We start from the raw sequence: 72089 nt of genomic DNA on the forward strand, positions 1-72089 counted from the left end.
TCGATGCCCCGATTTGAGTTTTTACATTTGATTGATTCAGTGTGTAACGATCTGTTAATTTTGGTTAGTGAAGTAGCAATTTAGTTTGCAAATTCAGTTGTTTTGTGATGGATCAATGCATTTAACAATTGGATCCCACATGAAGTATATACGTAGTAGTTTACTTAATTTTACTGAAAATTACTTTTTGTTTCTTTGATGTTAACCTCTTTGGCAAGGCTGTCAATTCGGCACTTGTGTAAAACATGATAAGACCTGTTAATAAAAAAAAGTGTTATGTGATTTTTATTTTAAATAACTGAAATTAGTATGGTGGGCTCCATAATTTCTCCTTATTGGAAAATGAAACTTAAATCTGTCTTATAGCCATGACATATAACATAGTTAAACGAGTCGTATTCATGTTTTATACTTGGGTTAAGTGTGTCGTTTCTAACCTGTTAAACACGAAAAACTTGAATTGACAGCCTGATTTTTGGGTTGGTTAGAAATCAACGCTCTGCTTTAAAGGGTCACATATATAGACAAATTTACAAATATCTTGATACCTTTGTAAGATGTGATTAAATTTGAGTATTACATCCTTATATGTGTTATAATTGTTGCTTTGTAGTTCTAGGAATGGTGACTACAAGAAGTAAGGCAAGAAAACTCAACAACGATGGTTCCGTATCATGGTCAAGCCTTAGCCATGATCTGCTCATCTTTATTATGATGCATGTTGGTTTTTTTGATTTGATTGCTTTAAGCGGTGTTTGCAAGTCATGGAGATCAGTTGCAATCTCCAACTGGAATCAAGTTATGATGTCGAAACAGCCCATGTGTTTGTCTCTCGCTGATAGAATCAATGAAAAGGAGTGCTACTTAGAGGAGCACAAGACGAAAGTTGAAAACCATGATTCCCCATTCTGGAAGCTGGATGTGTGTAGGATTAACTTGTGGTTACTTGATATTTTCCGAGAGCAAAACTGGTGACTTATGGCTTGTGAATCCCGTCACAAGGAAAGAACTTCATTTTCCTGGTTTTGGTTGCCCCTATCTTATAAATTAGGCCGGTAAGCATGAGGGGTGTTCTTGTCTTTTCACCATCAATGTCCGGGTGGGTGTTTGTGGTACAAACACACCGTTTTTCAAGTGGATTATTTTTCTCTTTAGCTGGTAACCAAGCCGAATGGAGTTATGTCCATTCCGATTCCCTTGTCCTTGATATACACTTTTTCAAAGGAAAGATATATACGATGAACAAAGATAAACTTTTACATGAGTTGAGACTTAATCCAGTTCCGCCTTTATTCTTCACAAAATGAATAATTCTCCGTGGTCAAACATTTTATATGAAAAGTTTGTAAGTTCAGGTGAAAAACTTTATCCGGTGGATAGTTCAAGAGATAAGTTTGATAGTGTTGAAGTTAATTTTGATAGAAGGGAATGGATGAACAGGGAAAAGACAATTAATAGGAGAATATGCCGTTTTTATAAGTAGCTTGAAGTGTGATGCTGCTATTAAACCAGATATGTGGGTCAATCCTTGGACACGATACCAAAGACTTAATCACACGGATGGTGGCGATCAAAGTCAGAAAACGGGCATGTGCATAACTACAAACATGTGGTACTTCTCACATGACTGCTTGAATGGTAACGACTCTGGTTCGTTCTCTTTTTATTTTTAAGATCATTATGATGTTACAGGATTTACATATTTTCAACAATTTCAATATGTTGGTTGGGCAAAAATTCTTTCACTTCCTTTTAAACATGCATAACATGATTATTGATATATGCGACAAACAGGTTTAATGTTTGTCCTATGATTCAAAAAGAAGCAAATACTATGATTGAATAACAGTAAAGCTCCTGCTTTGTTTGTTCAACTAGCGAATTCTGTTAGTTTCATCAGATACGAAGAATAGTGCTTTGCTGAATATTCTTGAAGAGAAAGAAAGTGGGTGGTTCTGCATCTTGAAAATCAGGGCCGTCTCCGAGAATTTTAATACCTCGGCCAAGCCAAAATATAAAGGCCCGTAGCCCTTGACGAAATTTTTTTATTCGCTAATATTTTATCGACCGATTTATTATAAGCAAAAACCATTCTGAGCATGTAATTATCTCATAAACCATTACAAATAACATTATTTTTAATACCAAAAAGCATATATATGTAATATTTATCAAAGAATTTGCACCCCCGAAACTTATGTGCCCCGGCCGATGGTGCGGCTCGCACACCCTCCGAGCCTCCCATGTTGAAAATTGTAATTGTGAGTTAAAGATGGTGACGAGTTTGCAGTTTCATTGTCTTTGGGCTCTGTTGGTTTTAATCGGTTCGTTTACGGGTTGCGGGTCGGCACGTTATCGGGTCACGGTTTAGTTTATGGATTATCCTACTTGGTTTTGGTTAACCGGAAGAGTAGGAGTTGTTGCATGTGCTGTTAATAATGGATTAAGTGGTTGGTGTTTTACCAATTCAATAGCAAGTGGACGTTCATATAAGTCCGGTTCTTCAGGAGAAAGATTAGGTATTTTATTAATATTTTGTTTCCCACGTTGTACTTGTAAAAGGCTATAAATAGCCATCTTTGTTTTAGTTTATAATGCATCAATATAGTTCAGCAAGCTTTTCACTCTGTGTTCTTTTTTTATTCCATATTTACGTATACACACGAGTGTTGTGTGTTCATTAGGGCCTGTACCAACAGGCTCTTTGTTGTGTGTGGTTGGAGTTGTGTTCTATTTTACCTTTGGTGGTTTATTTATCATTGATTATATACAAAATAAATAATTTTACAAAAGTTTGTGTTAGTTTTAACGTTGCTTGTGATGAAGAATTTGTACTGTTTTTAGTTGCTTTAGAATTAGCTAAATTTGTGCATTCTGAATGGTGGTAGGAATTTTTATCTTGTTTTCTTTGGACTTTTTGAAGCAAAAATGGCCAACTCGCAAATGCTATTAAAGTAGTGTCTCTACTTATCATTTAATATGCAGTGTGCGACTATGGTTGTGTTGGCAATGTTTTCGGTCATGTTTATGGATGGCACATTGACCTATGACGCTTTATTTGGCACAAAAGGCTTATCACCAAATTAGTGAATGATGTTAACAGATTGGTTTTAAGAGGCACGCACTTGAGACGTGAGGTGAGGAAGGCGGCTACCAAAACTAGTAACAAGTGTATTAATGTATTATTATTTATTTGTTCAATCAGCGCCTAACCATGAAACATCATTATCATATGCTTCTAAAGGCCGGGCTCAAATCTAAACATGAAAAGTAACATAGACACTTTAGTTATGTTTTATGGAAAAAGGAATTTAAAAGTGGCTAAGGCGATCAAGATCCGGTCTAGCTCGGCCAGTGATACGAAATAAACAAACTACTAACTACTCGAACTTTTTACCCAAACAATGAAACAAACACGACTCTTATTTTCTTCAGTCTAATTCTCGGTCATTCTGAGTTAATAATATGATGATTTTTCTATATTTTTTCCTTTTTTTTCCAAATTGCATACGCCTCAAAAGGAAATAAACAAAGACGCAAATTTGGCACCAACTAAAACCGGATTTCACCATATGGGTCAAAAATAAAAGGCTAATGGCCTAAAATGTGGGTTAAACAATTGAAATGACAGGTAGAGGTGCACAAATCGGGTATTAGAAAAACTCGGGTTAGGGTATGGAACCGGGTTCGGGTATGATCAGGTAACCAGGTTCGGGTATGATCATGCATTGGAAAAGCAGGTATTAGCAATACCCGGGGGGTTCGGGTCCGGGTATTGCCTTGAAAAACCATACCCTATGTACCGGGTTTGGAACGGGTATTGAACCGGGTCTAAAATACCCGGGTATTTGAATATCCTATTTCCCGGTATTGAAAAACCCCGTTTTATGGGTTTTAAATACCTTATTTCTAGGTATTGAAAAAAACTCATTTTCTACAGTTTTCTTCTATCAACGGGCCTGCTTCATTTTTTTATCCTAACTCCATTTTTTTTGCATACAAACTTCATAGTTCATTCAAACATATATAAACAACTAAACAATGATATATTTTGTGTGTTTTTAGTTGTTTGTTATATCAAAAGGTGTTGCTCTAAACAAGTATTTATATTATATATGTGCTCCAAAAAGAATTTATATCAAAAGGTGTTACTGTAAACAAGTATTTATATCATATATGTTCTCTAAAAAAGATATGTGGGAGAACGACTATAAATATGTGGGTAGCCACACAACAACAGTTGCACAAACACTAATAACCGGGAAGCAAAAAAACCCGGTTTAGGTATGCAAAAAACTGGGGTTTCGGGTATAACTAAAACCGGGTTTTTGGTATACTTAGAACCGGGTTTAGGGTATTATCGAGTTTAGATCGGGTACGGGTTCGGGTTTCAACATTGAAAGTCATACCCTATCCGTACCCTACGGGTAGGGTTGGGCTTGAGTTCGGGTATTTAAAACCCGGGTTTAAAAAAACTGGTTCAGGTTTCTTTTTAGGTCGGTTCCTGGTTCGGGTTTTTTGTGCACCTCTAGTGACAGGCTCAAGACTAAGAGGACTAAATAGGCTGTGTTTAGAGAGGGAAAACAAATGAAAAGGCTAACTAAACAATGGCTCCAATTAGAGGTGCACAAATCGGGAATTAGAAAAACCCACGTTCGGGTATGGAACCAGGTTCAGGTATGACCAGGTACTACGGTTCGATTCTGGGTATTGGCTTGAAAAACCATACCCTATGCATCGGGTTTGAATCGGGTATAGAATTGGGTATTTGAATACCCTATTTCCGGGTAATGAAAAAACCCTATTTTCGGTTTTTTTTTTTTTTGCTTTTTCGGGTATAAAGTGGATTTTTATGAGATTGCTCTTTTAAGGGTATTTTTCGGGTATTTTTAAGACGGATTTGCGTAATTAAAGGGGTGATGAGCATTTGAACAATGCTTTAATTTGTGCGGTCAAAAAGAAACGCTTGATAAAGTAAAAGAAGATAATACAATGGCTTGATGTCAAGCTTTAAAAACCCAAAGAGAGGAAATCTGCACCCATGTGTTTAAATTTATTTATTATCGCGTTTATGTTTTCGTTCCGTTTATATTGTATGAAATACGATAAAATTAACGTTACCCTGAGATTGATGTCAAGATTCGTCACTTTCTACGAAAGTAAACAGAAGTATGTAAATAAAAAATGTAGACTCAGACTTTTGTTTACTTATTTTTCTTTATTCGTTGGTTATAACAAACAATGATTTATGTACTAATATAGGTGTGTTAGTGTGTAGAGAAACAAGAAATATTTGTATCCAAAAAACCACTGCCGATTTTATGATTTTTTTTATTTTGGATTGTTTTTTCTCTCTAAACTTTATGATTAACAAAATGCATATCACCAAACTACTGTATATAGGTTAATAAATAACGAATGAACCATCAAGCTTGATAAAAACATCTCAGGCACCAAGCTTGAGCTCTCGTAAATCAAAACAAGTTGAGCTCAAGCCTAATGAATCTCAAGTTTGGATTGTTTACGCCTCTAATTATATCCACGTTAGATATAATGATTGCATTGTGAAAAGTTAACCTGATGATCGACCAACTTAGGGGGTGTGGGTTGATAAGGTGTAGTTTCATCGGCCATTAATTAATGTAGGTCCATACCAACAATACCCACACCCGAATCACTGGGATCAATCGTAACAAACTGCCATTTCTTCTCTTTTCCATCATTCTCATCATCGGAGTCTTCTCAACTGCCAAATACCTTCTTGAGTCGTCTTTTCATATCATCAACATCCTGATATGTCATCTCCATAATTTCAGAGGCAGTTTTGTACTTGGTTGCCATGCCTTCATGGATACTTACCAGTATGTCATCCATCTTGAGTTGCTTCTCATTTTCTGTCTTCAAGCGTTCGATCTTAGACCTAAGCTGGGGATCTCAGTCTTTAGTTCGTCTTCATCATTGCTTGAGGACTCGAGATCATTTTCCAAGGTAACAATCCGGAACTCAAATCTTTCAAGTTTGGCAGATCATTCAGCGAGATACGATGATTGAGTATTCAATAATTTTTGTTGGCTATCCACTCGTGACTCGAGGGTTGCTATCAAAAGCTCATGCCTTGCCATGTCGTCTTTGTCGTCTTTGTCGGATTCCCTTTCTTTCGCCAATCTCTCCAGTCTATCCCAATTCACCATCCTCTTCTTCTCAAACTCCTCTATTTTTCCTTTTGTTTCTTCCCAAAATCGAGCATCACTTTTCCCGTTCAGCCCTTTTCTTGTTAGATTTTTCCAATACTACAATCCTCTCTAAAATAGGATCCGTGAACACCGAAGACTTTCTATATTTGCCACGGACAGAGGGGTAGGGGTTAGGATATGTGGTCGAGTGATTGAAGGAGGAGTGCTTGAATGGGTAGGTTGGGTGGTTGATTGTTAGGGGTTCTCTCTTCTGATATCTATAAATCCAAAATTACACTAAAAATTACAGTTTTTTTTCTCTTTTCTTCAATTAAATAATTTTTTGCATACCTTTATCACAATTTTTTCCCTTTACTCCACTCACATACACTTTCAAATAATATTTAAAAAAATTAAAGTGGTACATAAACTTTTTAAATATACAGAAAAATCACATTATTTTCACTCTCTTTCACTCACATCTTAAACCACTATCTAAACTATAAAAACTCCACTCACATAATTTGATTGATCAATTGACAATGCTCTTACAATATTTAACTCGCTTTTTTCATTTTCCTTCACTAATTGTTCACGTTTAGCACAAAGTTCATCAACGTGTCTCTCAAGCAATGCTCATTTTTCATGGAGTTCATCAGACCGCGTATTGATCACAGTGATGTCTCTGTTACGTTTTTGAATTTTAGCACGTTCACTCCCGATATTATCTTTCGGTTCTTTCACACCAGTTTTGTGTGTTAACATTTCATCCTTCAAAGAAAGCATTTCCTTCAAACGGGATCTTAACAAACCGACATCAAAGCCGTGGGTTTCCAGTTCCAAAAGCGGATATTCTAAATGCCGTTCTTTGCCTGCAAATGAAGAAGGACATAACCGTCAAACAAATACAGATGAATGTGTGAAGGAGATTAAGCTAGAAAAATAAGCTTATACAAGGATAAAAAAGTGATATTTTCTTTTAGTACTTATACACTTATTAGGTGACAAAACTGTATCTAAAACTAAGTATGAGGTTCAAATCACCAATATTGATATAAATTAACTCGGTTGCTAAAAATGATTCGAAATTGCAAGTTGGTGTCTTCTATTTTGAGCTTAAACTAATTATTTGTGCAGTTTGCCTTATAAAGTCATGGATTTAAATAAAATAAATATACAAAACACAAGAAAAGAACAAGAAAACTACCAGTGGACTTGCAAGAAGCTTGGACCAATTAAGTTGTTAATAGGTTGATCATCAGGCTCTGTGTCGAGTGATTTCTCAACAAGATTTTCAGAATTTCCGTTATCTTCTTGTGCACGTGAATATATCTTGAAGATCTAGAGAAAAAACATACACAATGAGTAATATGAAAAAAGATAGATGTTTTTAGATAATATTTATATTATTATTATAGCAATCTCACAATGAGTAATATGAAAAAAGTTTTAACTACTAGAAAGATCCAAATAAAACACATAATTTAGTCAAATGAAGTTTTCAACCTTTTCCCGTTCAGCCCTTTTCTTGTTAGATTCTTCCAATACTACAATCATCTCTAAAATAGGATCCATGAACACCAGAGACTTTCTATATTTGCCACTGGACAGAGGGGTAGGGGCTAGGATATGTGGTCCAGTGGTTGAAGGAGGATTACTTGAATGGATAGGTTGGGTGGTTGATTATTAGGGGTTGTTATCCCTACCTATATCTATAAATCCAATTACACTAAACATTACAGTTTTTTTTCGCTTTTGTTTAATTAAATAATTTTTTGCATACATTTATCATATTTTTTTTCTCTTTTCTCCACTCACAGACACTTTCAAATAATATTTAAAAAAAATAGAATGATACACAAACTTTTCAAATATACAGAAAAATCACATCATTTTCACTCTCTTTCATTCACATCTTAAACCACTCTCTAAATTATAAAAACTCCACTCACATAATTTGATTGATGAATTGACAAAGCTCTTACAACATTTAACTAGCTTTTTTTCATTTTCCTTCACGAGTTGTTCACGTTTAGCACAAAGTTCATCAACCAGTCTCTCAAGCAATGCTCGTTTTTCTCGGAGTTCATCAGACCGCATATTGATCACAGTGACGTCTCTGTTACGTTTTTGAATTTTAGCACGTTCACTCCCGATATTATCTTTCGGTTCTTTCACGCCAGTTTTGTGTTTTAACACTTCATCCTTCAAAGCAAGCATTTCCTTCAAACAAGACCATAACAAACCGACATCAAAGCCGTGGGTTTCCAGTTCCAAAAGGATCTCCAGTTTCTCCAAATAAAACACATAATTTAGTCTTCTGTCAAATGAAGTTTTCAAGCTAGCTTAACACGGTCTAAGCATTTAGTTAATTAAATGCTTTTTCCAACCCATGGACAACTCATCAGACACAGGTTCTTTGTTAAGATCAAAATCAATGGGCAGAGCCCTATATATAATATGAACCTGACTCTTCTTGTGCGGCTCTATTTTCTTCAAAGCCGCTGTGGGGCGTGGTTTGGTGGTCTGGAGCACTTGTACCAGTCGAACAGGTTTCTGGTTTCTTTCTCTTAGAACCAACATTTGCATCCTTGCGCTAGATGCTGGTGTCTTGCCTTTGTCTTTAGTAACGCTTGCTCCTTTATGAACAATCAACATGTTATGTTCCGATCCCATCCGATCGGGATAGGCTGTCAACACGTACAAATTTACTAAATGGTCAGAACACAAAATACTCAAAAGAAACAATTAATCAATCTTTAATGTCGTTTGAATTACGAAAACCAAAAATTTCACATAGCGAAAATTGCTTACATATGAACAGGTATCTCATCGATGGATCTTCAGGAATTGAAAATGGAATAGAGCGGCAGTTATGGCACAGCGGCGACATATGAAAGCTGATGAAGATAACATGCGTATATATAGTTAAGAAACTAGGTTAAACCATGATTCAAGGTTTGCACTATAGCCCCTGGAGTTGTATGTCTTTTCATATAGAAGTCAATTCTTATCGAATATAGGTATTTTATATGTTTTGAGTAATAAAACAAGACAAAATATGACTTCAGATTTTATCAATTTAATTGGCCGGTTGACAACTATATAATACCATGAGGGTCTAACTATAAGATAATTTATTTTACTTCTAACTTAATTATCCTAGCTGATTAGCATTGCGTATATAAAAGAGTATATTGGAAGATCTAGTAAACCGGTGTGTGTATTTGGATTTATATATATATGTCGCATACTCGTATTTACAAGCTAATCTATGATAATGGGAACACCGACTCTAAATGAAAGTAACTATTTTGTATTGTTAGACCCAAATTTGGTTATCATTTTCCATATACGTTGATCCTGAAATTCACTCGTGTTGGGTTAAAGAATTCTGGTCAAATTACGCGAGGAAGTCAAGTGATAAAGATGGTAATCCGTGATCATAATTAAAGTTTCCGAGAAGAGTATTGTTATTAAAGAAGCGGATATTCGGTTAATTCTGAAAATTAGCAACACTCCTTCAAAAAGGAGGATGTAACCCCAATGGTGATTGCCATGGGTTATAATGTTGATTTGGGGACATTTGACAAGAAGTACCTGCCACCGTACTTGAGGTACCTAGCAACTATCATTTTTGTCTAACTTAAAAGGGGATTTGATAGTATAAGAGTTGATTGGGTCTGGTTCATGGTGTGTGTGATCAACCAGGAAGACATGAATTTCTCCAATTTGATATTGTGTAATCACGTGCCGGACTCTCCGAAAAATGGGATTTGTATTCTCGTTTTGTTCAACTAATTCTTGATGATGAGAGTCCCATCGTTCCTAGACTAGTTTATGAAGTGGAGACCGATAAAGATGGGAATGAAATTCCTCCTAGCGAGCCTAATCATGTCGGGGAACTAAAAGAAGGGTTGTTTGATACTTGTTTAAAGCCTAGACATAGAAAGGCTTACAAGAATTCAAATACAAAACAATGGAGCAAGTTTGTTAGATTTGCAGAGACATAGCCAAGTGAAGAGTCTGAACATGATGGTGATATAAGAACTTTAATTTATTAATCGTGACCCGACCCGTTTTCATGCTCGGGTTATTTTATCAATAAAATATCGCAATTAACGAGTATTATTAGTTTATTATTATTATTGTTATAATATTTAATTAATTTTTAAAAGTATAACTTTCATACTTATGCATTTTTAACCCTAAACTTAGTTTTAACCAATATTGTTTCCACACAAGAAGTTTAGGGACTAAATTGCAAATATGGTTAACTAATATATTTTAACCTAGATTCATAACCCATTTCCAAACCTATAACCCGTATTTGATCCAATGTCGTGACACATATTAGTTTCTTGAACCTTAATCTTCGTATTATAACGGGGATTGATTTGTGCATATCATTCTTCATGCCCAAACGATCGCACCGGCACAACGAATTTGTAAAACAATACAATGGGATACGAATTGAGATATTAGCCAACCTATCGCTTATCATCATATCATTATACCATTTACAGTTGATAACAATTCAATTAAACAAGTATACATCGGTATGTGTTTGCTTATCATCATATCATTATAGCCAACCCTAAAACCAATTTCAATATATCGGTATGTGTTTACTTATATTAATCAGTGCATTACCGGCAGCTTTAACTCGTTGTTCATCATCTATCGACGTAATCAAACTGTGTAGAATGTTTGTCTTTAATCATAAACCATTAACCCTAACTTTATTAAACGAACATAAACTGACTATATGGGTTTAATCGGTTTATGTATATAATATTTTCTTTTTAGATAATACACAACTGACACCTTGGCCCAGTTGGTGGCATGGTGTGTGTTCATGGCTGAGCCGGCCAGCGGCGCAGGTTCGAGCCCCAACCAGCCTAGCTCTTTTTGTATTTTATGTTTTTGTTGTTTAGATAATTTAAATGGTTTGTTAATTATTATAATTAATATTAAATACCAAATAAACATTATTTTATCAAACCAACATCATTATTTTATCAAACCAACATCATTAAGTTTACGTTTCTTGTCATTTAAATCTCGTCACAAGCTATTGTATATGTGTGTGTGTGTGTGTATTATAAGAATATATGAATTATAAACCTTATTTTATTATAAACCGATGTTTTTTAAACCTATTATATATATATATATATATATATTACTTTTAAACCAAAGTATAATAAACGTATTATAATGGTAAAATATATTTTCACCGCTAATTGTCGTTAAAAGGTTTAACATAAATTAGTTATTTACATTATAATAACTTATTACATATTATTAATTATTTTAAATGATTATTTGTGTATTGGAAATATATTTATTTAAATATTATTATCACATATATTATAATTATTTAAACAATTATTTATTTATATTATTTAGTTAATACAAAACATATTATTTCTAATTAGTTACGTATTATTATCATTAAAATTATTTATTTATCTATTTATATTCAAATTATCATAATTATATCTCAAATTATATCTAAACTAATTATTTGTAAGTTTGATTACATGTTTATTATATCAAGTATAACTAAGATTTTTCAATAATAATAACAAAAGAATTGTTCATTCAATCAATAATATATTAATCCCAAACATGACTCAAATCACATCGAAACCCTAATTCGTTATACGTGTTATATCATTTACAAATAACTTATAATATTATCTATATATAACTAGGAATCCTTGACGGTAATCCCGAAGGGTTTAGCTTTCTCACATCATCCTTTGGTCTTTTGTTCATACGCTAAGGGAGTAATCACTCCCCTCCTTTTTACTTGTTTTCCAAACTTTTGGGGACTTATGTGTACCTTCTATCAAAACATCATTTTTACATTGTACTATCAAATGTAAACTGTTAATATTTGTGTTATGTATCAATTAAATGACTACTTGTTATTTGTTAATATGTTTCTATGTTTATTTATCACATTCGTAGATGTCCATCATTTATCATAATAATCACATTATAGTATGATCATACGACCATCGTAGCGTCCGACGTCCGATCGCATGTCAATGTTTTCACCGACAACTCAATTATGGTAACCAATGCCTAATTCGCATGGTAACAATTTAGCCGCTCGTCATTATTTGTTTACAATATTACATGCTATGGTTTGATTGTTTTTACTCACATATAACAGTTTTGCTCTTTATTTATATATTATTATATTGTATTCTAAAACTGGTGATTTTCTCACTCATCCTCGTGTTGACAATGATATCTATTTTGTACGCATTTAAAGGTTATCAGGTTGGATTGTATAGTAAGATGAAGATCATGTAGAGATGTCTTTAGGATTTAAAATGGATACAAGATGAAGTATGTCTTGGGGATTACTAATAATTTGTCTCAAAGTCTTCAAAGAAAGGATCAAGATATAGTTAATGCAATGGAGATGGTTAAAGAAATTAAGCAAGAACTACAAGCATATAGACTTAATGAATTTGATTCACTTTTGAAAGAGGTAACATCTTTTTATGAATAAAATGAGATTGAAGTGGTCGACACGGATGATCAATATGTTGATCCGAAATATAGAAGGAAAAAACGGGCATCACCAATCTTCATTATTATGAGTTTGAGAATTTCAACACGGTGTTAGATATGCAAATTCAAGAGCTTGGCAATCGTTTTAACGAGGTAACCACTGAATTGCTTATGTGTATGGGTAGTTTGAGCCCGGATGGCAACTTTAGTGCATTTAATAAAAAACAATATGTTAAGGTTGGCGGAGATGTATCCGAATGATTTTAGCTATGAACAAAGAGAAAGTCTTAAGCATTAGCTCCGCATATACATTGCTAATATAAGAGGGATATAAAGTTTTTCAACATGAATGGTATATCTAATCTTGCAAAAATAATGGTTGAAACAAATAAGCTTCTTGGATATCCTTTGGTCTATCTATTGTTGAACTAACATTAGTTCTACCGGTTGCAACGACAAGTGTAGAGAGATGTTTTTCTTCAGTGAAGCATGTGAAGACGGATGCGGAATCCAATGGGTGACGATTATATGAATGATGCTTGCATTTGTTATATTGAAAATGAATTTTTTTTTTGAAAGTTGCGATTGAAGATGTTATGAATCGGTTTCAAAATATGAAAACGCGTAGGGAACAATTATAATATGTAATATCTTTTTTATTTAATAACTTTGTATTTTATTGAATGTTGACAATGTACTTTTGTTATGATGATGATAATGTATTTTATTTGTTTGAGCGAATGACCAATCCAACCCGGCCCATTTAGGCCTGAAAACTTGACGCCGGGAATGGTGAAGGTATTGGTAGGATAGAAAGTAGTGGGGATAGGTTGTATGGTGGTGGTTGTGGGTGGTTCTATAGGCAACGAAGGAGGTGTGGTTAGTGGAACTAGAGAACTAATAATGAAGTATTTTTAATTTAATTAAAAAAATATTTTTTAATTTTTTTTTCTTTCATCCTTCTTATATGTTGTTATTCTTCAGCACAAAAAAAATTAAAATTAACGTTGTAATGCATATATGCAATACATCGACTTTTTTTATAATGCATATGTGCAATAGTGTGCATTTTGATATTTGAAATAGTGTTGAATAACATATATATAGTTGTTTGTATTGTATATTGGCAATAGTGTTGTATTATATACAAAAATTAAAAGAAAATCGATATAGTGCATATGTGCATTAGTGTTGTATTACATATATACAATAATATGTTTTGCATACAATTATTAGTGTCGTATTTGCATATATTCAATAGTGTATACTAGATAATGTTTTTGTATTGTATTATATGCAATAAAACACTATTTTATATATACAATACACATTAATGCACATACGCATTAAATCGACCGTTTTTTTAGGAACAATATCATCTTATTAGAAGGAGGAAAGAAAAAAAAAACACAATATAATTTTTTAAAAATAGTTAAAAATAATTTTTTACTAGTTCTCTAGTTCTCTCTTTAAGAGGAGTTCTCTATAGATCTCACTGCTATATATATATATATAGAGAGAGAGAGAGAGAGAGAAAGCAAGGTTAAAATAAGAAGTAAAACTATCCTAAGAAGTGTAAGAAGTGGTTTTTACCCTTAAAAAAATAAAACACACCGAACAAAAAACACACCGAACTAACAAAATAAAACACACCGAACAAAAAACACACTAACAATATCCACCATCGAATCAACATATCTAACGCATCAGATTACTTCTTACACTTCTTAGACAAACTATATATATATATAAAGCAAGGTTATAATAAGAAGTATTTTTTTTTCTAAAAAGTGTAATAAGTGATTTTAACCATTACCATGACATGTTAATTATGGAATATAATTATTAATTTATTTATAATACCTATATCTTTCCTTATAACCCGGTAAAACACATTAAATGTATATTTAATATTAATATAAACACACTAACCTGCATAAACACACTAATCCGGCTGTAACATTAACTACATATTCATACTTTCAAAAACACACCAATTTCAAATCTAACATAAACACACCAGTTTCAGATATGTGGGTGTATAAGTGGAGCGCTTTTTTACTACTCATATCGTCGAAAACTTAGTAAATATGAGTAGAGAAATTGGTGATGACCGGAAAAGGAAGAATGGTGGTGGTTAACAGTGGTTCATTGTGGATGGTGGTGGTGATGGGTTATGGAAGTGTTTTTTCTCTCACATCTGACTAATTAATTTGATTGTTTATTTCCAAATTCAATATAACACAGTAGACGATAATGTCCATGGAGTGTTATCAAACAAGTACAAAAATATAACACGTCTAAGAAATACATTACAGTGAACCACAACCCAATGATCATCAGATCCAATGCTCCAGTTCTCTTCCTACACTTCCTAGAAAAACATTACTTTCTAGTATAACATCACCCTATATATATATATATAGGGAGAGGATCATGAGAGAACTAGAGAACTAACAATGAAGTAGTTTTAATTTAATTAAAACAAATATTTTAATTTTTTTTTTCATCCTTCTTATATGTTGTTATTCTTCAACAAAAAAAATATTATAATTAAAAAAAATTAAAAAAATTAACGTTGTATAATGACTTTTTTTTATAATGCATATGTGCAATAGTGTGCATTTTAATATTTGAAATAGTGTTGAATATGATATATATAGTTGTTTGTATTGTATATTTGCAATAGTGTTATATTATATACAAAAATTAAAAAAAAATTCGATATAGTACATATGTGCATTAGTGTTGTATTACATATATGCAATAATGTGTTTTGCATACAATTATTAGTGTCGTATTTGCATATATTCTATAGTGTGTATTATGTAATGTATATGTGTTGAATTATATGCAATAAAACACTATTTTATATATACAATACACATTAATGCACATACGCATTGCATCGACGGTTTTTTTAAGGAACAATATCATCTTATTAGATGGAGGAAAGAAAAAAATCAAAAATTAATTTTTATAAAATAGTTAAAAATAATTTTTTACTAGTTCTCTAGTTCTTTCTTTAAAAGGAATTCTCTCTAGATTCCACCTATATATATATATATATGTATATATATATAATATTTTCAGAGAAAAATATACACAACGTCGAGAAAAGTTTTTTTACACATAATTCCGCATCCAGTTGTTTTCTTAAACTAATAGAATTGAATATTATTTGTCGGGGTGTGTACGAAATAGTTTGATAGTTTCTTTTAGTGATTACTCCATTTTCATAAACTAATAGAATTGAATATTATATGTGAGTGTGTACATGAAATAGTTTGATAGTTTATTTTAGTGATTACTCTATATAATAGTAACTAAGTTTTAGTTTTCTTTCAATTAGGTCATCGATATAAAGTTTTGTTCTATTTAGTTCACTTAACATTTATTTAGTGTTTCAATCTTAGATATTTGACCTGGATTGCATTGCAGGTTATCTAGGTAACGTAATACATGTTAACTTATCTAGGTAAAGTAATAGATGTTAACTTAAGAGGAGTGCAAGGTAAACACCTATTAACTTAAGAGGAGTGTAAAGTAAATACGTGGTAACTTAAGAGGATTGTAAAGTAAACACATGGTAACTTAAAAGGAGTGCATAGTAAACACACTTAAGAGGAGTGCAATAAACCTAGATAATAAATATATTTGGGATTGAAACACTAAGGTTGTGTTTGTTTTTGCTTATAAAGTCTGCAAGGAGCCTGTGTCTGCGGGCGCACAGACATAAGCTCTTGAAGACTGTTTTTTTTTAAGATCTGAAAACTGCTTTTATGGTCTTAAAAAATAAGTTTTTTTCACCATCTTCACACTTCTTTACACTTATTAACATCATACCAAGTACCAACACCCAATGTCCAACACCACCACCACCCACTGTCCGCCGCCACCACCACCCACCACCACCGTCCGCCGCCACCACCACCCACCACCACCGTCAACCACTCACCACCACCATCCGTTAACCACCCACCACCACCACCGTCCATCACCACCACCCCGTCCACTACCACCACCACCCGCCGCCGTCGCCACCACCATCCACCACCACTCGCCACCGCCACCACCCACCGTCCGCCGCCACCACCATCCACCACCACCACCACCCCGCCACCACCACCCGCCACAACCATCCACCACCACCATAGTCCATCACCGTTCATCACCACCACCACCCATTGTCGGCCACCATCACGATCCACCACCCACCACCACAACCGTCCATCACCACCACCCACCGTTCACCGTCTACCACAATTGTCTACCACCACCCACTTCCATAGTTCGTACACCACTACCAATTATTTTAGCAATCTACAAACGTTAAATGACTTTTATCTACTGTAATATATATGATTGGTTACTACTTTCAGCTTATGCAGACGATATCCAACTTATAAAACAAACAGTATTACATTTTCAGATTGCAGACCTTCAGACCACATCTTCAGTTGCAGACATTAAATCAGATGAAATCAGATTGCGGACAATTTTTGTCTTCAAAAACAAACAGCACCTAAATAAAGGTTAAATAACCTAAATAGATTAAAATGTTACACCATTGACCTGATTGGAACAAAAGCTGAAACTTGTTTACTATTCTATGGAGTTGCCACTTTATTTTAATATAATTCTATTACAAGACTATATGTGAAAAAATAGTTAAATATGTTGTAACCTCAAGTATTTAAATTTTAACGGGATAACTTCAAGTAATAAATTGGGAATTGTTATTTTTTTTAACAGCCAACAAACATAGAATGTCTATGTACTTCGTACAGGGTGACCCAATGGTAATAGGTCACCACCGGCTGACCCAATCCGCCGTATGGAGCCCTTAAGTGCCTCCAAGTTATAGTAAGTTACGGGAAAACCCACCTACCCGAACACCCACTTAGGGTAAAATCTGGACGCCTTTATGAACGAACTAGAGATCACAAGAATCTCAGTCTTTCTTCATTGAGCCACACATATCCCTCTCAAAAGGTTGTGAGTGGAGATTGAACTTGTATCTTTATTAAGAAATCTAGGCTTCCTACCGTTACACCACATTGGAAATGACTGCTATTGGATTTATGTTAGTTTATGAAAGAATGAAATTTGTTAAAATAATAGAAATTAACAAAGTAGATTAAAAAAGAATTAAATGCTGATAAAAAGTTAAAATTCTATTGGTTCTTCAGCATTCGCCGAATATCTGCTTCTTTAATGACAATAGTCTTCTCGGCAACTTTAATTATGATTACGGATCACCATCTTTATCACTTGACTTCCTCACCGAATTCTTTAACCCAACACGAGTGAATTTCAGGATCAATGTATATGGCAAATTTGGACCTAACAATACAAAAGATTTACCTTCATTTTGAATCATTGTTCCCACTATCAAAGATTCGCTTGTAAATACTAGTATGTGATATATTAAATCCAAATACGCACACTGTTTTACTAGATCTTCCAATATACTCTTATATATGCAATGCTAACCCGCTAGGATTTTAAAGTTTGAAGTAAAATAAATTATCCTATAGTTAGACCCTCATGGTATTATATAGTTGTCATGTTGGTATAGCCGATTAAATTGATAAAACCCAAAGTCATATTTTGTCTTGTTTTTATTACTCAAAAGTCAAAACATATAAAATGCATATATTCGAGAAGAGTTAAGTTCTATATGAATAAACATACAACTTCAGGGGCTGTAATGTAAATCTTGAATTGAGGTTTAACCTAGTTTCTTAACTATATATACGCATGTTACCTTCATATATCGCCGCTGTGCCATAATTGTCGCTCTTGTTCATTTCCATTTCCTGAAGATCCATCGATGAGATATCTGTCCATGTGTAAGCAATTTTCGTCTTCCTTATTTAGATTTAAATTCAAACGATATAAGAGATTTAATTTTTGCTTTGAAGATTTTGTGTTCTAACCGTCTAGCTTGTAAATTTGTACGTGTTGACAGTCTATCCCGATCGGATGGGATCTAAACATCCGAACATAAATTGTTCACAGCACTGGCTGCAGATCGAGTGAGGTACGTATGCATTTGTTGTTGTAAAATCTTGTTGTTGAACACTACACGAAATCTGAAAACCAATATCCATTTCATTTTGAAAATATAAAACGACTTTCAAAAAATGTATAATTGAAAACAATTCAAAGGCCTTCTGATATTGCTATAATAATGGTATAAATATTATCTAAAAAGATCTATCTTTTTTCATATTACTCATTGTGTATGTTTTTTCTGTAGACCTTCAAGATATATTCACGTGCACAAGAAGATAACGGAAATTCTGATATCTTGATGAGAAATCACTCGACACTGAGCCTGATGATCAACCTATTAACAACTTAATTGGTCCAAGCTTCTTGCAAGTCCACTGGTAGTTTTCTTGTTCTTTTCCTGTGTTTTGTATATTTGTTTTATTTAAATCCATGACTTCTATAAGGCAAACTGCACAAATAATTAGTTTAAGCTCAAAATAGAAGACATCAATGTGCAATTTTGAATCACTTTTAGCAACCGAGTTAATTTATATTAATATTGGTGACATGGCATATATACCGTGTGATTTGAATTTTAAACGTAGTTTTAGATACAGTTTTGTCACCTGATACAGTTTTGAATTTCATTTATATCACTTTTTTTTATCCTGTATAAGTTTATTTTTCTAGCTTTATCCCCTTCACACATTTATCGGTATCTGTTTGACAATTATGCCCTTCTTCATTTGCAGGCAAAGAACGGCATTTAAAATTTCCACGAACAAAGATCAAAACCCGAGTTTTGAAAAAAGGAGTGCAGTTTGGAAATCCATTGAGACAATGGAAGCATTCCGTTTATTTCCACAGAACTCGCACTTCGGTCCTCTTAACAACCTTAACGAAAGTGCTCGCGAACGCACTGAAATTCATAAAATGGTCAACTTTTCAACCGTTTTCGAGGATGTGTGCCGTTTACGCCAAAATGATCCAAGAACCAAAATCGAAGAGAAACTGGAGATCCTTTTGGAACTGGAAACCCACGGCTTTGATGTCGGTTTGTTAAGATCCCGTTTGAAGGAAATGCTTTCTTTGAAGGATGAAGTGTTAATACACAAAACTGGTGTGAAAGAACCGAAAGATAATATCAGGAGTGAACGTGCTAAAATTCAAAAACGTAACAGTCTGATGAACCCTGTGAAAAACTAGCGTTGCTTGAGAGACAGTTGATGAACCCCATGCTAAACGTGAACAACTCGTGAAGGAAAATGAAAAAAATAAACAAGTTTAATATTGTAAGAGCATTGTCATTTGATCAATCAAATTATGCGAGTAGAGTTTTTATAATTTAGAAAGTGGTTTAAGATGTTGTGAGTGAAAGAGAGAGAATGTTAGTGATTTTTCTGTCTATTTGAAAAGTTTATGTACCGCTTTAATTGTTTTTAATATTAGTTGAAAGTGACTATAAGTGGAGAAAAGATAAAAAATTATGATAGAGGTACGTAAAAAATTACTTAATTGAACAGAAAAGAGAAAAAACTGAAACTTTTAGTGTAATTTTAGATTTATAGATATAGGAAGTAATAACAACCCCAATTTTCGTGGCCCTTTTTTTTCTATGCTAGTGTTACAAGCTATACACCAATCTATAAACAACACCATCGAAAATAAGACACGATATATGATCCATTTAGTATAGTGAACTGGTTCCAAGTAGTGGCAACAAATGTGACCCATTGAATTGAATGAGTTGTAATAGAACGTATATATTTGGTCAGAATGGGTCAAACTAAAAATGAAAATGATTGAAACGGGTCAAAATTTCTCGAGTTTGTTTTTATATTTTTTATGTAACTAGAAAAACGGAGGAAACTTTTTAATACTTTTCCTTTTTTAGTTTTTTATTAATATTTCGAGTTATTATTTTTTAATTATTTTTTTTAGTTTTTTATGAGGGGTTTTTCAATAGGTCAAAATGGGATGAGATTTCAGAAACCACTTATTAAGAAATTCAAAGAAACAATTAAATCATAATTCGAAATATAAATAAAAAACTATAAGTATAAGAATACTAAAAATTTACCTTCGTTTTTCTCGTTTCATTAAAAAAAATCGAGAATTGTCAACCCGTTTTGACCCGTTCAATCATTTTCTTTTTTTAGTCTTACCAATTATGTACATTTTGTTACAGCCGATTCTATCCAATATATCGAATCGGAATTTTAGCTGATATTTGAATCGAGTCGAATTATTAAACCTGAAAATTTGAATCGAATCGAGAAATAAAAAAGCGATCAAAACGTTCTGGCAGAAAATTTTTAACTTGATTTTTTGGCGGGAAATAATTAATTCAGATTTTTGGCGGGAAATTTTTAAGTCGAATTTTTGGCGGGATCTTTTTAAGTCGAATTTTTGGCGAAAAATTTTAAAAAACAAAAATGTCTTACGATCCCAAGTTTGGGGGAATTCTGGATACGAGGGAAGGCCAAAAGGACATTTTAAAAAGTGAATTTAACATGAAGTTGCTTCACTTATCAACAAATTTGAGTCACTCGTCACTGAAATGAGAAGTGTCGACATCATCAACGATTTGTCATAGATCAACATGAAGTTGTTGGATTTACTGCCTTTCAAATGGAACAACAGTGTGATTCATCAAGAGAACCACAAATCTAAATACCATAACACTCTAAGAGTTGACTTCTACCATAAACTCTTTTGATTTAATGGATGACAGGCTCCGAATAAACAATCAATCCAATGAAAATAAAGCTGGGACAAGTGTTGTAGGTGGAAGAAGTCAAACAAGTTTTATCCTTCCCGAGGTACACACACTTATGTTCTCAAGCATGTATAGATAAAGTAGAGTGTTATAGAGCTCATAATGCCGCATTGATCAATGAAAATTTAGACATTAAAAGTTAGAACGATGAATACTAAAAGGCTGAAAAAGTATTCACTACTAGAATCAAAACTCATCATGACGACATGGCAAAAATGCATGGTAAATTGCTTAGAGTCTACTAAAACTATTGAATTTCTAAAAAGCGAATAGCCAAGTTAAATGCTAAAATTGAGAAACTAGAACTAGAGCTTTCTGAAAGAAAAATAACCGTGGAAAGGTTTGAAATGACATCTCATAAACTGGATGGCATTATTGGGGCACAAATTGGGGTGAAACATAAGACGGGTTTAGGCAATGATAATACTGTTGGAATCGATCTGCCCAAGACACATATTAGAGTTGATGTGGCTAGTACATTATGATCCAAGTCGGGTCTTACCCAATAACAAGCTAGACAAACGCCACGATAATTATTATTAGATATTATCTAACTAATAATAATCAACACTTAAGATATTTGGAAAATAGGTTTTCTAAATATTTGCATTTGTGTGTTAAATAAACTATGTGGATAATTTATGTTTGAGAGAAATGTTATTTATTTGGATAAATAACAAAATGTGTATAAGGGAAAATAAACAAAATTGGGTTTGAGTTTTGGGGGGGAAAACCACCCAAGGAGGCCGGCCCCATCTCTCTCTCTCTTCCTTTTGTTATTTTCCATACATGCATTTGATCTCATTAGGAGATCAAAAATTTCTCTTGGTGAATGCAATTTACACATTCTCTCTCACACACACATTTTCTCTCTACTATTTCTCTCGGCCGAAAAACCAAAGGGAAGAACAAGAAGATATTGCGAGAGTGTAAGGACCTTAGCAACCTTGCGTGTTTGTTGGAGCTCGTTGGGTATACAAGCTTGAGGATTTCTCTATTGAAGTCTCGCCATTCATTCTCATTCATCCCTTTCGTTTTCTGGACTTGAAGGTATGTTCTTGAGACACCCTATGGTTGTTATTGATAGTGTGTATATCGTATATGGATCCGGGCATTGGGTTTAAGCATAAAATGGTTTTATGTTTATTCGGTAACAAGATTTAAAACATGTTATTTACGCTGCGTTTTCCTTATAAATTAGTTTATTTGGATTTTGATAATCTTGTTAAAACCCAATAATGGCATCAAGAGCCGCTTATACGATTACATGCTTCAAAATGGGTTTTAAAGTGCTCGGGTTTGATGGTATTCTTTACCATTTTAGCCGAGAACTTTGGGCCTTTTGGTTGCCCCTTGGTTTTTCAAGTTTATACCATACATGCATGTGATAAAAACTGGAAAATTTTGTTATTTTGGTTGCCAAATTTTGTTTGGGCTGAAACTGTGTTCTTCAGCTCTGGCCGAGAACACAATGGTTGGAAACCATGGTTCTCGGTCTGGCCGAAGACACCGGAAACCCTGTTCTCGGTTGGCCGAGAACTCATTGTTGGAACCATGAGATTTCGTTTGACCGAAAACATGTTCTCGGTTGGACCGAGAACTCATGATTGTGAATCATAGTTCTCGGTTGGACCGAAAACTAGTTCTCGGTGTTGACCGAGAACAATAGGTTCTCTGTGAACCAAAGCTTTCGAGCTGAAAAATATGAAGCTTTGGTCTTCTGGCCGAGAACTATGTGTCTAAAGGGGAACCATTCTGGTCAAAGGTTGACCTGTTTGGTGAAAGGTTGACCTGCTTGTGTTGGATGTTCATAACTTAACCATGACCTTGTGTATATTGAAGAGACTTGTTGTAATGTATTCATTTGGATGTAATATTCTTTATTCGGATTTTTAATCTATTTATTCTTTCAAATGGTTTGTAATAATAAGTAGAATAGTTGTATTTCTTTTATTAGATAAAAATGTATTAGGATATATTTTGTAAAAGAAGATGCAACTACAACACCATTTTGGTTAAAGCCCAAGTGGAAGCCCAAATGAAAAAGAATGATCACAACAAGAAGTGAACGCTTGAAGCATAAGGATGCGGAGCCAAGTGGGAGTTCACCATCTCATACCTTGTGTCATGCTCGTACCTTAGGAGAGACCTTATGACACACTTGTTTCGGTCAATAAGTGTTGTCAAATTTTAGGTGGCTAAGGTTATGGACATGTGATTGTTTTATGCTTGTGAGGTTGATTTATGTTTATTGTTTTATCATGTTTGGATGTTAACAATTAAAATCGACAACTAGTATAAAAGTGATTCCTTTGAAATTATTAAGTTATAAAATTGGTTTTATTAACTATTAATGATTTCATAATAAAATGGGTTTTATTAAAAGGAATTTGAAAATTGGTTTCAAAGAGTACCATACATTTGAATGCATGCAAATGAAAGGTACATTATAAAGAATTTCCAATCTAGAATTTTGAAAACTTAAATCCCTTTTGAAAAACAAGTTGAACACCATCCTTTAATACAACACTCGAGTCACTTGGAGTCTTGATGTGGGATAAAGGTCACCTAACCGCATTTAAGAAAACTTGTGATCTTGAGGTGGATTTATAATACTTGTGGGATAAAGGTTACCTAACCACTTGTATGTGTAAGCTCACACGTGTATGTAAGTTGGATATATTTTGTAAAAGAAGATGCAACTTGGTTAAAGCCCAAGTTGAAGCCCAAATGAAGAAGAAGGATCACAACAAAAAGTGAACGCTTGAAGCATAAGGATGCGAAGCCAAGTGGGAGTTCACCATCTCATACCTTGTGTCATGCTCGTTCCTTAGGAGAGACCTTATGACTCACTTGTTTCGGTCAACAAGGGTTGTCAAATTTTAGGTGGCTAAGGTTATGGACATGTGATTGTTTTATGCTTGTGAGGTTGATTTATGTTTATTGTTTTATCATGTTTGGATGTTAGCAATTAAAATCGACAACTAGCATAAAAGTGATTCCTTTGAAATTATTAAGTTATAAAATTGGTTTTATTAACTATTAATGATTTCATAATAAAATGGGTTTTATTAAAAGGAATTTGAAAATGGGTTTCAAAGAGTAACATACATTTGAATGCATGCAAATGGAAGGTACATTATAAAGGTTTTCCAATCTAGAATTTTGCAAACTTAAATCCCTTTTGATAAACAAGTTGAACACCATCCTTTTATACAACACTCGAGTCACTTGGAGTCTTGATGTGGGATAAAGGGTCACCTAACCGCATTTAAGAAAACTTGTGATCTTGAGGTGGAATTACAATACTTGTGGGATAAAGGTCACCTAACCACTTGTATGTGTAAGCTCACACATGTATGTAAGTAGGACGACTTGATTTGGAAACCATGTGAATAGGGTCACCGAAGCATGGCGTACAAAGGTGTTGATGGGATTAAACATGCCAACTAAAAGGATTGGTTGAAATACACTGAAGATTCGATGCAAGTTTCTTGCCTCATGTTGGGAACAATGATTCCCGAGATCCAAAAGGATTTCGAGAATCATGGGGCGTATGACATGATCACCCAGCTTAAGGAAATGTTCCTTACTCAAGAAAGGGTGGAACGCTTCGAAACGGTTCGAGCGTTTCATGCATGTCATGTAGAAGAAACCCAATCTGTCTTATCTTATGTACTTAAGATGAAAAGCCATATTGATTGGCTTGAACGGCTTAATTGTCCCATCTCAAAAGATTTAGCCACGGATATGATCCTCAATGGCTTAACTAAGAAATTTGAGACGTCCGTCATGAATTACAACATGAACGGATGGGACAAAAGCATTTGTGAGATTCACGCAATGCTTAAGACAGCCAAAGCCGGCATGGGTAAAAAGGTTTTACCCGTTCTTGCGATCTATGAGGGTGGCTTGAAGAGGCATCATCCAGAACCCAAGGCAAAGGTTGCTAGTGGTAAAGGACAAGTCAAGGGAATGTTCAAGGGAAAGGCAAAGGCAGAACCAAAACCCAAGAAGCTAAAGGTTAGCGATGCGGATCCGTGCTTTGGTTGTGGGGAGATAGGTCACTGGATGAGAAACTGTCTGACCTATCTTAAGGAGTCTAAAGCTAAGAGGGATGCGGGGCAAACCTCAGGTACAACTTTCATGATCAATATTGATCTTAATATTGTTTCTTTTAACACATGGGTATTGGATACCGGATGTGAAACTCATATATGCAATTCATTGCAGGAGTTCAAAAAAAGAAATGATTTAAAGAAAGAAGATATAAGTCTCTTTATGGGCAATCGAACAAATGTTGACGTCCAAGCCCGAGGAGATTATGTTTTGAAGTTTCCAAATGGTTTGGAAGTTATTTTGAAAAACATTTTATATTCTCCTAGTTTGACTAGGAATATTATCTCTGTTTTTGTATTAAGACAATTTGGATATGATTTTAAGTTTGTTGACAATGGTATTTATGTTTTCATGAATAATGTCTTTTATTTTAAAGCGATGCCGTCTAATGGCATTTATGAATTAGTTTATGATAATACATCCATTGATAATTCGTTGTACCAAGCTAACACCAAAAGACTCAAATTGGATTTGAGTGAAACTTTTCTTTGGCATTGTCGCCTTGGTCACATAAACAAGGATCGCATTCATACACTTCAAAAGAATGGTCTTTTGGAAGCGAATGATGATTCATTTGATAAGTGTGAGTCTTGTTTATTAGGGAAGATGACCAAGGAGCCCTTTAGTGGAACTAATGAAGGGGCAAAAGACTTATTAGGTATCATACATTCGGATGTATGTGGTCCTTTAAAGACAACGACAAGGAATGGTGAAAGGTACTTCATTACCTTTACCGACGAATATAGTCGCTATGGGTATGTGTTCTTGTTAAGACACAAAGATGAAGCCTTTGAAATGTTCAAAGTCTTCCAAAATGAAGGAAAAAAGCAACTCAACAAAACAATCAAAGTACTACGTTCCGATAGAGGAGGTGAATACCTCAATGATGCGTTTCTAGAATATCTTAGGAGTTGTGGGATTGTCTCCACGTGGAACACCGCAACATAATGGTGTGTCCGAGAGGAGGAATCAAACTTTATTGGATATGGTTTGATCTATGATAGCTAGAAGCACATTACCTCTATCATTTTGGGGTTTCGCATTGATCTCCACTGCCCGTATTTTAAATATGGCACCAACCAAGAAAGTGGATAGGACATCTTTTAAGATATGGCATGGAAAGGTTCCATCATTATCATATTTAAATGTATGGGGTTGTGAGGCTTATGTCAAGAACAACACCCAAAATAAGCTTGAAAGCCGATCCACTAAGTGTATCTTTGTAGGATATCCCATAGATTCGATGGGATATTATTTCTACAATCCAAACGAGCATAAAGTGTTTATAGCTCGAAAGGCTGAGTTCTTGGAAAGAAGGTTCCTTATGGAAGGAACTGATAGAACTGTGGAACTTGAGGAAGATCGAGAACCAAAAGTCGATACACATTTGGTTTACACTAGCAATCAACAAAAGGTTGTTGATAATGATCAAATGTTTGATCAAAACACACAAAACGTTCGCAAATCTGGTAGAATTAGCACCCCACCTGAAAGATATGGGTTTTTCATGGATGGATGCTATGTGGTAGATTCGGATGAACCCAACACATACCGAGATGCAATGTCACAATCTGATTGTGATAAATGGCTGGAAGCCATGAACGTAGAGATGCAATCCATGCATGATAATCAAGTATGGTACTTGGTTATACCACTTCTTAATTCCAAACTGGTTGAAGCAAGTGGGTTTTCAAGAAGAAAACCGATATGCATGGAAACTTTGATACTTATAAAGCTAGACTTGTAGCAAAGGGTTTCACTCAAACTCAAGGGGTTGATTATGATGAAACTTTCTCGCCCATGGCGATGCTAAAGTCTATAAGGATATTGTTTGCCATAGCCACATATTACAACTATGAGATATGGCATATGAATGTCAAAACCGCTTTTCTAAATGGACACCTTGAGGAAGATGTCTATATGGTTCAGCCTGAAGGTTTTGTCGATCCACAACATCCTAACAAAGTATGCAAGTTAAAGAAGTCAATCTACATATTAAAGCAAGCAGCTAGAAGTTGGAATCATCGTTTTGATGATGAAGTTAAGAAATTTAGATTCATCAAAAACGCTGATGAAGCTTGTGTGTATAAGAAAGCTAGTGGGAGCATCATTACCTTTCTGGCATTATATGTCGATGACATATTACTATTTAAAAATGACATTCCAACCCTGGAAGGTGTAAAAGCCTGGCTTGGAAATTGTTTTTCCAACAAGGATCTTGGTGAAGCCGCCTACATTCTGGGAATAAGGATCTATAGGGATAGATCAAGGCGGTTGATAGGTTTGAATCAAAGTGCATACATAGACAAAGTCTTGAAAATGTTCAAGATGGAAAACTCTAAGAAAGGTTTGGTACCTATTCAAAGAGAAACAATATTGAGTGCTTCTCAATGTCCAAGCTCATAGGTTGAGCAAGACGAAATGAATGGAATTCCATATGCGTCTGCTATAGGATCCATCATGTATGCCATGATATGCACTAGACCGGATGTGTCATGCGCCTTAAGCATGACAAGTAGATATCAACAAAATCTGGGAACTAGCCATTGGATGGCAGTTAAGAGCATATTGAAATACCTTAGGAGGACTAAGGATATGTTTCTAATATATGGCTCTGGTGAGGAGGAACTCGTTGTAAAGGGTTACACGGATGCGAGTTTCCAAACTGATCGAGATGATTCTCGATCACAATCGGGATATGTCTTCGTTCTAAATGGTGGTGCTGTCTCTTGGAAGAGCGCAAAGCAAGACGTGGTAGCCTTGTCCACCACTGAATCAGAATACATCGTCGCCTCCTTGGCAGCTCAAGAAGCTACGTGGATTAGAAAGTTCATTGTCGACCTAGGGGTAGTCCGTACCATTCAGGACCCTCTAGAAATCTTTTGTGACAATGAGGGTGCGATTGCTCAAATCAAGGAACCCGTGCACATCAAAAGACTAGGCACATTGAGCGGAGATTCAACTACATAAGGGATGAAGTTGAAAAAGGAAAGATATGTATTCGCAAAGTTCACACTGATCAAAACATTGCGGATCCACTCACGAAGCTCCTTGAAAGGCCGAAGCATGAGGTTCATACTTGTGCCTTAGGACTTCTATATTCTAGTGATTGGATTTGATCAAAATTTTGTATTTGGATATCGGAACAATTTTATTTTAACTCAAACATATGGTTTTGGTTATGGTCATGTTCTTGAGTTATGTTCCATTTTAGCATGCTTAAATCCGTGAATAATATGATTATTCTAAACGTCCATAGTCGATCATAGTTGTGGGAACAAATATGAAAGTAAGACTATTATGAACTTGGATGGGTAGATATTCATGAGGTATGAATATAGCAAAGGGTTTGCTGCCAAGGTTCATAGATATTTATGGGATAAATATTGGACTGACCCGCCCTCAATTTTACTGCATGGAACCCTTGTGATTTGTGATCATAAGTAAATTTGAGTAAAGGCGAACATCATAGTATCCTCCGACTTGAGATACATATTGGGTCTTGATATTCACCGACTATTATACTTTGACTTAGTTCTCCGCTACTCTGAAATATGTCAGTACATAAGGCTAAGCTCAAGTATGGTACGTGGTGATAGTGAGAGACGTATGTAGTCAATAGGGGATTTGTCCCTCTTATTCGTTTAGAGTTCAATGTCTAATGCCTGATTAGTTAAATCAACAGAGAATGATCACTGTGTGTCTCTAGATTTAACATGACATTTGTGGCAAAAGGATAAATGATAGTTTCACCTAAATCATATTCAAGTAAGGGACTTGAAGGGATTATGTTATTGAATGGCACTTCTTCATGCGTATTAGGGATAGTAAACCGTTGTTAGGCTGTATTTGATATTTGCATCAATCTTCTATGTATCTTGTGCAAGTGGGAGATTGTTGGAATCGATCTGCCCAAGACACATATTAGAGTTGATGTGGCTAGTACGTTATGATCCAAGTCGGGTCATACCCAATAACAAGCTAGACAAACCCCACGATAATTATTATTAGATATGATCTAAGTAATAATAATCAACACTTATGATATTTGGAAAATGGGTTTTCTAAATATTTGCATTTGTGTGTTAAATAAATTATGTGGATAATTTATGTTTGAGAGAAATGTTATTTATTTGGATAAATAACAAAATGTGTATAAGGAAAAATAAACAAAATTGGGTTTGAGTTTTTGGGGGAAAACCCACCCAAGGTGGCCGGGCCCATCTCTCTCTCTCTTTCTCTCTCTCTTCCTTTTGTTATTTTCTATACATGCATTTGATCTCATTGGGAGATCAAAAATTTCTCTTGATGAAAGCAATTTACACCTTCTCTCACACACACACATTTTCTCTCTACTCTTTCTCTCGGCCGAAAAACCGAAGGGAAGAACAAGAAGATATTGCGAGAGTGTAAGGACCCTAGCAACCTTGGGTGTTTGTTGGAGCTCGTTGGGTATACAAGCTTGAGGAATTCTCTATTGAAGTCTCGCCATTCATTCTCATTCATCCCTGTTTTCTGGACTTGAAGGTATGTTCTTGAGACACCATATGGTTGTTATTGTTATTGATAGTGTGTATATCGTATATGGATCCGATCATTGGGTTTAAGCATAAAATAGTTTTATGTGTATTCGGTAACAAGATTTAAAAATGTTAAATCTGCTGCGTTTTACTTATAAATTGGTTTATTTGGACTTTGATAATCTTGTTAAAACCCAACAAAAACTGCATTTCCTTCACCATTTAATGACAATTACACTAGCCTACCCCCATTTTAGTTTCAACACCCAACCTGAGAAAGAAATGGTGTATGGTGTTGGACATGTTCCAAAACCAAAGACATTTGTTCCTCCTGTCTCCAAAACTGTTGATCCAATCCCGACGTAAGTTAGTTCTAGTAGTAATTTATCTTATTCAGCAGGTTATGTAGAAGAAAATGGGTCGGTGGAAACAGACATGAGTTGCGATTGTGAAACTGTTTATGATGAAACATGTGTTGAAATTTGTAAGGATTTGAAAAGAAGATGATTATAAAACCCATTTAATATGTGACCCCACACATATTAAATGAGTTTTTTAATCATGTTCCTTTCCAAGGATCACCTTTCCCACCGCATCAACCATATTATAATTCTTATGAGTTTTATGGCCCTCCTAGGAGAAAATGATGTTTCGTGTGTGGTAATTCTTCTCACCTTGCAGGAACTAGTTCAAGCAACAAATTGATATTCAAAGGCAGCTTAGTCAGTCCCAAAAAGGAGCTTTTAGTAATTTAGATTCAAGGAATGATCAAATGATAGTGAAGTCAGTGAAGTGGATGTGAGATCAAAGTTAATAATATAAAACGCAAGAGAAAACCTTTTTGAAAAACTAAAAAGGATAAAATAAAAAAGGATCATAAGACTGTAAGGTCTGAGGATTCACCAAAAACAGTTTTAAAACCAAGAAAAGAAAAGTCCAAAATTTCAAAAAACCAAGGAACAGGTTTTTTCTTGGATTCCTAGAGATAAGTTGATGAACTTCGTGCTAAACGTGAACAACTCGTTAAGGAAAATGAAAAAAAGCTAGTTAAATATTGTAAGAGCATTGTCAATTCATCAATCAAATTATGTCAGTGGAGTTTTTATAACGGGGAGTGGTTTAAGATGTTGTGTGTGAAAGATAGAGAATGTTGTGATTTTTCAGTATATTTGTAAGGCCCCATTACCGGTTCCTCACATTGGGCGTTGGATTTACTCATCAACATAGTTCAATTTATCAGAGTTAATAAAAACATACGCGGAATATAAAAACTTTCATAAAACATTACATATCAAATCATAAACATGTCTTAAAACATTCTTCTTGTCTTTCAAAATCAAAACATAGCAAATCTTCAGATGCCAGGCTTTTGTTCTTCTACCATGTGTCCCGCTCACGCCAGCTGTCGCATCCTACTCACCTGCGTGCATACTAAAAGTCAGCTACGCTGAGTGAGTTCTAGTTAGTCGTACATAATACAATACATACACTTACCTTCAATCATGCATCCGAAGATACATAATGATTATTTTACTAATTTACTTTCATTTCAATCCATCATACATATGTGCGTACTTTTACTTTCATACCTTATATTTACTATCAACTCTATCTCAGATATTATTAGGTTCTGATCCCTTCCTTTTCTATCTCAGATATTATTAGGGTCTGATCCCTCTTTCCTTTTGTCTATCTCAGATATTATTAGGGTCTGATCCCTTTCTTGTCTATCTCAGATATTATTAGGGTCTGATCCCTTTCTTTACTTCTCTATCTCAGATATTAGTAGGGTCTGATCCCTTTCTTCTCTATCTCAGATATTATTAGGGTCTGATCCCTTATTTCTTCATCTTCGTATATACCCATAACATACATATACTTTCTTTAATTATTATTACATACTCATGTGTTGTACATATATATATATCATACACATTCATCTTTCATATTCATACCTCCCTTGTCAATACGTGCAATATCCGAAGATCGTTCACGTACCGACAAGCTTTCGTTCACATACATAACATAATATCTATCACATAAATCATACATGGCATACACTTACCATTTAAGGTAAGCGTATTAAATACCACATCGAGTATGCACATAGCCCCGAAAACATAACAAGGAAGGGGCTAGAAACTCATCTGAATGCGGTTACGTTCATCGTTTATGGTTATCCCTTTCTTGAGCTGTGCACGACTAACTGTATACCAATTACACGTATCAATTTAACTATCACTATCCATATCGTGTTTCTAGTTTAGTTATTGTCCTCGAACGGGGGTCCGGGGGCAGCGCCCCTGGCAGCGGTGTTCTAGGGGCGGCAGCCCCTAGTGGGGTCCAAGGGGCAGAGCCCCTGGCTGGGGTTAAGCTGCCAGGTCAGCTTGGAAAAAAATTATTTTCATTAACTGTCTTAACACATTTTCCATTAACATTTTAAATTATTTTCTAAGTTGGGCTTGTCTAGTTAAGCTCAAGATAATGGGCTAGTTTATCTTAAATCAGATATGGGCTTAACATTTATGGATTTAGTTAATTCAGGCCCAACTGGACTCAGGCCCAAGTCCAAACAGAGAACTCTTATGCTTGGCCGAAATCCATCCTTAACCGAGAACTCATGTTTTCGGCCGAGAACCCTGACCGAGAACACAAGGTTGCCGAGAACACATGTTCTTGACCGAGAAAATATGATCACCGAGAACCTTCCTGGCCGAGAGCTCTTGTTGACTGCCCGCCTGTTTGACCTTTAAACCCATTTATAACGACTAACGGTCCATGGTTATACTTTTAATCATCTATAGCCCTACCACCTTAACCGTTTTCATTAGTTACCTCCCGTTAACCTCACGGCCTCAAGATCTAACCCATTCTAGTCATAAAGGTTGAACCTTTAATCCTAAATCGTTCTTTAAGCTAGTCCTAGGGTTTCGTTCATAAGCCGTATCTAACCTTGAGCCCTTTACGTCCATATAAATCATCAAGTTTGAAGCTTTATAATTTATCTAGACCCGATCTAGTTTATGTTCAAGTTTCATGGCTAACCGTTCATAAAAACGCAAGCTTTAAGATCAAGAACATACCTTTTATCGTTTGCTAGGTCACGGCTAGCTTGATATACGATCTTGGACTTGTTATCTTGCTTGTATGATTGAAGATCTAATGTCGCTACGATCGGGTTATGGATTGGATGGTGGCCGGCGGCTAGGGAGGGGTTGTTTGGCTTAAGTGTGTGTTTTAAGGTGTAGGCAAGGGTGTATAATGGATGGAAATGGAAAGATTTAGGGTTTGAGGGGTATTTATACTCCCTTAAGCCCATGGACCTAAGGCCCATCTTTGCTTTTTAGTCCATGATTAATTGAATTTAATTAGCCTACTTATCTATCCCTTTTTACCATTTTACTATTTATTTATTAACTCAAGTAACTTTTCCGTCATAACGAGTCAATATACAATATTATTTATTATTCGAAATTTTGGGATGTTAAAATATTTGAAAAGTTTCTGTATCAATCTAATTTAGAGAGTCGATTTACGGTTGACCTTCCCGAGACAAAAATGTCTCGGGAACCATTGTCTATTTAAAAACATAGTGCATGTAGGGTCAATCAAGGAGGACTATCAATAGTATTCAACACTTATATAGAGAGTGCACCCGACACATGATGGGAGACAAACCCTTTCAATTTGATGCTAAACCATTCGATGGCGTATTCGAGTCTTTTGTAAGCGACATGGGAGGACAAACTTCAAGGATGGGAAATGTTACATATGGTACTTTGTGCTTCAACAACGTCAACCATGTTCAAATGGCTCAACCACATCTAGTTGAGCGATTTTGAAAATCACCTCGTCCAACTACTTCTATCACAAGATGGATCCAACATCAGCTGTTGGTTTCGGTTTGAATCTTTTCAATGTTGTTATACAATGTGATAATGCATGCTTAAGATATTCCATCTGACAACAACTTTCCTGAACTTTTCACTAAAGACATCGATCATGCATGATTCGAATTTCTGGTCGAATTGCTCGGCAAGATAAAATCTGATTAAAATAACTGATTATATATTTTTGTATGTAAATTTGTAAATAATTTTCAAATATGTCAGAATTTAGAATGAGATATTGAGTTAAGTTTAACTCACAAAAAAGATTTTTAGTTTGTTTTAAGAAAAACAAAAATGAGTCGCTTGATTTGCCAAAAACATTTTATACTCTCTTTAAGAAAATCAGAAAAAGTTTCAAAAAGATATTCTCTCGTTTAAAGGGAGCTATTTTAGTTTGCATCCCCTTCCTACACCTAACTTAGTCTTCACCGATATCTCTATGGACTTTCTCTCTGGGCTTTCTAAAGCTTATGGTAAAGAATCCATTTTAGTAGTGCTTTATAGGTTCACTTAATATGCACATTTTATGGAACTCTCACATCCATATACTTCTACTACCATTGCTCAAGTTTTTTTATAAGGGATTTTTATATATATCCCCTCCTTAAGCCTCTTAATTACATATTTCCCCAATATTAAAATTAAAATTACATATTTCCCCTTATAATATTCAATTACCCTTTTACCCTTTTTAATTTAAAATACCCTATCCCAAATGTCGCTCCATTATCAGTACAGAACAAACAACCTTTCCTTCGTGGGCTTCCAGCAGCAACGGTGGGCTCCTCTGGCATTCGATTGAAGCAGCTTCTGGCAGCAACAACTTCGGCTCATTCTTCTGTCGAATTTCCGTTTGTTAAGTTAACCTTTAGGAGATATGGTTGATGTAAACCCTATTTTATCTTATTATAATATGTATATGTATTTGTTCATGAACTAGTGTATATATGGCTTCTGCGGATCCTAATTCATCTTATTATACTTTCACGAAACTGGTGTATATACTCTTCCTAATTTTTCATGCCTAGTCAGTTCGTTCATTCTTTTTGTCTGTTCATACTTCATATGTAATTTAGTTGCAATTAAAAAACGGATATATATAATATAATTCATTAAGGGTAAAATGGTCATTTAGTTAGTTAATTTTAATGAAATGGGGAGATATGTAATATATGTGGGTTAGGGAGGGGAAATATGTAATAAAATGTTTAGCATTGGGGATATATGTAATAAGGGAAATTAAGGAGGGGATATATGTAAATGCCCCTTTTTATAATGTGTTTAAGCTTCACGGGTGCCCAAACACTATAGTTTCAGATAGGGATCCCATTTTTCTTAGCCATTTTTGGAGAGACTTTATGAAGCTGCAAGGAATTCAGTTGGCATTTTCATCAGCTTACCATCCACAAACTGATGGTCAAACAGATCATGTCTTTAATCGTATTTGCGTTGCATGGTCATGGATGACCCTATGCAATGACCAAAGTGGTTAACATTGGCGGAATGGTGGTACAATACTACCTTCCACTCAGCAATTGGGATGTCTCCTTTTGAGGCACTCTATGGTATTCCTGCACCTCTACACATGCCTTACATTCCAAACAATACTAAAATTCACTCTATTGAAGAATGGTTTAAACAAAGAGAAATTAAGTTGCCTGCTTTAAAAACCAATTTGGCTAAGGCCAAGAACATAATGAAACAGATTGCAGACAAACATAGATCTGAAAGAGATATCAAGGTATGTGATTGGGTTTATGTCAAGCTTCAGTCGTATGTGCATAACTCTATTAAAGATCACAGGAACAAAAAGTTGGGTCATAAGTATTTTGGGCCTTACTTAGTTTTAGAAAGAATGGTACATGTAGCTTATAAACTGGATTTTCCAAACTCTGCCCACATCCATCACACATTCCATGTTTCCTTACTGAAAGCTGCAATGGGCCCTCCTCCTACTGTTACTCCATTACCTATTACACCAAGGTTAGTTGTGCAACCAAGAGCTATTTTGGACCATCAATTTGTTAAAAAAAGGTTCTAAAGCAGGCGTTAAGGTTTTAGTTCATTGGGAGAATAACCAATTACCAAGGCTACATTGGAAGATTTGGAATATTTGCAGCTCATATTTCCCAATTTTCAATCTTGAGGACAAAATTTTTCTTATACAGGGGAGTATTGTTACAACTGTAAAGGGTACGGGGACCATTTCTGTAATTGTGTAAAAGAATAGTACAAGGACTAGTGTTAGGAATGGGATTTGCCATTGCTTAACAATTTGAACAGAATCTACTTAAAACACAAGTCCAATGTATTCTAATATAATTGCATTCGAATAGAGGATCAAATGTAGTTTGCTTTAATAACGTATTCAAATCAACAAAATTGGAATATGATATTATATTCTAATACAATTGTATTCGAATATGATATTGTATTCAAATATAATGTCCTTTGATTACCTCTGATTATTCGAATAGAATTGGTTGCATTAGAATAGAATGTTCTATTCGAATACCTTTGATTATTCGAATAGAATGTACGTTGAATAACAAACTTGTATTCTAATACTCTCTTATTCGTATTGAAGTGGTATTCGGATGGGGAATACTTGTATTCAAATTAAGTGTGATTCAAATAGAATAAGATTCGAATGGACTTGATTAGAATACAAATGCCTTGAGCATAGATGGACTAAAAACTGAACTTGTATGCGATTTGAATTGAGCTTGTACTCGAATTAAACTTGTATGCGAATCAGGACTTGTTATTCGAATGCTAGGGTATTCGAATGGTATTGTATTCGAATGGAATGATTGTATTCGAATCCTGTTTTGGAAAGTCACCAACTCACTTTCGTGTCACCTTTTTCAAACAAACCCATATACATGTACATCACAACTTTTGTAGTAAATCTTTCGAGATTTTCACTTAACCCAACACATCCACTATTTCAAACACCAACTTTGAAGATTTACACATCACATAAACACACTTTTCCATAAAATTTTAACATTATTGAACTTCTTGAACTTAAACAAACTTATTTTCTTGAACCTTTTGAAGAACACAAGAACCCAAACCCACTTATTTTCTTGAAAATACGTCTTTTCAAACACAAGACCAAAATTCAAGGTTGTGACCTAAGATCTACAACTAGTAGAGCCCGAAAGCTCTAATTCCTATTGTAGGTCCCGTGACCGGATCAAACAACAAACGAACTAAGTACTAGTTGTCTTGGATCAACCTCTCAACTAGTTGGCGGAACAACTAGCTAGGACCAAGATCTCGGATCTTGTGGTGGTGTAAGAGTGGCTGAAAGTTAGAGAAGGGAGAGAGGGTTAGGTTAGAACAATATTGTGGCAAAAGGTTAGTTGGTGTATGTGATACACACACTATATATATATGTGTATTCCCATACACTCATTCATTATAATCGACCCAATGGGCTCCAAATACATAAGGCATTGGGCCAAACATACATAAGTAAATAAACTAACAACATAAACGAAACCGAATACAAATACGAAAGACTAATACTAGAATGGGCCTTACAGTTTTAAACAAACGAACATGAACATAAATATGAAGAATGGTTGTAACTGATCATTTAAACATCAAAATCTTACTAAAAAAGTGTACTTGTTTGACTTTTAATTCATCTGAAGTTTGACTTTCTTTTTTCTCCACAAGTTACTTTTCTAATTGCTCACATTTTACTCTTCATTTCAGATGAGAACCGCCTATCTTTTTGCAACATCTTCCTTTAACGAACAAACAGCTGCAGACATGTTTCGCTCATTCCTTTCCATATCAACAATTCCGGTCGTTGATGCAGTTCGCATGCACAACAACGAAATATGTATTGTTTGTGTTATCCTTAATTTAATTATTATTATTTTTTTTTAATTTTGATTCCTGTTGGAGAGTAAGATGTATTTATAGTTGAAATATGATAGAAATTAGTATTAGGATTTGAAATTAAAAAATCTTTAAAAAAACTAAATAATATCAATAGCATAATTAAATTTTTATAATTAACGGTGTTATTACATAAAGTGGCCTGTCCTTGTAAATAAATCTACAGGCGAGTAAGCGTTGAAATGTGTATGTGAAAATTCATAATTCCATCCTTTACCCATAAAAACCCTTACCTAAGAGCATTCTCAATTCATCCATCAAATTATGTGAGAGAGGTTTTTATAATTTAAGAAATGGTTTAGGGTGTTCTGAGTGAATAAGAGAGAATAGTTGTGATTTTTTGGTATATTTGAAAAGTTCATATAGCACCCTATAATTTTTTTAATATATTTTGAGGGTAGTAGTGAGTGAAATAGAGATAAATGTAATGATAAAGGTAAAAAATAAATATTATTTAATTGAACATGAGAGAGAAAATATAATGATTTTAGTTTAAATTTGGATTTAGAGATAGATGATGAAATGAGAATGCTCTAAGAAGCATCAAGAAAGGTTATTTCATAAAATAAAAATAAAAAATTGTGCAAAATCAAATAGTAAAATTATAATATTTACGTTGAGTGTCATTTTGACACGTAATGTAACTTAGGATGAAATATAAAATCTTTAACATCAAGATATAAGGTGTTCTAACATATCCACAACTAAAATTGACCTTGAACATGCTAACTTATCTAATTACAACCAGTTGATTAGGAGGTAGTGGATCACATTGGGTGATGCGTTTTTAGGGAAATTTTATGGTAGAACATGATCAATTGATTCAACATACGCAAACGCTTATTTGTTAGGCTGTTTGGAGTACCGTTTCGAGGTAAGTTTTACATCACTTTATTCGTATCCTCCTCACGATCAAAATCCATAAAACATGATCTTAAAATTCGAAAAAAAAAATAACTCAGTTAAGTTTTTTTTAACGGATGTCCAATAAAAACAGTTAATGTGAAATGTGGGACCGCTGAAAACTATATTCTAAGGTGAAATTATTATCAGTCAACTATAAAAATGTGAAATTATTAAAATCCAATTTGCCTTTTATTAATAGCCATTACAAAAAAAAACTAATGTTTGCATTAAAAAAATCCAATTTATATGAAAACTTTACTGACCGGGTTGAATGGGTAATGCGTCCATGAAATTACGAAACGGAGCTGATGATATGGTAGTGTCAACCAACATAGGAATCAGTGCCAGATCAGTTGAACTCCCGACACATGTTCCAATTACGTTAGTTATTAATTATCGTGAAAACGACTAAAAAGAATCAATTATAGGTACAAAGATTAGCCCTGAATCTAACCACTACACTTATATAAACTAAAATTTGAGTCAATTCTAGGTTTAATCTACGTGGTATGTGATGCAGTACTCACATAAACTGTACCATTAGATGTACAAAGATGAATAAGCACTTAATTTTAATTCATTTGATCACAAAGTCAACACTAAAGTCAAAATACCAATCTCACTGTCCACTATCGGCTTGGCTTTGCTTTGCATTACTTTACAATATACTTCTTTGTATATATAACTCATTTGAAAATAATTTACAAACAACTATGGATCAGAACTGAAACAATAAGCATTAAATCATAAAACCAAAAAGTAACCTTGGCTCTCGACGACATCTTCATCAAAATGGCATGATTGATTGTAGCAAACGCTTAAAACATTCTTTCATTATGGAATAAACAATACGTGAAGATCTTTTAACATGTTTGCCCTTCAATACCAGTTTTAACACTTCATCACATAGACAAACACATCAATTTCACCTTTACAATATGGCCAATATAGATCCAAAGAACATATGAATAAACACTGATGACTCGTACAAAAAACAAAAGCCCCGACTTCATACACAATATCCCCCCTCGAAACATTGTTCCAAAACATTCAACTACTCGAGGTAAATAAAGAAACGAAAAAAATAACAAAAATTGCCCCACCCAACCCCAAACTGTGAACCCATTTGTTTATTGACCTGACCCAACTACACTTGATCAGACTCCATCTTTGACCCACCCGACACCTTTCTGCAAAACCCATGCACATACCCGAATAATCTAGCTAACATTTTACTTAAAATTCTTGATTTAAACTGGGCCCACCAAAGCTGAAGCCTGCTTGTGCACCATCACCAACAGGCTCTTCTTCTTCCAACAAATAAGTCTCAATCTTAACAGCCTTTTCATATATTTCATTATTGTCATAAGACTGTAAATTCTCAATCTTTTCTAAACCTTCCGCATCGTCTATCGATTGAGCAAAATAATTAACTTCTCCAGTATTACCCAAATTCTTTTCTACTTCGCCCACTTTTAATATGTTCTCGAGTCCTTCTAAACTCACGGTAACAATCCTTCGATCAGTACATACAAGAAGATCACCCAATGGTTTGATACAACCCTGACTCACCAAGTACCTACAAATCATCATACATTATTATTGTTATTATACAGTTTTGTAGTGATAACACATTCAATATTTACAATTATTAATATATAGCATACTTGATTTGTTCATTAGTGCCACACTGCCACCATCCTCAATTACAGACTACAAATATTTCATATATCATTATAACTTGTGATGAAAATTATGAAAATGTATAGCTGCAACCAGGAGCTATAAACCCGGCTAATCCTTTTACACAATATCATCACCAACTTGTTGTAGCCCCCTTGTCGCACCAAAACCCCCAAATTTGTAGCCCACTACGGGTGGCCTTATGAACAAATAATAGAGTATTGATGATAAATTTTATTTTTCAATTTCTTGTTTGTCTGAACTATAATTTATTTATGAATATTGTTAATGCTTCTTCCCAGTCAATAGTTTCATGTTTATTATATAATAATATGGATCATAGTTAGTCTCTTAATTCAAACAAGTATATAACTTTGTGACAATATGGATTATTATTATTATTATTATTAAACTAGTGTTTTGTCCGGCGCGTTGCGTCGGAGCAGATCGGTAAAACCTGGACGGTGGTAAAACCCAAGTGTTGAGTCGCTAAGTCGACGCGAATTCGGTCGGTTCGAGTACGTGCGTTATTGAACCGGAACTAAAACCAAAAATAAAATAGAAAAGTTATAAAAATCGAGGCGTCGATCGAGAAGACTCGAGCTTTGGTAAAACCCAATCATTGCCGATCCGATCTCGGGCGTTAAGATAATCATAAAATGTCTTCGACCAGATCCATTTGTAGTAGCATATTCTGACCGTAACTCATTTGTGTGGCTTAAGTGATGACTCGCCGTAACTATGAATTCATCGCAAAGATAATGGCCCTAGAAGTTGTAAAAGCTTCATCATCAACCATTATCTAATGTTGAATGACAAGTAATAACACACATGCTAAAAAGTTTGAAAAAGAAAAACACAATATGTATACTTTGCAATGCCAACCCTAGAACCAGGGTAACTACCGGCCCCATATTTCTATAGTAAACACCACAACTCTACAACCATTCAGCCAAATGAAATTTTTAAGTAAATGCACAAAACTATTACATAATATACTAAAATATATTAACACTATATTGCGGCACCAAACTTCTTAAATATACTAATTAGATAATCACAATAGTGAATGGCCATAGTTCATCAAAAAGTTAAATATGCCTTAAAAAATGTCTGCAAGTTTCTGAAAATATAGAACGCATATTAAAGCTATGGAAACGAAAGTGAAACCGAGTCCCGTAGAGGCAAGCGAAATGGGAACCGCCTAAATACTTACTGCTTTGAACTTTTTTATGTGTCTGTTGAGAAATATCATATCTTTAAGCGAATGATTTAGAATGCTTAAAATGATCAATTCGCTAAATGATAAGTGACGGATGTTTGCATTTTGAAGTTTTCATTAACTTCAATAAAACAGTTTTTTTGTTATGCAATGATAGTTTATTGAAGTTGTTTTATCAATTTCTCTATTAATAACCGAGCTTGCAACCTCAAAGATTGTGTGTTTGGGTTTTGTGGATTCATTTACCTCAATGGAGAGCTTGTGCTGTTTGTTTCGTGCGGTGAATCCCATCATGCACCAGGTACGTTTCTTGTCATATGGTGTTGACTAATTTTCTTAATCTTGATTTTCCACTTGCAATGTATATATTTGTTAAAGAGATGTTATGATATATACCATATGATATGCCTGAGTACCATTTCAAATACAAAGTTTGGCAATTGAATAAACCACTTTTAACATACATAAACATGCTATTCTACTTTCATAGCTCTTATATATATCCAGGGGCGCAAACGAGCTGAGTCGCTCGTGAGCTACTTGAGATTGGATTTATAAGAAGCTTGAAACGAGCCAAGCCTTATCGAGCCCGAGCCTCAAATAAAGCTCGTTTAGTTATCGAGCCCGAGTCTCGTATAGGAATATCATTTAGGCTCGTCTAGCCTTAATAATTACAAAAAATTACTAAACAGCCGAGCTTTGGCTCGCTTAAGGGTTTTTGAAAATACAAAAAAAAAATTACAAATGTATATAGATTAATAAATAATAAACTCACAACCCTAGCTTGAGCTTAAGCTCTCATAAGTCAAAACGAGTCAAGCTAAAGCATAATCAGGCTTGGCTCGTTTACAGCTCTACTTATATCCACGTTAGATTCTTGTTACGTGTCGTTTTTAGTTTATTTTGCTTTTAAGTACTTCGCATTCTATAGGGGCAATATAGGTTGTTTTCTGTTTGTTTAAGGATATTTCTTGTAACTCTAGTTTTTATATAATGAATGAATCGAACCTACTGGAGGGTATCCAGAATTTGAGTAAATCTTCTCTATCTCCTAGTTTTCTTTCTCCTTATGTTTCTAACCCTATCAATTCTTGATTATATTCTCTATTCAAAGTTCGTTATCACAAGGAAATCTTAGATATAAAGATTGCATTTTGAAGAGTTATACCTTATGATCGATCAAGGGTATTTTCGTCTCTTATTAATTAAGTTAATTAAGTATGTTTTAATTGAGTATCTAAATTTGAATCCTGAGATATTTTGGGTTTGAGGTGACGTTGGATTGCCTTGTGAACACCAAGTATTAGATAGCAGATAAGTAGAGTTATTTGTAATTCATACATTTTCAGTTAAATAGAGCGTAAAAAGACATCGAGGTAGTCCACCACAAATCATGTGTTTGTGTGTGATTATCGAATGTTTATTCCAACAATTTGAACCCTTTTTAATGTTTGGTTGAAATGCAATCTTTTGAGAAATATGAATTGTGTAGCGGAGGTGCAATGATCACATGTAAAGCCACGCAAATTCACAAATTGTTTGGTTAAGGGGCATTATTGTAATTCCTCATTCAAATCTAACCCTTACTTTAGCCCTCATTTCCCATTTTACACACTTGTATATTTTTGCTAGTCGCAATCTACCCCCTCCCTCAACTCCACTCTTAGCCCCGTGCCGTTGCGATTTCAAATTTTGCAGGTATAACTCAGCTACTTTAATTGATCCAATATCTGATTTTTTGTTGGATTTCTGTGTAGAAGTCTGATCTTTTTGAAATTGTTTTGCCCTATTTGAGTTTTTACACTTGATTGATTCAGTGTGTAACGATCTGTTAATTTTCTTAGTGAAGTTGTAATATAGTTTGCATATTGAGTTATGATCTAAATCATCGATTAACGCATTTACACTTGGATCTCACATGAAAGATTTAGTAGTTCACTTGTTTTCACTGAAAATGGTATATATTTTTTTTCAAGATTGCCTTTTTAAGAGTTGTTAGAAATCAACACCGATCCCTTTGTCGATACTTTTAAGGGTGAAACAATTTTACAAAATAGCCCTGATGTCTTTTTGATTCAATTAGATTTGAGAAGTGCAGCATTCTTATATGGTTGTTCCTGTTTACTTTTTTTTGCATATTATTTGGAATTTTGCATTCACTAGGAAGCTCGAGTTATACTTATTTTTGTTACAAGTGTAGGAATGGTGACCACAAGAAGTAAGGCAAGAAAACTTGACAACGATGGTTCAATACCATGGGTCCATGGCCAAGCCTTGGCCATGATCTGTTCCTGAATATTATGATGCGAATTGGACGTTTCGATTTTATTGCTTTAGGCGGTGTGTGCAAGTCATGGAGATCGGCTGTGGTCTCAACCTGGAATGAGTTTATGATGTCAAAACAACCGATGCATTTATCTCTCTCTGATCGAGTGAATGACAAAGAAGGACTACACAAGACGAAAGTTGAAAACCGTGATTCCCCATTCTGGAGGCAGGATTTATGTAGGTTTAACTTTTGGTTACTTGATATTTTTCGGGAGGAAAACCCGTGACTTCTGGCTTGTGAATCCCGTCACAAGGAATGAACTTCGTTTCCGTGGTTTCCCCTTTCCTGCAAGTGTTATTCCAAGAAGCTTTAAGGGTATTCTTGTCTTTTCACCGTCAATGTCCGGGTGGGTGTTTGTGGTACTTGCACGTGGTTTTTCAAGTAGATTATCTTTCTCTTTAGCCGGTAAACAAGCCAAATGGAATCATATCTCTTCCGATTCCGATATCCTCGATATGCACTTTTTCAAGGGAAAGATATATAACACTAATGAACTTTTTTTTTAATGGAGACTAAATCCACTACCCGCCTTCATCCTACACAAAATGAATAATTCTCCGCTGTCAAACGTTTTATTCAATACGCTTGTAAGTTCAGGGGAAATACTTTTATCTGATGCATACTTCAAGAAATCATTTTGATGCTATTTAAGTAAATGTTGAAAAAAATGAATGGATGAATAAGGAAAGGACACTCAGAAAACATGCAGTTTTCATAAGTGGCTGCAAGTGTGATGCTGCTATTAAACCAGATGCGTGGGTCCGCCCTTGGACACAATAACAGAGACTTAATTACGCAGATGGTGGCGATCAAAATCAGAACATGGGCATGGGCATGGGCATAACTACAAACATGTGGTACTTCCCACATGACTGCTTGAATGGTAACGACTCTTGTTCGATCTCTTTTTATTTTTAAGATCGTTATGATGTTACAGGATTTACATATTTTCAACGTTTTAAATATGTTGGTTGGGCAAAAATTTCTTCACTTTTCAGCATTCCGTGGGTTGGTTTATGAAGTTTTCTTAAACATGTATTAGACAAATGCTATGGTTAAATAACTGTAATGATCCTGCTTTGTTTGTTTCATCAAACGCAGAGAATGGCACTTTGCTTAATATTCTTGAAGAGGACAGTAAGAAAGTGGATGGTACATCATCTTGTGGTTCAAGTAAACGCGTTGACAAATTGGTTATAAAAAGATTAGACCGTGTAACCAACCAAATTAGTCAAGATTAAGTGTTGGTTTTGTTGGTTGTGACAAGAGTGATTGTATATTCATTGTGTTGAACGACAAGGTTGTGTTATCCTGCATGTGCTGTTTTTTCTTTTTTTTTCTTCTTTTCTTGCAACATTGTAGATTTTAATGGAATATATTCAATATTCACAGTTCTGTAATTTTTATTAGTTTGTGAATATATCATCAACCATTCTATTCATCTTGAAACGAACTCACGGGTGAGTGGTTCTAGGAGTGTAAAACGAGCAGAGCCTAGCCTGAGCTCGACCTCGAGTTGGGCTCATTTTGAGTTACAAGAGCTCGAGCTTGGCTCTTTTCGTGCTCTTTTTCTAAAACACCAGCTCGGCACGTAAGTTATTTTTTCAAGCTCGAACTCAGCTCGTTTATTATTTATTAGTTAATTAATATACGTTTTCAATTATTTGTATGTACTTTGAGAAAATCTTAAACGAATTTAAGCTCGACTCGAGCTCTTCTAGTACCTTAAATGAGCCAAAGTTTAGCTTAAGCTCAGCTATGCCGTGTAAAACTAATACATAGAAGTCCAAAAGTGGTAAAACATAAAAGTATACAAGGCTCAGCGACCCTAAACGAGTTTTCCATAAAAGGCTCGATAACCAAAGGAGCTTTATTTGAGACTTGGGCTGGGTTTCGGCTCGTTTGCACCCTAAGGGGTTCAATAGTTTCGTTGGAAAAGGAAGTTGTTGCATTGTTCATCATGTATGGGATGTTATTGATTTTGTTTGTATGCTATGATTATTAAGTTATTATAAATATGAATATTCACCCAACTTTCTGAACAATTAAGTTTGGATAAAAGATTTAATGAAAAGGATTACACAGAGGAAAAGATTAACAAAATTGATAGAACAGTTGCACCCAAAGAGGTCATCAAGAAGTACATGATATAATTTCACTCTTAAATCTAGTCATTTTCTCAAATAACCAAAACTCAGAAGGCCTTTGAGTTGTTTTCAAGTATCTATTTTTCAAAGTTTTATATTTTACAAACTAAAAATTTTAACTTAATAAAATATTTCATATGATCATACTACACTTTCTAAAAAAGTTCAAAAATAAATGGACAAATCACTTGTTAGTCCTTGGGATAGTTGATAACTTGATATAACCTGTGTTTATCTCAATATCATATAAGATCAACTAAAATTGTTAGGATGTAAAAAGTGAACTAAATGGGTCTAAACTGTATAAATCAGTAAATCACTGTTGAGTATAATATTATACTTTAATAGGAGTAATATGTTTAGTTTAGTATCTTAGTGACTTAGTGTTATGTATTCAGTTAAGTTACAAATTTCACCGACAGATTGTTATTAAGGGGGTGAGGGCGGTTGTTTTTCCATCACTTGCAAGACCCAATGAGGGTGTGCCACCTCATCCCATCACTAGTGATGGAATTTAGTGAGGATGGTGGTAGTGTGATGGGTTTTGGTATACATACATATATATATATATATAGGTTTTTGTGTGAGTGAAAGGAGTGTATTTGGGGCATATATATATATATATAGAGAGAGAGAGAGAGAGAGAGAAAGAGAGAGTTCACCATCACGTTAAACAAATAGTATATTTTTAATGTAATAAGCGAAAACTATGCCTGCAATATTTGTGACTTTGTGTAGTTGATTGATAATATAAGGGGTTGGTATCAAACTAGATATATGATATTTTGTTACCGGTTTAAAAATGGTAAGAATATAAGACATGATGAAATTAAGATGAAAATAATCAGATTTGAATGTTTTTATAATGGGTGAGTATGAGACTTTTCGATTCGGTTATGAGTTGAAACCAAACTTTTAACCGCTAATTGGGTATTTGAGTTTTCATAGTCGCTCGCTCTAGTTATAAATGGTTTGGTTAGTCAAGTTATTGAAAAAGATGGCCTGGTTAATTCTGTTAACCATATGTTAATTGCCGGATATGGAGATAAGTGTAATTTCAGTTAATAAAGACAGTTATAACTTGACTCAAATAAAAAACAAAATACATAAAATTTGATTTTAATTTTGATTCAATTCGACTAATTCAGTTATTTATAATAATAATAATAATCCAACTAATAAATATAGATTCTTAGAAAAATAGCAATTAAACCATGGTGTTCTTAACTGATTCTACTATTTCAATTTAGTTTTAGGATATTGGGATCCACTGAGGTTGGTGTTAAATTGAAATTCAGAAGTTATTGGATCAGTCTACCTTTGCTTGGGTTGTTTAAAGTCTTAAAAATATTAAATATTGGGTAAACTTAGAATACAAAAAGACAAAAATGATAAGTGTGACTTGTTAGAAGGATTTTTGACAACATCAAAACTCTTAAAATAACTTAAAAGAAAAACATAACTCAAAATATAAATAAAAAATGAAAAAAAATAAAAAAACTAAAATGTTTCTGCCATCAATTTCATTAAAAAAATGACGAAAAGACACAATGGTGTGATAAAAGACACAATAACGAAAATGAACAAAAGACACAATTATAACTAAAAAAAGACACAATAAATCGCAAATATAACACAATGCCGAACAAAATATAACACAATGTTGAGTAATATAACACAATATAAAGAAAAAAGACACGATATCAAGGAAAAAAGACACAAATAATGACGAAAATAAGCATAAAACACAATGATAAACAAAAATACACAATGAATTTTTTCACTTACCATTGTGTTTTTTTATGAGAATGAGAAAGACGATGGAAACATTTTTGTGTTTTTACTTTTTTCGTTTTTTTATTATATTTTGAGTTAAGATTTACTTACTTATTTATTTATTTTTAATTTTTTAAGGGTTTTTGGTGTGGCTAGAAATCATTCTTATCATTCTCATTTTTGTTTCCTTTTGTGGAATAACTTAACCCATTAGATATATACCATACTATTTCCCATATAAATGTAACATGTCATCATTCTTTTTAACAAGTTTAGCACTACCCCTGAATATATAAGTTAACTTTTCTAATACGAGATGCCAACTGTTTATACTGATTTTGATACTTTAAGTCTGATTCATCTAAATACTCTATCAAAAAAGAAACTCATCACTACAAAGAAACCCCCTTAATTAGATTTCGAACCTTAACAATTAACACATGCCATTGAATCACAAGATCAATGGCATGTCATCATATCTTTTTGGCATTAATGGGATATATTTGATTGATAGTTTAGCATCCTATGAAGTGGACCTAGGCCTAAAAAAACTAGGGAAGATGCATTCTTCTTGATGTCATAGTATACACTTTAAAATATATAAAAGTGGTATAAAGAAATATAAGAAGACAAATAATACACTTTAAAATATATAAAAGTGGTATAAAGAAATATAAGAAGACAAATATGAAACTTATAATTCTTGCAATATTATACTTCTGATTTAGCACGTTGTTTTCGAGTTTAACTTAAGGAATGAAAGGAAAGAAAATGGATGGAAAGAAAGGAAGTGTTGTGTTCCCGAGTTTCGTTTAAGAAAGGGAAAAATAAAATGTGTGTTCCCGAGTTTCATTTAAAGGAAGAAAGAAAAGTGGAGGCTTTTGTAGTATAAATTTTTTCTTTTCATTTTGGAAGGAATTGGTTGGTAGGAAAGGAAAATGAATGAAAGGAAAGGAAAATGAAAAGAAAAGAAATGAATGGAAATGTTTTCCTTTCTCTCGTTAAGTGAGCTCAGAAACACATCTTAAGTATAGTATAATATTTGTATCCAAGACAATGTAAAGTGTGTATAAATCTAACATTTATAAAAAAAGAAATTGCAAGTATTAGCTTCTTTAGATTGCAATAAGGAGGGGTTTTAAGATATATATTTCAATTATCACTTGAAAATACACACACTAAATAAATATTATAAAACTTATATATAAAAAGGAGAATTAGCATAGAAGTAATAACAAGATTATGAATCATTGATATTTGATAATTGTAATGATATAAAGTAAACATGGAGAAAGAGTGAACTAGAAAAGCTAGTTGTCTTGCCAATATTTTCACTTAAATCTACCTCCATTAGATTTTAATCTCAAATAAACTTTTTAAATTTTGCTACTTTTTTTAAAATTATAACTGCGATGGAGAGTCCAAGCTTGTCAACAATACGTAGTTTCATGTTATTTATGATTTTATCGTTGTCAATCTTAACACTTAGAAAAGTGAGATCAAAACTTCATATCACTTGCTACCAATGTTTTCATAACCTACTCATGTAATTGTACCGGCCGCATTTCCGAACAAGGGATCAAGCCGATTTAAAAAAAAACATATTACGTCATAAGTATATTAAAATATAAAATAATATATTAAACTAATTTATGTTTTAGTGTGTTTGCTATTTTAATGACAAGTGAAAACTAGAAAAATTAAGATATAAAGTCTGAATTAGTAAATGAGACGGTGGAGAGGAGGGGACAGAGAGTTAGAACTTAGAAGCACGTGTTTGAAGACGTGAGACAAACCATTATGGATGATCCAAGTATTTTAGTTTTATAAATATATAAATAAAACAAACTACAATAGCATGTGAAGATTAAATACAAGATATTGAGTATTAATTGGGTAAGTACATAAGTAAAGGAGACGTTGAGACTTGAGAGGGGGAGAGGAAAAGAGAGTAAAATTACTTTTCCCTAAAATAGCAGCATTAATCGACTTTCACAATTATTTAAAAGGATATGTAAAGTTCATTTTATATCATAATATTTCGACAAAAATTATTGGTGATTCCAATTTTTGAAATATGTGCAAAAGCAGGGGGAAAAAACAATTATGCCCTTAATTATGAAAATTCCAAAAGTCTGAAAATGACCTTTTAAGTGGTCAATTTTGTGAAAGAAATATATCTTTGGATCTCTATAAATATATCTTGGAAATTAACATAATTTAAATCATTTTATTTTTTAGTATTACTTCATGTTGAAACTTTAACGTTGTGTTCCTGAGTATCATTTAAGGATGGAAAGGGAAGGAAAAGGTAGGAAAGAAAATATTATTGTGTTCTTAAGTTTTATTTAAGGATGGAAAAGGAAGGAAATAGGAAAATGTGTGTTCCGAAGTTTAATTAAAGGAAAGAAATGGTAGGAATTGAAAGGAAAAGTAAGGGTAAAATGGAATGTTTTGTTTCCAATTTGGAAGGAAATAGATGGAAAGAAAGAAAGTGAATAAAAGGAAATGAAATGAAAAGAAAAAGAAAGGAAATGATTCTTTTCCTTTCCTTTCTTTTGTTTAATTATCTCGGGAACACAGCGTAAATATGTTAATTGGACTATAAGCCCACACAGAAGTCATTTCTTACTTTGATGAGGTAGTTAGGTATACAATAGCTAGGTTAAATATTTGATTCGTATAAAGTGTAACATTAGCCGGTTAACAAATATAAGACCACGTGCGGTGGTGGAGGAGGAATGCACCTATGCCTTCTTCTCCATTATTTGGACAATCCTTGGCCCCACCTTCTTCTTCTTTGTTAGGCTAACCGGTATGTTTCAGTATTGATCTGACGTGGCTGCTTATGTAGCACCCCTCACATGGTCATGCATGACCTGATGATACTGACATCGGTCAGGAAGATCATTCCCTCTCATTTGAGGGTTTAACCAATTTTTTTTTTATTTTTTTCTTTTTCTTTTTTAATTCCTTTTGTTATTAAATAATGTAATTGTGGAAATGATGGAGAATGGTGTATTCTCTTGGTTGAATGGTGATGTTGAATGATAGTGGAAAACTGACGTGACGTAGATGTGACGAATGAGGGGAATGATGTTGAGTGGTGTATGCACCTTAGCATTAGGGTGTTTTGTACAAAACACCCGAAGACATTTTGAAGCCCAAAACGACCTGGGAGCGGTGTACCCGGCGCGTTGGGGCATTTACTCACACCACTACGTTTGGACTTTGGTTTAATAAACAGGAAAATCAAGGCAAGATAGAATGGACTTGGGAAATCATTTACGATCCTGAAAAGCCTTTCTAGCGTGATTTTCTCTCAACTTTCTCCTTACCATAAATTTTAGTTTACTCTAGTTTCGCATTTAATTATTATAATACTATTTCATTTAATATAATTAATTTGGCTTTTCTTAACATGTGTTTGTTAGCTTTAATTTAAACCGAGTTATATTCTTTGAGTTGTTTAGCGGCTTTGGCACACGTTTTAAATAAACATTTCCAAGAATGAGAAAATCAATTACTCCGTAATATTCTAACAATCATAACCAAGTTTTATGGACATCAATATTATTATAGAATTCTCTAATGATTAATGGAATAACTTAGGTTGGATCATTGAAGATTTAAGTCGAACAAAGCTTCATACAAGTCCAAGCTCAAGTTTGAATTTTATATATATATGAGTTTTATAAATAAGTCGTTGAATTTTAATTGGGTCTATAGAATATTTAAATATATTTGAAAAGTGGAAAGTTGAAAGTTGCTTCTAAGAATGTCCCTTCTGAGGCAATTAATACCTGCTTCTATAAAAATAACAAGAATGGCAATGGCATAGTTCCAAAGTACTGCCTGCTACCTTCTGGGATGCACACAGCCATATATTATTACAAAAGAATTTACATTTACATATTTTATATAGAAAAAGAATGTTAAAATATTTTATATGTGCTTTTATTTTTATAAGGTGCAAGATATCCTTAAGAAAGTACAATATCGTACCTGATTTTTCTTTTCGAGTATATAACTTTTTTGCTTTTAAATTGTGTCAAACCTGTACATTTAAAGATAGTTCACGATTCATTGATATATAAAGGATACACATATTATTTTTTTGTGTATTTCATAATTCATATTTATACCGTTAGAAAATTGTCTTAACATTGATACTTGTGTGTGTGTAACTAAAACTAAACATATTTGTGATTTTCATGTTGGTATTTAGCATATTTTCAAAAGTTCCTTTAAAAAAAGAAATAACCTGTATTTGATTATCTATATAACAACTTTTATTACTATATTAATAGTTAATAATTTAATTGAAAAATAAAAAGATATTATAGTTGTAGACAAATCGTAAGCAAGATAATCGTACTATTATCTTTTGCCATCACCACAAATATTCAAGGTCAAGATACATAATAAACAAATATTATATCCTTTTTGTTCCACATTATAATCTGACTTGGATAACTTACCACAAATATTGTATATGCTTACTAGATGTTTTGTTCCTTACTTCTTTACAACGTTACGTATTTGAACTGAATTCAAAATAGTAATGAATGAGAGTGAACTACACACCTACTAGCTCGTATCGATAGTTAGAGTGTTCATATGGGAATCATATGTTGCCACCGTTTGCCTTAAAAATATTGTGAGTCTCAATAAAGACGGATAGTGGCAGCATGTGACGATGGTGTGGGACGACACAAAAAGAAGAATGATGGTGATGATGGCGTCATGGTAGTGTTGATGGTGGCAACGTGGTGTCAAAGGTGGCAACTGAAACAATGACTGATAGTGCTAGTGCCAGTGGTGGCAGCTGTGATGGCAAAAGTGGCGAAAATAGCAGCCACATCACGACAGTGGTAACGACAACTTTGATAAAGTGTCGACATAAGGGTGATGCCAGAGTCGACAAGTGGTCAGAGGTGGTGACAACCGCAGCAAGTCATATTACCTATTTAGGCATGACTTAAATTAGCAAGTTAATAAGAAATGACCATTTTTACATATTATATAACTAAAAAAAAACTAAATAGCACTTTCACCCAAATGAAATATACAATTGAAATTAGACCACCCGCAAGTCCGCAACGCTATCAGACGGACTTATAATATGCAGGCTTAGTCAACATGTCACATTAATTTTCCACTTATTCTTTGTATATGCATATTTTACCCCTACCGCTATCATATTCATTCTTCTCACATAAAACCTAGCTTATTATTTTCACATCAATTTTTTTTATTTAACAAATATATATATTCTTTTTATTAATTTTATTAAAAAAATGAATTAAATAATTAAATAAAATATATTAATATTTTTTTATCATAATTACACTGTTTAAAAATCATAGACAGTTGGAAACTTATAAAAACAAAGAATTAATATACAAAGTAATATTTAAAAATATTAAATAACAAGCTGTTGGATTTTTTTAAACTAATTAACAAAAATAAATAATTAAGTTTGCTTTAAATTAAAATAACTTACATGAGATAAAACTTAAATTAAAAAATAAATTATTAGTTACAGTTAGAAACTTAAAAATATAAATTATTATTTACATAATATTTGTTTTAAACTATTATTTATTTAAACATTTTTATTTATATATGTGATTTATTATTTATTTTGTGTGTAACTTTTTATTAATTATTATTTACTAAAATTAGTTATTAAAAAAAATTATGTAAAAGATTTAAATAAAAAATAATACCGTAAATACAATGTGGCCCATCATAGATGCATTTAGGCGGGGCGCGCTATAAGGGAGGGCCGGGTGGTCGACGGACCCCGGCCCGACACCCTGATAGGCCCGGATTTTAAAAATATATATCTATATTTATAATGAAAAATATATATATAATGTTTAAAATTAAATACACAACCACTAGATTGATTTAGTAGTAAAAGAGTTTGACTTTCAAGTTTCAACTAAAATGTTGTGAGTTATAACCTCACTTGAGACATTTTAACCCTATTTTTATAAAAAAAAATAAAAAATTTACACAACTAAATCATAAAGGCCCAAAAAATTAAGACTTATTTAAAAACTAAATTGTTTAAATCTAACAAGATACCCCTTTTTATTAAGAACCAAAATATTTTTCGCCTTCGGTCCAAAAGTTTTTAACCATTCTCGAAGCCGGGCCTGCATTTAGGGTGTTTGTGGTGAAGTGCATCACCTCCAAATGCATGTAGTCCCGATGTTGCACTCCTGACATACGTCTGTCACCTCAACTAAGTGCACTCAAATGTGTCTGCGTTGCAGGTAGTCTTAAGGGAAGGAAATTATTTACAAAGTTTTGATATAATTTTGGTATAAAATGTATGTAAACATTAACTTTCACCTAGTTTTGAAATTTTAATAATTACTAATAAAATATGTATTAGCTAAATATATCCTTTTCAAAAAAGAAAAACATAATGGTCGCTCAAAGTACCTGATGTAGTACCCAGTCCCACTACCCACAATAATGCTACAGCATAGATCACTCAAGGATGCCGACAAATACGTTATCCATTGATGTTTTTTATCTGTTATATTTAATATTAATAATGTAATAAGTAAGACCCAAAATATACGAACATTACAAAAGAAATATAAAAGTCATGGTTATATACTTATATAAATTGTATTATAGATTATATATATATATATATAATTTTCTTTATAACGAAAAAGAGTAATAAGAAAAAGAAAAGAAAAGTTTTGTCTGGACTCTTTCCCTCGTCCGAGAAGTGAGTAAAGTCGCCATCTTGGGGTATTTTGTCGTTTAGTGTCCACCTGGTGGTCTGGTAAGTGAGTGTGAGTGTGTATGAGAATTGAGATACAACGTATTGGCCGGTCACCCTTTTGTGAAACATATGGTTATGGTTCGTGGTCATGGCACATATGAATTGTACAAACTTTCTTACCACTTTTAATCTTAAACATATGATTATCTTTATTTAAAAAAAACATCCGAGGGTTGTAAATAATATTTTGGAAGTGCAAATACATTATAGTCGTTAGTTGAGAAATGAATAAAATTATTTTGATTGCGAAAGTTATTGTTCAAGCGACCCCTATTGATTTGATAATTGCTGTTGCCCGTTCTTGTAGTATTAGTTTCCCATCAACTTGTTACACGGATTCAATCTTTGGTTTATTGCTATCACACTAATGTCTTCTCGATCTATGGACATTATTCAAGGATTAGTAAGGTACATAAACATTGTTAATAGTAAGATGAAGCTTGGAATTTGCAAGTTCCTTTTGATAATAAGTTAATTATTTTTTACAAAAAAAAATAAATAAAGTATGTATAAGTGAGAAATTAGGCAATGGTTGTATTTTTTAAATTGATCTATGTTGCTTTAAGGATAATTTGTTTTGTTGATTAAGTGAGCCTAATTTGTGCTTCTGTTGCAATATGTCAAATAATTGAGTTGACAAAAAGTTCATTAAAATTGGTTATTTGAATTGTAAAGTTTCCATCCCACCAACATATTGCTAGCATATATTGTTCATTAATAGTTTCGGTCTTCTTTTTTCTATTCTAAGTCTCCCAACATGCATTCCATATGGCACATGCTTGCAACATGTTCACATTGCATTTACATAGCATTTCATACAATTCGCACCACGTATATGAGCAAAATATTTGCTTCGTCTATACATCACGTTGTTTTATCCATGTACCCATAACATTATAAATCAAAGGAATTTCACTTACGGACAAATTTATCCATTATTCCTTGGTGAAAGTAGTGTCCGTCATAGGGAAAGTGTGGAACCTTATACATGGATAGTTGATCACTATAGAAGTAAGAAAACCATAACTATTCCTTTTTGTTGCGTGGTCAATTAGTTTTCCCAAATACCAAAAATATAAGTTTCTTTCATTTTTATTTCTTTTTGGTGAGTTATTTTCTTGCTAGTGAGCATCATATATTTGTCGCCCTCATTCCGAGTGGTGACGATACATTAACCAACTATGAATAAATATTCGTTAGATCTCCTAAACAACATATAACTATGTGTGATATGCTTAATTATAGCTGGTATATTATATATTGGCTCATTGTCAAATTAAGAAGCTATATTCCCTGTCTCATAAATTCATAAGTTACTGCAACTCTTGTACGCATACAATTATATGCACTGATAACCATATGAAGAAACACTAATTGACCCCGGGCAAATTACGGATAATCTGGGGGTTAAATAGATGTTTCCCACGAGGGGTTATGTCCGGCAAAGATGGTTCTTCTGGTGACCTGCAAAACAGACACCGTAAGCTCGTCACTGAGAAGGGGGGGGGTACCTCCTTGTGACCACCCTCCGGCGTGAGAATCAGACTAGATTGCTCTTGAATATAAGTGTATATTAAGAGATTGCTAGAGAAGATAAGATGTGATAAGGTAATGTAATGTGTCCATACCATTCCAAGGTGTTGGAGTATTTTTATAGCCGAAGGTAGGTTTCCAAGAAGGTACAGCCGGCTGAATAGTATTCCTGTTCTGCCAACTGTGGGCTACGCACATGCCATGCTGGCAGTTGGTGGGTAGGCAGCGGCTGATAGGGACCAGGGCGGCTGTGTACTATTCCTTTTCCACCAACTGCAGGATATGCACGTACTACGATAGGTTGGTGAGTAGGCAGCGACTAATAGTGACAGGGGTTGGTGAGTAGGCAGCGGCTGATAGTGACCAGGCCGGCTGTGTACTATTCCTTTGTCACAGTGAGCTGTCGCTGCTTTGGTCAGACCTTTTGTCCATACCTCGTCAGGTACAGTACAAAAGGTCCTCCAGTAGCGTACGGACTGGCTCATTTGGACGGGAGTATTCCCGGCTTTGGGCGGGAGTGTTCCCGGCTTGCTCACTCCTTCTTCAGGTGACATTACTGAATTATTTAAGAGTTAAGTGCCTTGTGCGTGTAGCCTTGCTGCGCAAGTAGCCTTCCCTGATGGCTTGTATCCGCAGCTGCGGGAACAGGCGGGGTACTTCACCATTGGGAGGCTTTTCCTGCGGGAACAGCTTGCGTACTGCGCGTAAGGACGTCACGTCTTTGAGCATGGTGGGTCCTGCGGATCCAGTTGGTTTCTGCGCAGACATCCCTCTTCAAGGTGAGTCTTGCGAGTTTAGCCTTTGCGCAGACGTCCCTGTTGAAGGTGAGTTTTGCGGGTTCAACTGCGCAGACGTCCCTCTTTGAGGTGAGTCTTGCGGGTCCAACTGGGCTCTGCTGGGACCTACCTCTTCAAGTCCCCCCAGTCCAATATTCTTCTCATGAATTGTTAATAAGTGAGGTAAACTTGTGGACTTAAGCAAAGGGTTTTGAACAGGGTTTAGTTTTAAGGTTTTCCATGGGGATTCTTCCCGCGGAAGTCCTAATGTCACGTGCAGAAATTCCCGACTTTTCTGCTTGATCTTTGGGTATGATGCGGGTAGGTCTGTAACCTCCTCGCAAGTCAGGAGCGTTGAGTTCCACTTGTGTAGATTCTCCATGAGGTTTTGGTAGTTTTGAACATAGTGATCAATTATGTTAAAACAACCAATTTCCATCTTGGAGCTTCAAACAATCTAGTTCTCGACGTTCCCGCTATGCGGGGATGTTATTCCCGTTTCCGCAAGCATGGCCCAGAAGATCCTTCTTGGTTTCAATTCCCTGCGGAGTGCTAGGTATGTGAAGGGTTTCGCCTTAACACTGTACCCGCACTCGTCTTATAGTTACTTTACTTCCAAGGTATTCCTGGCTTCAATTCCCTGCGGGTGCTAAGTATGTGAAGGGTTTTGCCTTGACACTGTACTCGCACCTGTCTTATAGTTACTTGGTTGCCAAGGTAAGGGGTATAGTCCCGCTTACTTTTGAATCTTTTTGAATCTTTTTGAAATTCGAAGAGTTGGTGAAAGGATAAGAACAGTCCAAACTGTTGAAACGTCGTCCAACGGTTTCTTCTGACAGTGTCAGGACGTGCAGGAAGTTATGGCGACGTGACAGTATATGGTCATTCCAGACGCTTTTTCAGGCGCGTGGGCGCGAGTTTTCGGTCGCGTGGCCGCGAAGTTTACGGCACGCGTCCTGTCAACAACTGTTGCCAGCTTGCTTTTTCCACGTGTCATAGTTTCATTGCACCAGCGTTTTCCTCTCTCTTCCGCATTAAATTCATCGCATTCATTGTGATGAGTATATAAAGGGAGGAGAGGTTGTATCTCAACTCACAGTTTCACCTCTGTTCTTCTTCTAAACGATTTCCGGCGAATACTCTAACTTTTCTGTCGAGCATTCTCCTGAAATCGTTCTTGTTTACATTCAAAACATGTCTTCTGTTCATGATCTTGAGGCTACCGCCGAGGAGTCTGACGTGTATGCCGAGAATCCGTCGTCTACTTCTGATAAGGACGATAAGAGTACTGCTGGTGAGTGCCAGTGTGCTCTTACCGTCGATCTGTACCAGTACATTGTTAGGAAGTTCATGCTCGAGCCTTTCGAGCCTGAGTTTCCTAAGCCTCATCAGACGGTGTACGATGCCCCCAATGGCAAGATAGGGGTGTATGCCGCCTTCTTCGTGTATGGGAATCTCAGGTTCCCATTGACGAAGTTTGTGTACCGTGTTCTGGAGAGACACGGTGTACATCTGACGGAGGTACACCCAATGGCGATCGCCAAGATTCGCCATTTTGAATGGGTGTGCCTCATTCTGGGCGTGGAGCCCCATGTCGACCGCCTGATGACCTTCTATTCCTAGAGGTGCATCCAGGGGTGGTATACCTTGGTCACCCGGATCAAGGGTTTGAAGATTTGTGCTACCGAGCGCAGTCTTCGGTCTTGGAAGCGGGAGTTCTTTTACATCTCTGCCCGTGTCGTCCCTATTGCGATGACATTCAAGAACGGGAGAGCACTCCCCAGCCTTCACGCCTCCAAATACCAGGAGGCTGAATGGTTTGCCAAGATTTCCCGGATCCAATCTCCGGTTTACCGCTTTGCGGAGTCCGGGATGGTGATGCTCGGGATGAGCCGGGTGTGGAAAGATGCTGGGGCGGAGACGCCACAGATCCCCATCGTCCTCAAATACGGTTTGATCTCTATCCCTTACGGTATGCTTCATCTTCTTTGCTGATTTAAAGTTTTCTTCTAACTGTTTTTTTGTTTTCAGAGGGAAACGACCTACAATCGCTCCTGCATCCGCGGGAAGCTGGTGGTCCCGTTCGGATGGGTACCCGTGCTCTTGATGAGAACGAGTTGCCCATCTTGGAGCAAACAGCGGATCGGTTTGTGGAGGTCTACCCGCCGGGCCACCCGATTCTAAGCGCCACGCGGCCAGGTAAGGAGTTATTTAACCCTCGCCCTGTCAATGCTCAAACCTCTGCTGGAATTCCTCTAATTTTGTCATCTTTTGATGAGGAATCCGCAGATGGTCCTTTCTTCACGCGGAAGAAGAAGGCTGCTGGCGGGAAGGGCAAGGCGAAGGTTGCCTCTACTGCCGATCCGGTGAATCGGTCTGACTCAGAGACCGAAAGCGAGGAAGTGGCGGGGAACCCTGGTGGTGATGAGACCACTGTTCAGGAGGTTGAGACAGCTGTGACCTCCGGTCAGCCTAGTACAACGACGGTGACCGGCGTGAAGAGGCCGGCTCCATCGGGTTCGTCCCCGCCTATTCGCACCTTCAAGCTCAAGAAGACTCGTAAGTGTAAACTTTAACTTTAACTTCATATCTTTCCGCCATTATATTTAAATATGTTGTCTTCATGCAGGCGTGGATGCAACCGCATTCCAGGGTGGAGCGGGGAGGAGCACTTCTGGACCCATGACGGTAGGTTTGGTCAACCTACCCGAGGCGATGACCCAGGCGGCTGCGCCTGCTTCAAGTGTTGGTTCAGTTGCTCACTCGGTTGAGGCAATTGTTCCAACTGTGACGTCGTCTCCGCCGGCTGTCAGTGCCATATTCACTGATTCCTTCACTGAGCCGGCGGTGAGTTTTTCTGCGGGCTCTTCCGCAGCGGCGACCACGGTTTTGAGTTCACCTCCGGTGAGTTCACCTCCGTTGGTTCCTACGACGGCGGCTTCAACCGCGCTTCCGGCACCGGCGACCACCTCGCCCCCGGCCGGTTCAGCAGGTATGTTTGGGGTCGGGGCGTCTAGCCAATCTCTGCCTCCTTCCCATCTGTCTGACCTCTTGGATGGATATCCGTTAGGTTCGAGTGATGGGTTTGGCGGCTATAGGCCTGTCGTCGACCCTACAGGTGCGTAGGGTTATTTTGGCCTTTTTATATATATTTTTGTTTTTTATCATCTTTTCCTAACTGCTTTTTGTTTTTGCAGTGTCAGATTCGAATGAGGTGTTTGTTCCGCGGTGGAACATCCGCCGGGGAACCACCCTTCGGACGGCTGTGGATTGCGTCGAGTGGGCGCGCCACGCCGCCCCCAGTGGTGCACTGGGAGAAGCTATGTCGAGCTACCAAGAGGGTAGGCTGACAAACGAGCTTCGAATTCTCCTTGCCCGGATGCAGCCGCGCGTCAAGCTGCTTTGTCGTGAAAACGACAAGTTAAAGGCGGCTCGTATCCAAGAAGTAGCTCAGGCGCGGGCTATCCGGGAGGAGAACAGGAGACTCTCCGCCGTTGCTGCGGAGAAGGAGAAGGCCTTCAGGCCCTCGAGGTTGAAGTTCAGGCCCGTCTTGAGGCCCGTTCCAAGGCTACCCAAGCTGTTAATGAATAGCTTCGGTTGGCTAAGGAAACTGCACGGAACGCAACTGAGAGGGCCACCAAGGCTGAAACTGTTGCTGAGCCTCTACGCACTGAGAATAAGGAGCTCAAAGCCAAATTAGAGAGGCTCCAGCAGGCTCATGATGCCTTGGCCATGGAAGATGCCAAGAAGCTCCAAGAGATCTTGGACCAGAGGGGGGGTGCTTGACCACACTGAGCGTAAGCTAAGGGGCGTCGAAGAGGCTGCAGCCAAAGATGTGTTGCTTGCCAACCTTACAAAGAACGAAGCCGAACGCGCCCGTAATGAAGCTCAAGCTGCCCTCCAGGAGGCTCTGGTTACCAAGGAATGGCTTCTACGTGAAGCGTTGTCGCAGGTATGCATAGCTTCATAATATCTTTACGCTTTTCTTTATACTTAAAAAAGGTTTTGATATTTGTATTTTTTTTTTGTAGGTTGTGCATCGGGTCTTCACGGACACATCATATGACGATGCCATGAGCGCAGCCCTCAACGCTTCTCATGAGGATGGGGAAAAGGCCGGCTTCCTGCTTGGTCTAGGGTTCGTTGAGAAGGGCATCCCGCCTTCCAACTTCCCTTTATATGATGTGGATACTGAAGCTGTATATGACCAAGCAGTGAACCAGTATGCCGCCTTCCCGCACCCGGTGGTGGAGAAGGTGAACGAAGTTGCTGCTGCTGATTATGGGCTAACCATTCTCAAGACCTTCCTTGAACCGCCACAGCCAACTGATGGTGCGGGTACAAGTGGGTTTGGAGGGAGTGGCCCTGAAGCTTGATCTTTTAAATCCTTTCCCACTGTTAGGATAGATTTACGTCTTTGTATAGATTTATATTCTTGTTGGCGGGTAGATACCCGGCCATTCTTGTAACAGTTGAATTTTTATGGAATATAAATCTTTTGTGCGGGTAGGACCGTCACTCTTGCTTTATAAACGTTATACGACTTGCTCATGGATATTATAGTTTAATTTGGCACTTGTTTTGCCGCATAAACAATATATGATTCGCTTGTGCATACTTTAGTTTAACTTAGCAATTTCTTAAGTACTTTGGATAAGTTAACCTTTCAACGTGGCAGATAATAGGTTAAAGTTTTGCTTCCTCTTTCGTGATTGTGCGGGTAAGACCGTCACTTTCACTTAGTAGGATGGCTAAACTTTACCTATATCTGACCTGCGTGGAGGTTTTCCTCATTTTTTCCTTAAGAGATTTTCTAAGTGTTCTGAATAAGTTAACCTTTCGACGCGCGGTTGTCAATAGGTTAATGTTCAGTTTCCTCTATCATAATTGTGCGGGTAAGACCGTCACTTGCATTTAGTAGGATGACCAAACTTTACCTATGACTGACCTGCGTGAAGGTTTTCCTCATCTTTTCCTTAGAAATTCTTGCCGTTTTTTGTGTTTATGCGGGTTTTGCCGCCTTCCACACGCAACGACTTCTTTTCACACTTATTTATGCGGTGAATACCGGCATATCAGTGTTTTGGATAAGTTAACCGTTCGACGCGCGGTTGTCAATAGGTTAACGTTCAGTTTCCTCTATGATGATTGTGCGGGTAGGACCGGCACTTTCATCTAGTGGGATGACCGAATTTCACCTATGACTGACCTGCGTGAAGGTTTGCCGTTTTTTGTGTTTATGCAGGTTTTGCCGCCTTCAACACGCAACGACTTACTTCCCCACTTATGTATGCGGTGAAGACCGGCATATCAGTGTGGAAAGTTCATAAGTATAAATGTAAGACCAGCGTCAATGTGATAAGGAGAATCATTTCTATTAGAAGTGGCTCTGGGCCTTTTCTTTTATAAGTTTGGAATTGATCTACATGCATACTGTGTAATTGAGCTCCCTTCCATGTTCTTGGGAGTGTCATCGAGCCTTTCGAGCCGATATGCACTTGGTTCGGAATCTCGTTGTTTACGCAGTATGTAGTCTCCGACATTGAAGCTGCAGTTTTATTCGTGTTTTCCCCAACTGGGGTTCTACACGCATTAGCCTGCTCAGCGTTCATTACGCCACGAGGTGCGTGAGCGTCCCATCTCTGACAAATGCTTCGACGATGTCCTTCAAGTCTACGCATTCCTCGGTGTTGTGGCCTCTTGTCCTGTGGAAGTCACAGAATTTGCTCTGATCAGCGTTGTGACGCTCTCGGATTATTGGAGCCTTTGGCCATGGGAGTCTATCGGTGTCGAATATCTCGGTGACGCTTTTGGTGAGTGGCGTCCATCTGGAGTTCCGGTTCGACGACTGCATGTTATCCTTTCCGCCTAACCGAGGGTGCGAGCCGGATGAGGTGTCAAAGTTTACCCTTGACTGCCAAATACCTAGCTTCCTCTTTTTGTTTAGTCGGGCGGTAAGGACATTGTTTTCTCTTGTTTTTTGGGTGTAGAGGTTTGTGCTCTGGGGAAGATCTCTACCCAATTGCCTTTCCGTTTCCGCGAAGCGTTTAGCTGCTGTCATGATGGCATCCCATGTGGATGCCATGCCATCTTTACCCGTTAAGGTGCGGATGAGCTCTGGGTCCTTCGCGCCCTGGATGAAAGCAGCGCGAACAAGATTTTCGCTAATACTGCCCAGACTTTGCTTCATTGAATTGAAGCGCGTGATGAAGTCTAGTAAAGACTCATCTTCCTCTCGGATGCAGTTGAGGATTGTCCATTGTTCTTCAGTGTACTTCCTTTGTTGACTGAAGTGTTGGCTGAACTTCTGTTGGAAGTCTGTCCAATCGTAGATGTGGTGGACCGGTAAACGGTCGAACCACGCTCTGGCTGCTCCAACCAGCGTCATCTGGAACATATAACACCACGTGGGTTCCGTCCAGTTGCTGACGGTTGCCCCCGCTATGAATCTGTTCAAATGATCGTCTGGGTCGGATATACCATCATAAGTGCCGATGTTGGGCATCTGCTTGGCACTCTTCGGGGCGATTGCTTCCGCAATGTCCCTTGCAAACTTGGATGTTCCCGCATTTGCAACAGTTGGTCTAAAAGCTTTGGAGAAGTCACGTGGGTTTCTACCCGCGTTTTTTGGTTTGAAAGTTCTCCAAAATTCCTTCTCGGTTGGAAGTCCGTTTCCTTACGCTTCCCTTTCGCCCTATGGCGAGGGTTTGCGTCGGTGTCGGATTCCTCCGAATCATCGTCCAAGTACTCGCACTCATTGCTCATGTTGAGCTGTTGAGTGCTTCCGAATTCGTCAGCCTGTTGGAGTGAACGTAAGCGTTCATCCAACTCAGCTTGGAATTCCTTTTGACGTGCTTCCGCCCACACTTTAACTTGATCAAGTGTTTGGTGGGGGAACCTCGTCTGTCGTCTTTCCGCCTGGGTATCAATGAATCCCAGGGGATGATTGTTTACTGCACTTGCCCCGGCTCGAGTGACCGAGGTAGTGTTCGTAAAATTTGTGTACTCGCCGGTGTTCCTCCCAGTAGCTGGGGTTGTGATTACCAGGGTTTCCTGGTCACTCGCTGGCCTTGGGACCGGAGTAACGTTAACCATCTTTTCGGAGGTTTTGAAAAAACTGAGAAAATTAGTTCTAGCTTTTATGCACGGATGGCGCCAATGAAGAAACACTAATTGACCCCGGGCAGATTACGGATAATCTGGGGGTTAAATAGATGTTTCCCACGAGGGGTTATGTCAGGCAAAGATGGTTCTTCTGGTGACCTGCAAAACAGACACCGTGAGCTCGACACTGAGAAAGGGGGGGTACCTCCTTGTGACCACCCTCCAGCGTGAGAATTAGACTAGATTGCTCTTGAATATAAGTGTATATTAAGAGATTGCTAGAGAAGATAAGATGTGATAAGGTAATGTAATGTGTCCATACCATTCCAAGGTGTTGGAGTATTTATAGCCGAAGGTAGGTTTCCAAGAAGGTACAGCCGGCTGAATAGTATTCCTGTTCTGCCAACTGTGGGCTACGCACATGCCATGCTGGCAGTTGGTGGGTAGGCAGCGGCTGATAGGGACCAGGGCGGCTGTGTACTATTCCTTTTCCACCAACTGCAGGCTATGCAAGTGCTACGACAGGTTGGTGAGTAGGCAGCGGCTAATAGTGACAGGGGTTGGTGAGTAGGCAGCGGCTGATAGTGACCAGGCCGGCTGTGTACTATTCCTTTGTCACAGTGAGCTGTCGCTGCTTTGGTCAGACCTTTTGTCCATACCTCGTCAGGTACAGTACAAAAGGTCCTCCAGTAGCGTACGGACTGGCTCATTTGGGCGGGAGTATTCCCGGCTTTGGGCGGGAGTGTTCCCGGCTTGCTCACTCCTTCTTCAGGTGACATTACTGAATTATTTAAGAGTTAAGTGCCTTGTGCGTGTAGCCTTGCTGCGCAAGTAGCCTTCCCTGATGGCTTGTATCCGCAGCTGCGGGAACAGGCGGGGTACTTCACCATTGGGAGGCTTTTCCTGCGGGAACAGCTTGCGTACTGCGCGTAAGGACGTCACGTCTCTGAGCATGGTGGGTCCTGCGGATCCAGTTGGTTTCTGCGCAGACATCCCTCTTCAAGGTGAGTCTTGCGAGTTTAGCCTTTGCGCAGACGTCCCTGTTGAAGGTGAGTTTTGCGGGTTCAACTGCGCAGACGTCCCTCTTTGAGATGAGTCTTGCGGGTCCAACTGGGCTCTGCTGGGACCTACCTCTTCACCATAGAAGCTCACTTGGAATGTTATAAGGTGGATAACAAATAACTAGCCACTAACCAACAAATGATTAGTTTATAAGATTAGTTTATATGTCAGTAAGTCAATTACCTTTAAAGAAAAAATCACAATCGTTAACGCTACTTCTATTTCTACGCATATATCGATGATAGAACTATAACCCTTAACCAATTAAAAATGATTTACTTGTATGTACACACATTGGTAGTTTGGTACCGTAGGCCACAAGCTTTTTGATGTATATAAATCAATCCATCTATAAATATTCATGAGTACGAAAAACAAAAATAAAGAGCTTCATTACACAAAACTTAATAAAAAAACACGTATAGCTAGTAACGGTATGAACCACATACGAAATACACATATTTAACCATCTTGCTAGTAAACTTTTCTAACAAACCTTATCCAGAAGAATAAAATCAAAACCATAAAATCTTAAACTCATAATTATAAACTTACTTCTTCACATAATCTTGATGACATATTTTATTTTCAAACTAAGAGCATCCACGACAACCAACTTTAATAAACTGTCACATCACCGTCACATCAATTTTCAAACTTTTCTTACAAACCCCATTTTTTTCCACATCAACAAACCTCCACATCATCACCTACCTCTACAATTAATTTATACTTAATTTTAACTTCTTTATATATATTAAGAATTGTTTTATTTTTTCCAGAAAATACTTTTATTACAGTATATGTTATAAATATATTTAAATAACATAATACAATTTAAAAAATTATTAGAAAAAGGGATTTTAGGAAAATTAATGTATTGAACAAAATATAAAATGATTATTTTTATTAGTTTGTTTCTTTCAAGACTAAAATAAATTTATAATAAAATTAACTCCCCTTTTCTTCTCCTGGGTTTTCTAAACGGTTCCTGCTCATCTCTCTAAACCATTTATGACGATTTTCAATCCAACCAAAAGTTGATTTTAAATCCCTTCGAAGGCTGTCATTTTAATTCTTTTAGAGGAAATCAAGTAAGTGTTTCAGCATCTTTCTTAATATTGATAACGAAAATCTGGGTTAAATAGAAAACTTGATATTTGGGTATGTGATTAGGGTTTCGATTTCAAAGGGATGGAATTTGGGGGAACGAAGATGGCGAAGGTATTTTGATTTCAAGTTTATGATTTTGGATAAAAGGAAAATGGTTATGGCCCACCCAGGAAGTTTGTCAGTCGTTTGCCTTCACGAACTTTGCAACCAAACTTCAGCCTTACAACGGTAGTTATCACTTATCACAGGTCTGATTGCTTGCCATGTAGATTCAGACCTCGGGGATTGTTGCCGAACATACCTAAACCATTTTAAATATCACACCTCCATCTTAAATATAGTCAAATCCTTAGTAAGTAAAATAATATAAAAAAATAAAAAAAAAAAGTTACAAAGAAGACAAAAAGCCTAGACCATTTTAAATATATCACCCCTCCATCTTCTTCACCATCACCACTGCGCCACACACACACACTCTCTCTCTAAAAACCCAACTCAATTCTCCAACAAAAATGGTGGGTTTTTAATTATTATTATTTTATTAATTTTAATTTCCTTACTTACCCATTTCAATTCATAAAAATTTATTTATGATTTTGGGTTTTGTTGATTTACAGGTGCAATCATCGTCTTCTCCGAACATACCTACGTGGCTTGAAACCTTGTTGTCGGAGAAATTCTACGACTCCTGCGAAATTCATCACGATGTTAGAAAGAACGAGAAGAACATCTTTTGTCTGGATTGTTGTGTGGCTCTTTGTCCTCACTGTGTCACGCCTCACAGTTCTCATCGTCTTCTACAGGTTTGTAATTAATTAACCTAATTGTATGCAATTTGAATTATTATTCATGTTGGTTATTTTATGTTTGGTTTTGTAGATAAGGAGGTATGTGTACCATGATGTTATTAGGGTTGGTGATGCTGAGAAATTGATGGACTGTTCTTATGTTCAAGTGAGTAGTTTTTAAATTTAATTTAATTTTGTGTTTCTGTTACATCATCACCTTTTTGAATTCTTTTATTTGATTATTTTTATGTGTCTAGTCTAATATTTGAATTGTTTACAGTCTTACATCACAAACAGTGCAAAAGTTGTGTTTTTGAATCCAAGAGAGCAAACAAGAGCTTGTAGAAACACAGGCAATACCTGCATCAGCTGTCATAGAGGTCTTCAAGATCCATATCTCTTCTGCTCTATCTTTTGCAAGGTTTCTCTTTCTCTCTCTTAATATTCATACCTACGTATGTGTGTATTTTGTGACATTAGCCAAAGTTTGGGCTCAAAAACAACCAATTACCAGTAGTTTCGGTTTTTTGAGTTTTTGAAGTTAAGCTTCGGTTTTTGGTTAGGTTTTGTTTTTTCTGTTTTGCGTTTGTGTTTGTAATTTTGGTTAGAAAATAAAGATTAGCACAAAATAATGAATTTTGGTAAATATTTTTGTTCTTGGTTGATAATTAATTAATTATTATATATTTTAACTACAATATTTAAATTACAGTGTATATTAATCTATTATAAATTACATCAAATTTTGAAATGAAAATCAATTAGTTTAGGTTTTTTCGGTTTTAACTACAAGCAAAATTGAAACCCAAAAATCGGTTTTTACAAAAGCCTAAAACAAAACCATTGATTTTATGTTTCGGATCGGTTGTTTGAGTTTTTACGGTTTTAATTACAAGTAAAGCCAAACCAAAAGTCGGTTTTACAAAAACGCAAAACCAAACCGTTTCGGTTTTACAATTTAATTTATGGTACAATATTTGGTTGTAACAGATTAACCATATCTTAACAAGCGAAGGAATGATGTCTAAATACCTGTACGACTGTGAGGTGCTAACTTTACCCGAACCCGGTTTCGATGACGGTTTAATGACACCGGAGTCAGTTCTCGACCCGTTCGTTACACTCTGGACTTCGTCCGGTTCAAGCACCACCGGCGCCGGAGACTGCCGGACGATGATTTCCACGGCCACTACGGAGATTGTGAAGAAAAAAAGAAGCTCGAAGTCCGGTGTTCGTCCGGTGGGTTCGCCGTCGCCGGAGTTGATGGTGAACCGGAGGAAGGGTTTGCCACGGCGGTCTCCGTTTCAGTGACGTGGCAGTTTGACTTTTTAATCTGACGGTTGGGATGAGTTGATGGATGATGAGTTGTGAGTAATCTGGAAGTGACACGTGGAGGGATAGGTGTTCTAGAGAGGTCTTTATATAATGATTGATATTATAGATTAGTGTCTGGAAGTTTTGTATATTACACGGACACCCCTTTAACTTTTGGACTTTGTTATCGCGTTTAGACATTTAGTTCGTTGGTTATGTGTATGACGGTATGTAATATTCGGTGGATGTATCGTCTATAGATGGTTTAGTTAGGGATGAATCGATGATCATGATTAAGTTGGTTTTGACGAACATTTTGAAAGTGAATCATTAACTAAGGTTTTAAGAAAATACAACCTGAATCATCCCATTATCAAACTTTAATGGTTTAGTGTTCACTATTTGAAAGATTTAGATACCAATGATTTTAAAATGTACTTTTGTATTAAATTCTAAAACATGCTAAGGATCATTCATGAATATAATATATTTTAAAATTAATGAGTGTTAGATGGTCGGTTCGAGTCTTTCTGCTAAGATTGACGTGGAACAGTGTTCCTATCTATTCTATCCACTCATCTTGATCTCCATTCATCCCAATTGTGACCCATTTGTTGATTTGTAACAGGCTAAGTATCATCATAATGGAAGGAACATCGACCCTTCATGGGTATTCTTTAAAATTTTGATCGTGTTTTGAGACGACTCCGTGAGCCTCACTAAGATACCAACATGAATACATGATAATAAGTCACTTTTCTTAGAGCTTCATGCAAGTTCGTTTATATTAGAGAATTTTAGTAAATAAAAATCCATGTTTAAGGTTTAGGACTTTAGGTATCTAAAATTATGACGATTAGTTTTTGGATAATAGTGTTGACAATAGATTACATTTGAGATAAAGCTTGATATTCATAATCCCGTATCCGGCTATATAATTGGATTTGTGAGTTTCTTTGAGCCGAGAATTATAATTTATAATCATACTGGCTATATATCATCCATCGGAATTTTAGTTACTCAAAACTCAAATTCATGTTCATCTTGAAAACCAACTGGACTTATTAGATGGTGACAAATTAAGTATTCAATTTAAAGTTTTATCTAATCTTACTCGTATACCCATTAATATTAAATCATGATGTGCTTTATTAAGCCATGAAATAACTAAATCTTGAGCATTTTTAGAAGACCATATTGTGCACAAAACCTACAAACGTCATTTAAGGTTATGTAGCATTAATCATAAAATTTACGGAAATTGCATTTCTTGTACCAGGTAATTTTGGTGTGATTAATGACATTACTACTAGTTTTGGTAATTTATGGCAGCTAGTGACTTGGAGGGTTGACATTTAATTGTATGGATTTGGTGGGTGTAAATTGTAAAAATAGAATTGATAAGAGGCCCCACATGTTCTCGTGTTAGCTGTAAAAATATCTATCAAGTCGGTGTCTTCCAATATTCGGACCACCTAGTTTTTTTAATCTTGTTTGGAATATTTTCTAACTCTTGTTAATTATCTTTAGTTGTGAGACCATACAAGTTAAAACTCTTTTTAACTATACGGATGGTCAGGTGGTAAGATTATATTACGGTTTTGATTCCAAATACTTAAAACTTACACTCTTTAATGTCTCATGTAATGATGGTTTTGCAATCTTTTGTCTTCCACGAATCTCTTTAAGGCTATGTGTAGTGGAGGGGGTACAAACTGAGACGTTTTGTGTCATGTGGCGCCCAGTTAGTAAAGAGTGAGTTTTTGTTTTTGGGGTGTAATGGTGTAGGGGCTACAAATAGTAATATATATATATATATATATATATATATATATATATATATATATATATATATGTAGTGAAAAGATCCAATACGAAAATGCTTAACGTACAAATACGTACGTGAATCCCATTTTTCGCGAATTGATCCATGAAATTACATCCAAACATCTCGGAATCGTCAATACATATCCAATTAATCATTGCTTCACCGAAAAAAACAATTTTGGATGGTTAATCGATCAATTTTTCACTTTTTTCATAAAGACGGGATTTGAGCGTTTAACGAGCGTTTAATGAGCGTTTAAGGTTTTGTGAGCGTTTTCCGAGCGTTTTAGGTTTTTGCCTTTGAGCGTCTCGCGTACGTTAATGTACGTTAAGCATTTTCGTAGCGTAACCGCACCCTATATATGTATATATATATCACATACATACACACACACACACATATATATATATATATATATATATATATATATATATCTCTTACACACACACACATATAATAATAATAATAATAATATAAACAAACAAAACACACAAACATGTTGGGCGAGAAGAACACATTGCCCGCGCCCCATTTCGCCTGAATATCGTCCAGAGGGCGGTGTTTGTGCCCCTTCTCGCCCAAACCCAAACCCCACTGCACATTAGTCTAACAAGCACTTTTTTTATCCTTTAAACTTTAAATTTCTAAACAATTATTGACGGATGTATGTTTTTTTATATGGATTTTGGTGGAGGATATGGGGAACTTAACCAAAAATTATGGAGGAGTGGTTGGAATTTTCCGGTACAAATAATACTTATTTTTCTTGTGTGGAGGTCAGCTGCCCCCATACTTTCCCCATACTTTGTATGTACATAAGTTGGTTGTGGCTCAATGGTAGAGCATTTACTTTACAAGTGAGAGGTAGGGGATCAAACCTCACTACCACCAACTTATATGGGAGATATGAGGGATGACCCTTGCTTGCCAGGGTTCGAGTCCTGATCTCACCCGGTTTTACCGGCTCCTCGCTGTCGTGTCGTTTGGCGGGCGTGGGGGTCGGGTTTTATCCGGTGAATCCCTTAACAGGTGGACCGCTAGGGGCTCCGTCCGTCCGGACTAGTGGCCGGCTCGGGCTACCTTTAGCCAATGGGGGCCGCTTACGAGGTACCCGACGTTACTTAGTTGGCCGTTCAAAAAAAAAATACTTTGTATGTACAACTTGAAGGCATGTAAGGTGTTTGGAAGCTCAAATTCGGATTTAGAACGATATCTTGTATTTTTGTTCTTGGCAATAGGATTAGTAACTTTGTCGATCATTAAAGGACTATATAATGTTACTACAAATAAATTTGTTTTAGAGATAATATTATATATGAACACGTTGATTTGTTGATCCAAGCACAAAATTTGAATTAAGAAATTGAAGAAACACTAGGTGACCCCGAGTAGATTATGGATAATCTGGGGGTTAAGTAATGTTTCCCACGAGGGTTAGGTCCGGCAGAGATGGTTATTCTGATGACCTGCAAAACAGACACCGTGAGCTCGTCACTGAGAATGGGGGGGTTCCTCCTTGTGAGCACCCTCCGGCGTGAGAATCAGACTAGATTGCTCTGAATATAAGTGTATATAAAGAGAGATTGCTAGAGAAGATAAGATACAAGATAATGATACCGTTCCAAGGTGTTGGAGTATTTATAGCCGAAGGTAGGTTTCCAAGCAGGTACAGCCAGCTGTATAATATTCCTTTTCCACCAACTGTGGGCTACGCACGTGCCATGCTGGTAGTTGGTGGGTAGGCAGCGGCTGATAGTGACA

General features: G+C 35.8%; 3 protein-coding genes across 3 annotated transcripts; all 3 read left to right on the forward strand.

Annotated features, from left to right (window-relative positions):
• Positions 1-12534: 12534 nt before the first annotated feature.
• On the forward strand, positions 12535-12968 carry LOC143632055 (uncharacterized). Its single transcript, XM_077100649.1, has 2 exons — positions 12535-12684; positions 12759-12968. The coding sequence occupies exons 1-2, from the start codon at positions 12535-12537 to the stop codon at positions 12966-12968; spliced, it is 360 nt and encodes a 119-aa protein (XP_076956764.1).
• Positions 12969-35555: 22587 nt separating this feature from the next.
• On the forward strand, positions 35556-36056 carry LOC143632056 (uncharacterized). The gene has a single exon (XM_077100650.1). It carries the CDS (start codon positions 35556-35558, stop codon positions 36054-36056), a length of 501 nt encoding a protein of 166 aa, XP_076956765.1.
• A 30816-nt stretch (positions 36057-66872) lies between these two features.
• On the forward strand, positions 66873-68691 carry LOC143632002 (protein RGF1 INDUCIBLE TRANSCRIPTION FACTOR 1-like). Its single transcript, XM_077100605.1, has 5 exons — positions 66873-66913; positions 67016-67201; positions 67278-67352; positions 67467-67607; positions 68177-68691. Exons 1-5 carry the CDS (start codon positions 66911-66913, stop codon positions 68495-68497), a joined length of 726 nt encoding a protein of 241 aa, XP_076956720.1. The 5' UTR covers positions 66873-66910; the 3' UTR covers positions 68498-68691.
• The last annotated feature ends 3398 nt before the right edge of the window (positions 68692-72089 follow it).

This window comes from Bidens hawaiensis, unplaced genomic scaffold (assembly GCF_021521415.1).
Source record: "Bidens hawaiensis isolate Kalapana, Puna unplaced genomic scaffold, B.hawaiensis_p1.1 tig00006359_1, whole genome shotgun sequence".
NCBI lineage: Eukaryota > Viridiplantae > Streptophyta > Magnoliopsida > Asterales > Asteraceae > Bidens > Bidens hawaiensis.

Bases quoted from the DNA above. Each gene is read 5' to 3' on its own strand.
- LOC143632055 (XM_077100649.1), top strand. From the start codon at position 12,535: ATGAAGTATGTCTTGGGGATTACTAATAATTTGTCTCAAAGTCTTCAA. The intron at 12,685-12,758 runs GTAACATCTTTT...TCCGAAATATAG, and splicing joins TTGATTCACTTTTGAAAGAG to AAGGAAAAAACGGGCATCAC.
- LOC143632056 (XM_077100650.1), top strand. From the start codon at position 35,556: ATGTCTCCTTTTGAGGCACTCTATGGTATTCCTGCACCTCTACACATG.
- LOC143632002 (XM_077100605.1), top strand. The intron at 67,202-67,277 runs GTTTGTAATTAA...TTGGTTTTGTAG, and splicing joins GTTCTCATCGTCTTCTACAG to ATAAGGAGGTATGTGTACCA. The intron at 67,608-68,176 runs GTTTCTCTTTCT...TGGTTGTAACAG, and splicing joins TCTGCTCTATCTTTTGCAAG to ATTAACCATATCTTAACAAG.